Here is a 72,089-nt window from a genome sequence, read left to right as displayed (position 1 = left end):
AGTATGGTTTTGTTCATTTCCATCATCTGTTTGGATGTGTTTTCCTGTTTTTCTGTAAGGACTTCTACCTGTTTGATTATGTTATCCTGTTTTTCTTTAAGGATTTGTAACTCTTTAGCAGTGTTCTCCTGCAATTCTTTAAGGGATTTTTGTCCTTCCTCTTTAATGTCTTCTACCTGTTTAGCAGTGTTCTCCTGTATTTCTTTAAGTGTGTTATTAAAGTCCTTCTTGAAGTCCTCTACCATCATCAGGAGATATGCTTTTAGATCCGTGTCTAGCTTTTCCGGTGTGTTGGGGTGCCCTGGACTGGGCGAAGTGGGGGTGCTGGGTTCTGATGATGGTGAGTGGTCTTGGTTTCTGTTAGTAAGATTATTACGTTTACCTTTCGCCATCTGGTAATCTCTGGGGTTAGTTGTTATTGTTGTCACTGTTTAAAGATTGGAGCAGAAGCTGTGTTCCACTCACCAGCAGTCTCAAAATCCTGCGGTGGGGGTCGTGGGTAGCTGACGGTACCCCGGTGCTGGTCCAGCCGGAAGAGGCCTGTGGTCCTACTCAGGCCGGTTTTCTGCTTCTCTAACTAATGCAGTCTCTGGTCCTGCGCGCAATTGGATTGGAGCAGAAGCTGTGCTCCACTCACCAGAAGTCTTAAGATCCTGTGGCGGGTGTTGTGGGTAGCTGGCGAGTGTCAGCCTACCCTGCGCCCCAGCTGCCCTGGTGCTTTTCTGACCGGAAGAGGCTTGTGGCCCTATGTAGGCCGGATTTCTCTCTCCCCAACCAGAGCAGTCTCAGGTCCCGCGTGATTGGACTGGAGCAGAAGCTGTGTTCCACTCACCAGCAGTCCCAAAATCCTTAGGTGGGGGTCGTGGGTAGCTGGCGGGTGTCAGGCAACCCTGTGCTCCAGCTACCCCTGCACTGATCCGGCCGGATGAGGCCTGTGGCCCTACTCAGGCCGGTTTCTGCTTCCCTAACTAATGCAGTCTCAGGTCCCGCGCGCAACTGGATTGGAGCAGAAGCTGTGCTCCACTCACCAGAAGTCTTAAGATACTTTCGCAAAATAATATCTTACGACGAAGCACATTTTATCTGTTTATCTGTTCGCGATATTTTAGTCAGTTCTGCCTTTTGCCTATTGTTTACTGCTATTGTACTTAAGGCCAACTATTTTCTTTGTTTTTTTTTTTTTTTTTTTTTGATTTTGTATGTTGATTTTATTTTATTTTTTTTTATTACATATTTTCCTCAATTACATTTCCAATGCTATCCCAAAAGTCCCCCATACCGCCCCCCACTTCCCTACCCTCCCATTCCCATTCTTTTGGCCCTGGCATTCCCCTATATTGGGGCATATAAAGTTTGCAAGTCCAATGGCCCTCTCTTTCCAGTGATGGCCGACTAGGCCATCTTTCCATACATATGCAGCTAGAGACAAGAGCTCCGGGGTACTGGTTAGTTCATCATGTTGTTCCAACTATAGGGTTGCAGATCCCTTTAGCTCCTTGGGTACTTTCTCTAGCTTCTCCATTGGGAGCCCTGTGATATATCCAATAGCTGACTGTGAGCATCCACTCCTGTGTTTGCTAGGCCCCTGCATAGTCTCACAAGAGACAGCTATCTTTGGGTCCTTTCAGCAAAATCTTGCTAGTGTATGCAATGGTGTCAGCGTTTAGAAGCTGATTATGGGATGGATCCCTGGATACTGCAGTCTCTAGATGATCCATCCTTTCATCACAGCTCCAAACTTTGTCTCTGTAACTCCTTCCATGGGTGTTTTCTTCTAATTAACAAAATCAAAAATGAAAAGGGAGACATAACAACAGATCCTGAAGAAATCCAAAACACCATCAGATCCTTCTACAAAAGGCTATACTCAAACAAACTGGAAAACCTCGACTAAATGGACAAATTTCTAGACAGATACCAGGTACCAAATTTAAATCAGGATCAAGTTAACGATCTAAACAGTCCCATAGACCCTAAAGAAATAGAAGCATTCATTAATAGTCTCCCAGCCAAAAAATGCCAAGGACCAGATCGGTTTAGTGCAGAGTTCTAAGAGACCTTCAAAGACGATCAAATTCCAGTTCTGCACAAACTATTCCACAAAATAGAAGCAGAAGCTACTCTACACAACTCATTCTATGAAGCCACAATTACTCTGAAATCTAAACCACAGAAAGATCCGACAAAGATAGAGAACTTCAGACCAATTTCCCTCATGAATATCGATGCAAAAATCCTCAATAAAAATCTCGCTAAACAAATTCAAGAACACATTAAACAATCATCCATCCTGGCCAAGTAGGTTTTATTCCAGGGATGCAGTGATGGTTTAATATATGGAAATCCATCAACATAATCCATTATATAAATGAACTCAAAGACAAATACCACATGATCATCTCATTAGATGCAGAAAAAGCTTTCCACAAGATCCAATACCCATTCATGATAAAAGTCTTGGAAAGATCAGGAATTCAAGGCCCATAACTAAATATGATAAAAGCAATCTACAGCAAACCAGTAGCCAACATCAAGGAAATGGTAAGAAGCTGGAAGCAATCCCACTAAAATCAGGGATTAGACAAGGCTGCCCACTTTCTCCCTACCTATTCAATGTAGTACTTGAAGTCCTAGCCAGAGCAATTAGACAACAAAAGGAAATCAAGGGGATACAAATTGGAAAAGATGAAGTCAAAATATCATGTTTTGCAGATGATATGATAGCAAATATAATTGACCCTAAAAATTCCTCCAGAGAACTCCTAAACCTGATAAGCAGGTTCGTTGAAATAGCTGGATATAAAATTAAATCAAACAAGTCAATGGCCTTTCTCTACACAAAGAATAAACAGGCTGAGAAAGAAATTAGGGAAACAACACCCTTCTCAATAGTCACAAATAATATAAAATATCTTGGCATGACTCTAACTAAGGAAGTGAAAGATCTATATGATAAAAACTTCAAGTCTCTGAAGAAAGATATTAAAGAAGATCTCAAAAAATGGAAAGATCTCCCATGCTCATGGATTAGCGGGATCAACATTGTAAAAATGGCTAACCTGCCAAAAGCAATCTACAGATTCAATGCAATCCCCATCAAATTCCAACTAAATTCTTCAACGAATTAGAAAGAGCAATCTGCAAATTGATCTGGAATAACAAAAAACCTAGGATAGCAAAACTCTTCTCAAGGATAAAAGAACCTCTGGTGGAATCACCATGCCTGACCTAAAGCTTTACTACAGAGCAATTGTGGTAAAAACTGCATGGTACTGCTATAGTGACAGACAAGTAGACCAATGGAATTGAATTGAAGACCCAGAAATGAACCCACAAACCTATGGTCATTTGATCTTCGACAAGGGAGCTAAAACCATCTAGTGGAAGAAAGACAGCATTTTCAAGAAATGGTGATGGCACAACTGGTGGTTATCATGTAGAAGAATGCAAATTGATCCATTCCTATCTCCTTGTACTAAGGTCAAATCTAAGTGCATCAAGGAACTCCACATAAAACCAGAGACACTGAAACTTATAGAGGGGAAAGTGGGGAAAAGTCTCAAAGATATAGGCACAGGGGAAAAATTCCTGAATAGAACAGCAAAGGCTTGTGCTGTAAGATCGAAAATTGACAAATGGGACCTCATGAAACTGCAAAGCTTCTGCAAGGCAAAAGACACCTTCAATAAGACAAAAAGGCCATCAGAAGATTGGGAAAGCATCTTTACCTATCCTAAATCAGATAGGGGACTAATATCCAATATATATAAAGAACTCAAGAAGGGGGAGTCCAGAAAATCAAGTAACCCCATTAAAAATAGGGCTCAGAGCTAAACAAAGAATTCTCACCTGAGGAATAGCGAATGGTGAGAAGCACCTGAAAAAATGCCCAGCATCCTTAATCATCAGGGAAATGCAAATCAAAATAACCCTGAGATTCCATCTCACACCATTCAGAATGGCTAAGATCATAATTTTAGGTGACAGTAGATGCTGGCGAGGATGTGGAGAAAGAGGAACACTCCTTCATTGTTGTTGGGATTGCAAGCTTGTACAACCACTCTGGAAATCATTCTAGCAGTTCCTCAGAAAATTGGACATAGTAATACTGGAGGATCCCGCAATACCTCTCCTGGGCATATATCTAGATGTCCCAACCTGTAAGAAGGACACATGCTCCACTATGTTCCTAGCAGCCTTATTTATAATAGCTAGAAGATGGAAAGAACCCAGATGCCCCTCAACAGAGGAATGGATAAAAAAACTGTGGTACATTTACACAATGGAGTACTACTCAGCTATTAAAAAGAATGAATTTATGAAATTCCTAGGCAAATGTTTGGACCTGGAGGGCATCATCCTGAGTGAGGTAACCCAATCACAAAAGAACTTACATGATATGTACTCACTGATATGTGGATATTAGCCCAGAAACTTAGTATACCTGAGATATAAGAGACAATTTGTAAAACACATGAAACTGAAGAGGAACGAAGACCAAAGGGTGGCCACTTTGCCCCTTCTTAGAATTTTAAATAATCACCCATGGAAGGACTTACAGAGACAAAGTTTGGAGCTGAGACAAAAGGATGGACCATCTAGAGACTGCCATATCCAGTGTCCATCCCATAATTAGCCTCCAAAGAATGACACCATTGCATACACTAGCAAGCGTTTGCTGAAAGGACCCAAATATAGCTGTCTCTTGTGAGACTAGGCCGGGGCCTAGCAAACACACTAGTGGATGCTCACAGTCATCTGTTGGATGGATCAAATGGCCCCCAATGGAGGAGCTAGAGAACATATCCAAGGAGCTAAAGAGATCTGCAACCCTGTAGGTGCAACAACATTATGAACTAACCACTAACCCGGAACTCTTGACTTTAGCTGCATATATATCAGAAGATGGCCTAGTTGTCCATCACTTGAAAAGAGAGGCCCATTGGACATGCAAACTTTATATGCCCCAGTACAGGGGAACACCAGGGCCAAAAAATGTGAATGGGTTGGTAGGGAAGTGGGATGGAGGGTATGGGGGACTTTTGGGATAGCATTGCAAATGTAATTGAGGAAAATACATCATAAAATAATAATAATAATAAAAGAATAAATGCTCCACTATGTTAATAGTAGCCTTATTTATAATAGTCAGAAGTTGATAGGAACCCAGTAGTCCTTCACCAGAGGAATGGATAGAAAAAATGTAATGCATCTACAAATTGGAGTCCTATTCTGCTACTAAAAGCAATTCATGAAATTCTTAGGCAAGTGGATGGAATTGAGGAGGAAGAGAGGAGGGCGAGTGGAAAAAGTACTACAGGATTAGGTATAGGAGGAGACAGGGGAATTTGAACAGAGGTGTGTAGCAGTAGGGAATGGGGAACTGGGAGTAGCCATGAGCAAGACACAGATGCCAGAAAAGCAAGAGGCTCCCAGCACCCAACAAGGATAAGAATGGATGAACTGACCAAAAAGGGAAGAGAGAACCTCTAGAGACCATATCTAGAGGTTAGGCAAAGCCTCCCAGTTTGCGGAGGAGGACACCCACTCATCTCTAAATTTTTAACCCAGAATAGCTTCTGTCTAAAGGAAACATGGGGACAAATTGTGGAGTAGAGACTGAAGGTAGATGCTCACAGCCAACCATTTGGTCTAATCAGGGGACCCAAATGGGTGAGTTTGAGAAAGAACTGAAGGAGACAAAGGGGTTTTCAATCCCATAGGAAGAGCAACAACGTTAACCAACAAGAACCCTCAGAGTTCCCAGGGAGTAAACCACCAATCAAAGTATAAACATGGAGGGACTCATGGCTCTAGCCACCTGTGTAGCAAAGGATGGCTTTTTGTGGCATCAGTGTAAGGAGAGGCCCTTGGTCCTGTGAAGGCTTGATTCCCCCAGTGTAGGGGAATACCTGGGTAGTGATGTGGGACTGGGTGGGTGGGAAGGGGAGCACCCTCATAGAAGCAGGGGGAAGGAGAATGGAATAAGGGGATTCTGGAGGGGAAACCAGGAAAGGGGATAAAATTTGAAATAGAAATACATAAAATATGTAATATAATATTATTTACATGAAGTTTTATATAACTGTTGAGTTTTATACTACATTCTAAGAGATTTTCACTATATTTTATTTTAAGAACAAAGCATAACAAAATATAAGATAAAGCAAAACCCATCACATTAAAGTTGGACAAGACAATTCAACAGAAGGAAAAAGGCCCTAAAAGTCATTACAAGAATCAGAGACCCAGTTATTTACTCAGGAGTTCCATAAAAGTACTAAGCTTAAACCTATAATATATACACAAAGGACCATTTGCAAACTCCTCTTCACAGTAATTTTCTAAAAACAAATTTTCTAATGAGGTCCAGCCTGAGTCACTTGTATCATTCTTTTGTCAATTGTATACATTCTTTTTTAAAAAATTATTTTATTTATATTCTGTTCACGATTCCCCCTCCCAGAGTTCTTCAACCCATCTCCCTTCCCCTTTGCCTTTGAATGGACACTCTCTCACCCAATCCAACATCACCCCCGCTAGTATCCTCCCATGTGTACTCTTTGGGTGGTGGTTTAATCCCTGGGAGCTTTAGGGGCTCTGGTTGGTTTATATTGTTGTTCTTCCTATGGGATTGCAAATCCCTTTAGCTCCTAAAGTCCTTGCCCTAATTCTCCATTGGTGTCCCCATGCTCAGTCTGATGTTTGGCTGTGTACATCTGCATCTGTATTCTTCAGGCTCTGGCCTAGCCTCTCAGGTATACCAGGCTATACTAGGCTCATGAACAAGGCACAACAAATCCTGTAACATTTATCTAATTCTGCTGTACTGCAATTATAACCAACATCTTAAATGTTCCTATACCTTGTCTCAGGCACAGAATATTCCTTTTCATGGTTTAACAATATCTCATCTTTTTACTCATAATATAATTAGTATTTTTCATTCACAAGTAGTTAAGTTGTTCCTGTATTTTTATTATTGTATGTCCATATGGGTATAGGAGTGTAACTTCTTTATGTACTCATTTCATATTTTCAGATTCTTTGTATATGTCTCTAGAAATTACATCAATGTTACTTCTATTACCATTTTATAGAGTAATTGGATTGTTTTAGGATATTTGATCACACTGTGCACCTTGAGATTATGTTATTTACTGAAAATAAAAAACCTGTTTCTAGTTGTGGTGTGGCTCATCCTTAGCACACATTTAATCCCTTCAATTGGAATACTGACATGACTTTAGTATACACCTTTAATCCAAAACTATGAATATGGAATTAGTTTGTAGAAGGAAACACCCATGTTTGTAAGTGACATTTAATTGACTGACAGATAAAGTGATAAATATAATAAAGATTTGACAGAATATGATATGCCCAACTCTCACAAGAAGTGAGAGGAAAGAGAATTCACTTAAGGGGCAATGCAGAGAGAAGTGGGCGGAGCTAGATAGAATCAGTCATCTTGCAGAGGAGTTTGAGCCAGAACAGTTGAGTTGATCCAGCCAGCAAGAGTTCATAAAGAACTAGAAAGAATAAGTTATTCAACAGTAAGTTTCAAAGACTGAAAGTATCCTAGGCCTAGAGAAAATTATTCTGAGGCTAGAAGCTTCCAGGCCTAGGCATATGTTAGCAGACTGAGGTAGTAAGCCTTGGAGATGACAATTGCTACAGGAGAATAGAAGTCATATTTACATTTGAAGAATATTGGCCTTAGTTTTTTGAAAGTTTGATAGAATTCTTGTCTGAATGCTGAATACATTTATCCCAAGGATTTTGTTTGTTTGTGGTTGGAAAATTTCTAATTACTGCTTCTATTTCACTACTTTGGTAGGTCAGATACATCAAGAACCCCATCTATTTCATTTATATTTTTTATTTGAGTGAAATACAGATATCAAATATGCCCTTTTAATTCTGTGAATTTCTTTGGTGCCTGTTATAATGCTTTCTTTTCTTCTCTCTTTTTGTTGTCTTCTCTCTGTGTTTTCTTGGATAAGTCGGCTAAAGTTTTGAAAATATTATTGATTTTAACAAAGAACAAAATCTTTGTTTCATTGATTCTTTGTACTATATTGTTTGTTTTTCTGTCCTGCATTTATATTGTCCTGTCTACTATTTTTTCATGTTATTTACTCTTGTTTCTCTGGACCCTTCACATGTATCATTAAGTTACTAGTGTGATTTCTCTTTAATTTTTCAATGTAATCACTTAGTGCTATAGCCTTGTCTCTTAGATATACCTTCATTGTGTTTTGGTATGTTGTGCTTGGTTTGGGTATGCTGTTTGGTTTGGTAATGTTACATTTTCAATTTCATTCAATGCTAAAAAGGTTTTAATTTTTTTTTGTCATTACTCTCATGCCCCATCTTTTATTCAGTAGTGAGTTATTCAGCTTCCATGAGTTTGTATATTTCTCCCATTTCTATTGATGTTGATTAATAGCTTTAATCCATGGTATTCAGGGAAGATGCAAAGTGTTGTTTTAACTTTTCTATATATATTAAAACTTGTACTGGTTGTGGTTGTGAACCTTTTTAATATGAGCACTCAAAAGGCAGGGGCAGGAAAATTTTGTGAGTTCAAACTCAGCCTGCTCTGCATAGTGAGTTCCAGACCAACCGAGCTTACATACTGTGGCCCTGAGTCTAAAAAAAGAATGGAAAAAAAAAAAGGCTGGTTCTTTGTCCCAAATTTTGGTCAATTCAGGAGAACGTTCTAAGACAGTGGTTCTCAACCTTCTAGTCTTGTGACCCATTAATACATTTCCTCACGCTGTAGTGACTCCCAACGTTAAATTAAGTTTGTTGCTACTCCATAACTATAATTTTGCTACTATTGTGATTCATAATGTAAAAATATGATACACAGGATATCTGATATGTAACCCCCAAATGGGTTTCAACCCACAGGTTGAGAACCACTAATCTAAGAGATGTTGGTGAGATATTCTTTAGTGTTTAGGTGGAGTGTTCTGTAGCTATCTGTATATTCCCTTTGATTTATGACCGTAATTTAATTTGTACTCCTGTTTAGTGTTTGTTTGTTTGTTTGTTTGTTTTTCATAGAGTAGTATACCCATTATCAAGAATGGTGTAGTGAACTCACCCAGTAATACCGTGTTAGGGTCAGTATGTGATTTTAGATATAGGAGTATTTCTTCATATAGGAGTAGATGAATGTCTTTTATGAACTTAAGTGCTTTTTTGGTGCATAAATGTTAGAATTGTAATACCTATTTCATAAAGTTTTCTTTAGTTAGTATGTACTGGCCTTCCCTAACTCTTTTGAGTTTTGACAAATAAACCTCAACCATAAAATAGAAAAAGAAGGCATCTTCAACAAATGGTGCTGGTCTAACCAAATATCTGCATACAGAAGAATGAAAATAGAGCTATATTTACCACCTTGCACAAACCTCAAGTCCCAGTGGATCAAAGACCTGAACATGAAACCGGATGCATTAAATCTAATACAAGAGAAAGTGGGAAATATCCTTGAACATATTGATATAGGAGACAATTCCTGAACTGAAGACTAATGTCTCAGGCTCTAAGATTGACAATTGTTAAATGGGACCTCATGAAACTGAAAAGTTTCTATAAGGGAAAGAACACTGTCAATGGGACAAAACAGCAACCTAGAGATTAAATCGTCACTAAAGGATTTACATTCAACACATGGCTAATATCCAAAATATATAAAGGACTCAAGAAGTTAGACACTAACAACCCAACAACCCAAATAATCCAATTACAAACAGGGCACAGAGCTAAACAGAGAATTCTCAACGGAGGAATTACAAATGGCTGAGAAGCACTTAAAGAAATGTGCAATGTCCGTAGTCGTCAGGGAAATGCAAATCAAAACAACTCTAAGATTCTACCTTACATCTATCAGAATGGCTAAGATCTAAACCTCAAGTAATAACACATTCTGGCGAGAATGTGGAACAAGGGAATAACTCTTACATTCCTGGTGGGAGTACAGACTTGTACAAGCACTTGATTTTATTTGTTTAGAGGATCTCAGGCAAACCAGATTGATTTAAATATCACTGTGAAACCAAGACTGGCCTTCATTCTGATTATAGATGTGTACCACGATTCCATGAGGAGTTTTATTATTTATTTATCTATTAAATTTTGTGTTTATTTGTTTATTTTTTATTTTGTATTCTAAATAATATAGACTTGAACTTCAAGTACTATGTTCAATAGGAGTTACAAGAGAGCATCTTTGCCTTTTTCCTTATCGTAAAGGAAAAACTTTTTTTTGCTGTTAATTATAATGCTAGCTGTAGACTCCTTGAACAAAACATTTATTATAGTGAAATAATTTTATTCTATTTCTAGTCTTTTGGTTATTTTCCTTCCTCCAACTCTTCCCATGTGACTGTTGAATTCATCCCATGTGTATCACACCATTCTCACTCAGGTTGCTTTATTAGTGAGATGATTTTTAAATGTATGTTTATATGATTATTTTAGGGCTTACAAGGTTATCCTGGATAACCAGTTAGGTGGTTCATTTCTGGGAGAAGTTAATTCTTCTCTCAGTGCTCATTAATTGTCAATAGTTATTTGTCTAATAGTTGGGCCCTTTGAGTTTTTTCTCCCCTCCATGTAGGTATGTCTTTGATATTGTCATTGTTCATGTCTTATTCAGGCAACTGTTTCTAGGACAGACTTTCTCAGATGTCTCATGGCTCTTACAATCTTTCCATGCCCTCTCCTGTGATATTTCCTGAGCTCTAAGTGTAGGAGCTGTGCTCTAAATGCATGCACAGTCATTTGACTCCCCATGATCTATTGATCAATGCATTGTGTCTATTTTTTGGTTTTCTGTGTGTAAGCCCCCTTTTCTGAAAAGAGAAGCTTCTTTGATGTGAAGGAAGAAATATGTTTATTTGTGAGGATTAGAGTAGTGTTTAGAATGTAATTAGGAATTATACTGATCTAGTAAATTAGTAGGAGTATATTACTTTCAAAGACCCATGATCTTATTAATCCCTATTTTTTATTTTTATTCTGAGTATGTCCTAAATTTTATCAAATGCCTTTTCTCCTACTATTTTTTAATTAGGTATTTTCCTCATTTACATTTCCAGTGCTATCCCAAAAGTCCCCCATACCCTCCCCCCCAACCCCCTACCCACCCACTCCCACTTTTTGGCCCTGGTATAGTTTTTTTAAACTATGTTAATATAGCATATCTCATTTTGAGTGACATAGTTGAAAAGTTTGGTCCCAAGTATGTATTCAACTTTTCTCATGTTCTATGATAGTTTATATTGGCCTTGAACTTCAGTAAAATTATATTTTTACCTGTTCATCTAAGATATTTGTCTGATGTCTTTTGCAACACCCTTCTCTTATTTGGGATTAGAATGATGCTGACACCATAAAATGAGTTTAGAAGAATTCTTGCAACTGAGATGTTAAAGATTGTTAATGATGATTAAGCATTTGGCAGATATCAACAGGAAATAATTTGACCCTAAGCATTTATTATTTTCTCAGCTATTATATACTAATGGCAAAATTTTCTCTTACAGTTTTGTTAATAGTTATTAGTGTATTAAATATCATCTAAGTTCTATAATTTATTGCCATATGAAGAATAAGATGATAAAATTTTCTTGCATATCTTTGAATTATTGTGATAGCTGTTGTTACATTCCCCCTTTCATTTGGTACTCTTTGAAACATCTTTTTGTTACCATTGTAAGGAAAGCTGTAATTTTATCAAATTTGCCTCTCTGTTTTTGCTGGATATCTCCTTTTAGGAATATGGACTATTTTGCAGATAAATTTTAATTCTTTCCTCATGAAGAGTAATTTTTATTCATCTATTAATTAGTTTTTATTTTTAGGTAAATTGAGTGTTACATTAGAAAGTCTAAACTTTTCTAATGATATACCTTTGACAACTTAGATCATATACAAGTTTTTATTTCATTTCCTAGGGTTAAAACCTGTTAATGTTTAACAGGGATTTCTGAAAATCAGTTTTTATCAATTATAATCCCCTACTCTGATGTCTTGTTCCTGGTGCTAGATGAAGACTTATTCCCAGGTCAACTCTCTGCAGTTGACAGCTTAATGGACATAAATATATGACAGTGCTGTGAAAAAAGTATTGATAGACTTTCTGCTTGATTTGCCCAAAATTATAAGTAAAAATCCATTTTCAATTTTTTATTATATACAATGTGTTTCATAATGTGAATAAAATACCAAACCAAGTACCAAGTATTTGAGTTAATTCAGATAACATATCAATATGTTCAAAAGTATTACTTAAGATATATTGACAGATACAGGTTAAAAATAAAAAAAACAGATGAAAAGACATTTGCATAACATTAAACATAACCAGCGACAGGTACAAGACATTTGAAAGTATTTATTTTTTAATAATATGTCAATGTATTTAAGGAATCTTAGGGGTTTGTCTCAGTGTTGAATGACTTAAAGGCAACCTAGAATAATGAAATGAAGTTTAGAGTAAAGTTTGCTACTTACTCTATTTCCTTTCAAAAGTAGTTCCATATGAAATCAATTTACTCGTACTGAAATTACTTTAAGTTTAAGCTCCAAAGAAGCCAATGCACATCACTATAGGAATACTGAGCTTTGAAAATAGTTTATTTTGTTTACATTAGAGGTATGAAGATAATAGCCTTTTGGATCATCTGTCTCATAGAAGTGTTCTATGGGAGCTATGGGTACGTATCATTGGTGGATGTTGAGGAAGCACATAAAAAGTCCTGAATTATATCTGGTTATGGTTTGAATAGAAAATGTCTCCTCAAAATGTCCATGTATTGAAGGCTTGGTCCCCAGTTGGTGGTAATTTGAGAAGTGGTTGAATCATGAGGACACAGACTTCACTGGCTAATCTTTTGACCAATGAGTAGCTGAGTTTGCTTATAAGAGTTGGTGCATAATTGCAATATTCTGGGGAGTGTTTTTAGATACATTTTTCAGCGTCTCCCTTCTGAAAGCTAATGGTGAACAATGTTGTACTAATTTATGCTATTTGACATGAGGTTTTGCCCCATCATAGGCTTAGGAAAAGAAAGGGAGCCAAGTAGCCATGCAATAAAAACCTATTCTAAAAATAGATGCCAGCAGATCTTCATATTTAAACCCAGCCTGGGACAGAGCAAGTTTCCTGTAAAGAAAAGCTAAGGGCCAGGCATGGTTTTACAAACCTTAAAAAAAGTAACCCCAGCATTCAAAAGACAGAGCATACAGATCTGAGTTCATTCAGTTGAGTTCAAATAAGCCAGTTTGGTTCAGTTCAGTGTTATGAAGTTGGTATTCAGCACAGTTGAGTGCAGGTAATGAAATTGCATCCAGTCAGTTCTCTTCAGTTAAATTCAGTTCAGTTAGTTTGGAGTCAGGGTAATGAGTACAGTGAAGTGGAGTTGAATTTGTTTGTGAGTAGATGTAGTTCAGTGCAGGTCAGCAGAAGCAGTTGAACCCAGATAATAAGGAGGCAGAATAGTAGAACAAATTGCCAGGTTAGAGCAAATTGCCAGAGTTAGTTTGATGCCAAGCAGAGCAATTCACTGGGAAGCTGAGAGAAGCCAGATTGAATCAATCAGGGTGGAGTGGTGTTTCATTCAGATGACTTGAGTTAGACCAGCCAGCCAAAGTTCAGAAAGAACTAGGGAGGATGAGCTTGTTCATCAGTAAGCCTTTAAGATAACAATTGCATCAGGTGAATAAAAGTTACTTTTAAAGATTAACATTAAGAAGGAGAATATGCTAACATAGTTTGTATGAATTAGAATCTACTTCTCTGTCTTTCTATCCTATTAATCCTTTAATATTCTCAATCTTTTCATCTTCTTCCATTACTTTTCTCCCGTCCTATCTACCTTTTCCACTCTGTTTTAATTTCCCTCCTTTGAACCCTTCCTTTGGTTCCTTTGATTTTCAGGCCATATCTACTTCTGTCATGGACATTTTGTATCAGTCTCTTCACTTTCCAACTTAACAGCTACTCATTAGACATTTAGAAATATGTGATATGCATATGATGCTCTTAGTTAATTAGTAATATTATAATTTCAGAAAGACATTTTTGTTAGACTACACCAGAGTACACGGAGAGTTTTTCTTTTCATGGGTCATTTGATTAGTCCTGCCTATGTTTTGACAATCTTTGTATAATGAAGAACTGTAGATAAATATAGCCTAGCATTTTATAGTGAATTTAGATAGGGAGATTTTGTTCTGGTATGTTCAAACTTTTGACATTGTGGCACAAATACAATCAATTTACGAAAAAAAGAAAAAAATCCCATAGTGTGTTAAATAATTTTTTATTAGTTTTGGATGGAATTGATAGTTCTCCTTGTTTCCTTTGCTCTTCAGAGGATAATGTAAGGTAAGTTAAATGCTCTATCATAATCTGGACATTTTTGCTCCCCAGACTGTGGGGAGCTGTACTGCTTTATGTCTACTAGCTTGTTACTCCACTTTCAGGACTCCAAATGACTTGTAGTCAATGATATTATATCCTCATACCCAAACATTCTAGGACACCAAAATGTATAATGTAGATAGTGTGAATAACAAAGAAGAAAACATTGAAGATTTTCATATACTGCATATACAGGAACCTAAGAAACTATCTGATATTAATCATTATTTTGAGGCTTAATTTTTTATTTACTACTTTAAAAAATTATGCTCTTCTGGTCGGCACCAGGTGTGGGCCACCTTGGATGTGATCTCCAATGGTCCCAAAGTCCCCAGAGGACTCTACACTCTGCAGGCATCCTAGCACACCAAGGATCTTAGGATCACTGGTGAGTGAAACACAACATCTGTTCCAAACCAATTGCAACGGGCCTGTGCCAGTAGCAGGGGCATAGGAAACACACATGAACAGGGGCACAGGTCCTTTCCTGTCAGCACCAGCTCTGGGCCACCTTGGGTGCAAACTCAGCAGACAGTCCCAAGGTCCCCAGAGGACTCTTCACGCAGCAGGTGCATTTGCACTCCCAGGATCTTAGGATCACTGGTGAGTGGAACACAACATCTTTTCGAAACAAATAATGATGGGTCTGTAACAACAGGAGCAAGTACACAGGAGCCCTGCCTGACCAGTGGCTTGAGTTACTTTTGATCAGTGCTGGTATACCTTGATTTTGAACACACTGAGAGTCCCATGGTCCCCAGAGGAGACACCAATTCCAAGAACTGTAACACATGCAGGATCTTAGGATTTGAAGATCCCAGGATATCAGAAGCTTGGTCACACCAGTATCTCTGGGTCTCAGAGGAAGCTTGAGTGCCAAGAACTCTGACACATCCAGAATCTCAGGTTCAAAGGATACAGAAATCACAGGATCGCAGAGAAAGCTGGACTCTGAGGAGTCTTGAATCAACCAGGATTATAGGAAGGACAGAATCCAATCAGATATACTGAGAAAAGCAAGTACATGAGATAATCAGATGGCAGGAGGAAAGCATAAGAACAGGAGAAACAAAAACCAAGTTTATGTGGCATCATCATAACCAAACTCTCCCACCATAGTAACCCCTGGATACACCAGAAAAGAAAGATATGTATCTAAAGTCACTTCTCATGATGATGTTGGAGGACTTTAAGAGGAAAATTAATAGCTCCCTTAAAGAAATACAGGAGAACACAGGTAAACAGCTAGAAGCCCTTAAAGAAGAAACACAAAAGTCCCTTAAAGAGTTACAGGAAAATACTATCAAACAGGTGAAATAATTAAACAAAACCATCCAGGACCTAAAAATGGAAGTAGAAAGAATAAAGAAATCACAAAGGGAGACAACTCTGGAGATAGAAATCCTAGGAAAGGAATCAGGGGACATAGATGCAAGCATCAGCAACAGAATACAAGAGATGGAAGAGAGAATCTCAGGTGCAGAAGATTCCATAGAAAACATGGACACAACAATCAAAGAAAATGCAAAATGCAAAAGGATCCTAACTCAAAACATCCAGGAAATCCAGGACACAATGTAAAGACCAAACCTAAGGGTAATACGTATAGATGAGAATGAAGATTTTCAACTTAAAGGGCCAGTAAATATCTTCAACAAAATATTAGAAGAAAACTTCCCTAACCTAAAGAGGCTATGAACATACAAGAAGCCTAGAGAACTCCAAATAGACTGGACCAGAAAAGAAATTCCTCCCAACACATAAATATCAGAACAACAAATACAATAAATAGAGATAGAATATTAAAAGCAGTAAAAGAAAAAGTCAAGTAACATATAAAGGCAGACCTATTAGAATTACACCAGACTTCTCACCAGAGTCTACAAAAGCCAGAAGATCCTAGACTGATGTTATGCAGACCCTAAGAGGACACAAATGTCAGCCCAGGCAACTAAACCCAGCAAAACTTTCAATTACCATAGATGAAGAAAACAAAGTATTCCACAACAAACCAAATTCACACAATATCTTTCCATTAATCCAGCCCTACAAAGGATAAAAAGGGGAAAACTCTAACACAAGGAGGGAAATAATGCCCTAGAAAGAGCAAGAAAGTAATTCTTCAACAAACCTAAAAGAAGATAGCCACAAGAACAGCATCCCAACTCTAGCAACAAAAGTAACAAGAAGTAATAATTGCTTTTCCTTAATATCTCTTAATATCAATGGACTCAATTTCCCAATAAAAATATGTAGACTAACAGACTGCCTACATAAATGGGACCCAACATTTTGCTGCATACAGGAAACCCACCTCAGGGACAAAGGCAGATATGACTTCAGAGTAAAAGGATGGAAACCAATTTTCAAAGTAAAAGGTCCAAAGAAACAAGCAACAGTAGCCATTCTACTATGAAATAAAACTGGTTTCAATCCCAAAGTCATCAAAAAAGACAAGAAGGGGCAATTCATACTCATCAATGGTAAAATCTTAAAGAATGAACTCACAATCCTGAATAGTTATGTTCCAAATGCAAGGGCATCCACATTCGTTAAAGAAACTTTGTAAGATCAAAGCATGCATTGCAACACACACAATAATAGTGGGAGACTTTATCACCCAACTTTCATCAATGGAGAAATCCTGGAAAAAGAAACTAAACAGAGACACAGTGAAACTAACAGAAGTTATGAAGCAAATGGATTTAACCGATATCTACAGAACATTTTATCCTAAAACAAAAGGATATACCTTCTTCTCAGCACCTCATGGCACCTTCTCCAAAACTGACCATATAATTGGTCCCAAAACAGGACTCAACATATACAAAAATATTGAAATTATCCCATGCATCCTCTCCGATCACAATGGAGTAAGTCTGACCTTCAATAACAACATAAATAATAGAAAGCCAATGTTTAAATGGAAGCTGAACAACATTTTTATCAATGATAACTTGGTCAAGGAAAAAATAAAGAAAGAAATTAAAGACTTTTAAAGTTTAATGAAAATGAATCCACAACATACCCAAACTTATGGGACACAATGAAAGCAGTACTAAGAGGAAAACTCATAGCTCTGAGTGCCACACACACACACACACACACACACACACACACACACACACAAGAAAGTAGAGAGAGCACACACGAGCATCTTGACAGTAAACCTAAAAGCTCTAGAACAAAAGGAAGGAAATACACCTGAGAACAGTAGACAGCAGAAAATAATCAAACTCAGGGCTGAAATCAACCAAGTGGAAACAAAACGAAATATTCAAAGAATCAACCAAACCAGGAGCTAGTTCTTTGAGAAAATCATCAGAATAGAAATACCATTAGCCAGACTAACTAGAGGGCACAGGGTCAGTATCCTAATTAACATAAACAGAAATGAAAAGGGAGACATAGCAACAGAACTCGAAGAAATCCAAAACAGCATCAGATCCTACTACAAAGGGCTAAACTCAACAAAACTGGAAAACCTGGATGAAATGAACAAATTCCTAGACAGATACCGGGTACCAAAGTTAAAACAGGATCATATTAATGATCTAAACAGTCCCATATCCCCTAAGGAAATAGAAGTAGTCATTAATAGTCTCCCAACCAAAAACCAACCAAATAAAACAAAGCAAAACAAATAAACAAACAAAAACCAAACAAAAAACCAGGACCAAATGGGTTTAGTGCAGAGTTCTATCATATCTTCAAAAAAGACCTAATTCCAACTCTCCTCAAACTACTCCACAATAAAGTAACAGAAGGTACTCTATCCAATTCATTCCATGAAGCCACAATAACCTAATCCACATAAAGACCCAACACAGAAAGAAAACTTCAGAACAATTTCCCTTATGAATATCGATGCAAAAATACTCAATAAAATTATAGCTAACTAAATTCAAGAACACATCAAATTGATAATCCATCATGTTCAAGTAGGCTTCATCCCAGGGATACAGGGATGGTTTAACATATGGAAATCCATCAATTTGATTCACTATATAAACATACTCAAAGACAAAAACCCCATGATCTTCTGGTTAGATGCTGAGAAAGCATTTAAAAAAAAAACACATATTCATGACAAAAATCTTGGAAATAACAGAAATTGAAGGCCCATATGTAAACATAATAAAAGTAATATACAGCAAACCAGTAGCCAATATCAAAGTAAATGGAAAGAAACTTGAAGCAATCCCACTAAAATCAGGGACTAGGCAAAGCTGCCTACTTTCTCCCTACCTATTCAATATAGTACTTGAAGCCCTAGTCAGAGCAATTAGACAACAAAAGAAGGTCAAGGGGATACAAATTGGAAAGGAAGAAGTCAAAATATCATTATTTGCAGATGATATGATAGTATATATAAGTGACCTTAAAAATTCCATCAGGGAATCCCTAAACCTGATTAACAGCTTCAATGAAGTAGCTGAATATAAAATTAACTCAAACAAATCAGTGGCCTTTCTCTACACAAAGGATAAACATTCTGAGAAAGGAATTAGGGAAACAACACCCTTCCAATAGTCACAAATAATATAAAATACCTTGGCGTGACTCTAACTAAGGAAGTGAAAGATCTGTATGATAAGAACTTCAAGTCTCTGAAGAAATTAATCAAAGACTATCTCAGAAGATGGAAAGATCTCCCATCCTCATGGATTGGCAGGATCAATATAGTAAAAATGGCTATCTTGCCAGAAGCAATCTACAGATTCAGTGCAATCCCCATCAAAAATCCAACTCAATTCTTCACCAAGTTATAAAGGGCAATTAACAAATTCATCTGGAATAACAAAAAATATAGGATGGTAAAACGTATTCTCAATAATAAAAGAACTTTTGGTGGAATCACCATGCCTGACTTCAAGGTGTACTACTGAGCAATTGTGATAAAAACTGCATGGTACTGGTATAACGACCAACAAGTAGACCAATGGAATAGAATTGAAGACCCAGAAATGAACCCACACACCTATCATTACTTGATCTTTGACAAGGGAGCTAAAACAATCCAGTAGAAAAAAAAAAACATTTTCAACCAATTGTGTTGGTACAACCGAAGGTTATCATGCAGAAGAATGTGAAATGATCCATTCTTATTTTTTTTGTACAAAGCTCAAGTCTAAGTGGATCAAAGAACTCCACATAAAACCAGAGACACTAAAAGTTATGGAGGAGAAAGTGGGGACAAGCCTCAAAGATATGGGCACAGGGGGAAAATTCCTGAACAGAACAGCAATGGCTTGTGCCTTAAGGTTGAGAATCAACAAATGGTACCTCATAAAATCTCAAAGCTTCTGTAAGGTAAAAGACATGGATAATAAGACAAAAAGGCCACCAACAGATTGGGAAAGGATCTTTAACCATCCTAAGTCAGATAGGGGACTAATATCCAATATATATAAACAAATCAAGAAGCTGGATTCCAGAAAATCAAATAAACCTATTAAAAATGAGGTACAGACCTAAACAAAGAATTCTCAACTGAGGAATACCTGAATGTTCAACATCTTTAATCATCAGAGAAATGCAAATCAAAACAACCCTGAGATTTCATCTCATCCCTGTCAGAATGGCTAAGATTAAAAATTCAGTTGACAGCCGATGTTGGGGAGGATGTGGAGAAAGAGGAACACCCCTCCATTGTTGGTGGGAGTGCAAGATGGTACAACCACTCTGAAAATTAGTTTGGCAGTTCCTCACAAAATTGGACATTGTACTACCCGAGGATCCAGCAATACCTCTCCTGGGTATATACCCAGAAGATGTCCCAACTTGTAATTAGAACACATGCTCCACTATGTTCACTGCAGCCTTAAGCTTATTCTTATCTCCTTGTATAAAGCTGAAGTGTAAGTGGATCAAAGAATTTCACATGAAACCATAGACACTGAAAGTTATACAGGAGAAAGTGGGCAAAAGCCTGGAGGTATAGGCACAGGGGAAAAAAAATCCTGAACAAAACAGCAATGGATTGTGCTATAAGATCGAGAATCCTTCTTAGAATGGGAAACAAAATACCCATGGAAGGAGTTACAGAGACAAAGTTTGGAGCTGAGAAGAAAGAAGGACCATCCAGAGACTGCCCCACCTGGGAATCCAGCCCATATACAACCACCAAACCCAAACACTATTGCATATGCCAGCAAGATTTTGCTGACAGGACCCTGATATAGCTGTCTCTTATGAGGCTATGCCAATGCCTGGCAAATTCAGAAGTGGATACTCACATTCATCTATTAGATGGAACACAGGGTTCCCAATGAAGGAGCTAGAGAAAGTACCCAAGGAACTGAAGTGATCTGCAACCCTTTAGGATGGACAACATTACCGCCCCCCCCCCCCCCGCAGCCACCCAAGCTTGTGTCTCTAGTTGAATATGCAGCAGAGTTTGGTCTAGTAGGGCATCAGTGGGAGGAGAAGCCCTTTGTCTTGAGAAGATTATACACCGGAGTACAGGGGAATGCCAGGGCCAGGAAGTGGGAGTGGGTGGGTTGGAGAGCAAAGTGGGGGAAGAGTATAGGGCACTTTCAGGCTAGCATTTATCTAATAAAAATGATAAAAAAAATATTACACTAAAGGGATATGGGGAATGCTCAAGTTTGTAACATCAGTGTAGTTCTATGTACTTCAGAACAATATGGAAGTCATTTGTCACATTAGCTGAGAGTTGGTTTTCTGTTAATTTTTGTAAAGCTTCATGGTTGTCCTCCTTATGGTCATTGACATGTGTCCAAACTCATGCTGTGAGATGAACAAGAACACACTTTGTCTTAAATGCTTATATAGCTTCATAATTTTATCTAATTTTTAGCTCAAGATTTTCTGATTATCTTAGATTATCATACAGGCTATATTATACTAATTAATAATAGATGTTTATCCTCAAAAAATATTTCAGATACCCTAAGAGCCAGGCATTTGAAAAACAAAGGACAGTAAATATAATCTCATACATTTGCATGTTAAAATTCATTTTAATTTTAATATCTTGTCTTGGCAATGTATATTAAAAAACCAGTACGTGATTTTCTCTTCAACCAATGATCAATGGATGTATATATTAGTTACCTAAAAGGAGAGTCATTTGAAGGTCTAGTTTCATGCATGCCATCATTTTGGAAAGTATCATTAAATAAATGTAAAATATATTGAGGATGAAATATATTTTCATCAATTCATGTATATTACCTGTACATGGTTGAGGAAAAATATGGCAATAGAATTCTAGTAGAGAGGTTCAAAGTCATGCTGGTTCAGGGGTTTTCTTTGGAAGGCTATTCATGGAATTGCTGAACTAATGAAATGCCCAGAGCCTCAAAGTCAAATTAATACTGGAATTAGAAAGAAAATGTAAGAGTTATTGAAAGGAAGAATTAAAATGATGGTCTGAACCAGAGACTTATAGGAAGAATTGAGAAATAACAGCTGTTGTTAAGTATTTCTTTAACAAATGTTCATTTTAAATTGCTGTCTTTTAGTTCATAAGGGAATAGACTCTAGGGAAAGGTATGCCCTATATATGATATGTAATTTAGTACTTAAAATATAGGTTTAAACAATTAAGAAGCTTTTATGATTCTCTTTCCTCATCTGAAAATAGAGACAGTAATAAGCAATTCATAGGCACAGAAAGATTCAGTGATTTAACTTTTCTGTAAGCGCTTTTAGTTCATTTTTTGTAAAAACCCAAACATGATAGATGCAATAAAACATCACTGCAGCTATTTTTCTAATATTAAGATTCTTCATTATGTGGTATCTATGAAAATATGCACACTATATGTATATATACATATATATGACATACATAGACATAATTTCATATATAATAAATGTATATTATGTAATTAACACTCTAGATAGAGCAAAGTGTGAAGAAAGATTTAGGCCTATGGACTTGTTAGAGATTTGATAGAGTATTTTTTTTTCATCCCTAGTCAAACTTTATTAGAAAGAAAAATGTTCTGTAAACAAACCTAAAAGGAATCCCTAGAAAAGATTTGGAGCTAATAACATCATTTGGCTATTTATGAGATCCTCATATAATTCACATCCATACTGTGTTTACACACACACACACACACACACACACACACACACACACACAGGTGTTGTACTCTATACATGTATACACAAATGCACATAAACACACGAACATGTATTTAACCTCTCCATGCATACCACATATATTTAGCTCGAAAATAAAAGAACAATTTTTATTGTTTAATGTGACAGACTCATCATCAAAATACGATTTCTCAGAAAACTATCTCTAAATAAGGGACAAGCACCAGCCTTTTAAGCAACCTTTTTGCCACATTTTCTTAGTGACTCGTGAAAGCTAATGTGCAGAGCTGGTGATAAGGAGCTGCTCTGTAGCGGGCAGTAACTGCTACCTAAAAGCAAACTGAACTGGCATAAATAATTGTGCTGTAGAAAGCCTTTCTGTTGCACCTTGCCGATCACTGACAATTTACATATCTTAGGAAAACCTTTGTTGGCTTCTGTCATTTCCTCACTATTATGTGCCTTTCTGGATAATTACCAGTTAATGTGAAAAAGCAGATGGAAAAAACCTTGAAATTTCTGATAGAGAATCCTCAAACCTCTCCTCTTATCTGTGCATAGCAGCTTCCTGATTTCAAAAGAAGTTTCAAAACCTTTGTTAAAAATGTCCCTGATTCCCAGTTTGAATGAACCAAATGACATTCAGCTAAAATTATTCTCTTTTTCCACAATTAAATTCCATTATCATGAACTGTCAAAGTAAAATGGAAGGCCTCTTAACTAATGTGTCAGTTGTTTGCTTGGTATATTTTGTGGCACTGACTGTATAAAGCTGTGTAAAGTGTTTGTGGGGTGGAGGGAAACAACTATGATTTTGTAAAAATGTATGTGGGAATAATATACTCTCTTTATGTATATTACCTTCTCCCTTCCAAAAAAGTGTTCCTTTAGGGAGAAACTAATTGACCATTTCACAAAATTTAGAAGTGGCATGCACATTTTATCTCTTCATCCTCAAAATAACTTGTCTGTCTTGACCGCATGATCATTTGTGTTAAACATTAAGAAAATTCAAGTATAATTCCTCTTATTAATTAAGATGTGATTGCGGCTTAATTAATGGATGTTATTATGAGATTGTATTCAAATTTATATCATAAAGTGCAGCATGTCAGACTTGTTTACATCTAATGGTAAGAGATAAATAGGTTACCATAGTAACAGTCTTGAAATGCCCTTCTGGCATTACCGTCTGTGAGCCTGTCTCATTCAAAATCCTGCAAACTTTCCTATTACCACATCTTCAGCATGTAGAGTGTTTACCAGTTCTAAAGGGCCCAACCCCTCCATTCTTGAATTCCTAAAAAGAAATGTATTGCTAATTCTGAAATGAGCTTGTGTATTCTCCATCAATGAATTATGGACTTCATGAAGCACTTAGAGGAAATTTCAGTCTCATTCCAGCTTTTGTCCTAGCTACTTTTGAACTTGGCCTGGGTACTCTGATTAAGCAAGGAATATCGTAGATATAGTCATTCAAGTACTGAACAAAAAAGATTTTGTCTGTTTTGTATAAATGTTTTTCACAAATGGGGGATACCATTGCTAGACTGGGTAACTGACACTTAATATAATTTTTTTTTCAGTTCTGAAGATGGGGGAGTCCCATATTATGGCACTAGCAGATTTTAATGCTGGTGGGGGGTACAGTAAAATTCATATGTGGTACTTCTTGCTGTATCGTCACATGGAAGAAGGAGCAATTAGGGAAAAGAAGTATATGTTTTCATTATACAGACTGAGCAAGTGTTATTTGTATATTTAGGAATATCTATTCACTATTATGTAAAAACAATTTATGAAAAAAGAAGCTATGACTTTGAAAAAGAGCAATTAAGGGTGTATGGTTGGGCTTGAAGGATAAAAGTGGAATTGGGAAATGATGTAATTATAATCTCAAAAATTAATTAAAGAACCACTTAGATTTAAGTACCATATTATTTTCTTGGTGAACTCATTCCTCTTGGTCTTAGAAGCTGAATGGTAGATACCTCAAGTCCTCCTTTTATGTTTTTACCTCTTTATTAATTTTTACCATCACGCTTCATGGATTGTTGCATAAAATAACAACCTTCTAAGCTCATGTACTAGGCCTTAAAACACAAGAGTACAGTAAAGTACAATTCAAGGTTCTACAACATCAAACATAAACTAAGGTTGTAGATCTATTTTCTGAGAATTGAGCATAGAGAGGGTAGTCAAACTTTTTTTTTCCACAAGAAAAGTAACTGGAATTCAACCAAATTCAATGCACTTTATGTATTATACCGGTATACTGTCCATTGTGTGTGAATATATATTAATATATGTGTATATGCAATTCTATTATATCCAAAAGTGTCTTGATTTTATTTTTCAGCTGTGAAACAGTCAGATTCCTGACTTACAAAACAAACAATCAAACAAGCAAAATATTAATTATATCCCTGAGTTAAACTTGCTCTAGTATTGATTTTAATTTTCAAAATCTTAGAAATACTATTTTGGGTAGAGAAATTCTGAAGACTGAACTCAAAGATAAAAATCTGAAAGACCCCCTTAGATTCTGCTACTGTTTCTGGTTAGATTTGTACTGGCTCAAGCTCCTGGCCCAATATTTAAAATATGTCTAAGAAATCAAAAACAAAAACAAACCCTAAACATTAAGAAAACAAGCCATTTAAAAGTGCACCATGAAACTAAGCAGATAATTCTCAGAAGATGATATACAATTGGCTAGAAATGTTTTTTTTTTAAATGTTCAACATCCTTATCCTTAAGGGAAATGCAAATTAAAACTACTTTCAGATTTCTTTTCACCCTACTCAACATGCTTGAGCAAATAATGACAGATGCTGACATGGATATGAGGATAGGAGAAAACTTATTCACTGCTTATAGGAGTGTAAACTGTGGGAATCAATGTGGCAGTTCCCCACAAGGTTGCATGTAGCTCTATGACATGATCTAGATGTATAACTTTTTGATAAATGCCAAAGGACTCTATATTCAACTATAGAAATACATCCTCACCCATATTTACTGCTGCTGAATTCACGCACACAAAGTTGTAGGACCCTAGATGTCCTACAACTGATAAATGGATAATGAAAATGTGGCACTTTTGCACATTAGAATATTATTCAGCTATTAAGAAAAATGAAAATCTCAGGTTAGTCAATGAGACTAATAGCAGTCATTCTGAGTAGATAACATAGATCAGAAACACAAATATCACATACTTTCCTTCATTTATGGATGTTAGCTTTGAATCTTCAGACGTGTATGTGCCATTTGGAATAACCATAGAGTTCAAAGATCCTTAGAAGAGGGTTAAGGGAAGAGAGAAAGGATTCAGTGGCACATAGGACTAAAGGGGAGAGACAGCTGAAATGGAGGGAACTTGAGAGATGGTGTGGAAATCTAATACAGAAACCTGGTACAATGGAAACTTCCTAGCTACTATGAAGGTGACCCTAGTGAGGACTTTTTTTTTTCAATATATATATATATTTTCATTTTATTTTTTATTATGTATTTTCCTTATTTACATTTCCAATGCTATCCCAAAAGTCCCCATACCCTCACTGCCTACCCACCCACTCCCACTTTTGGCCCTGGTGTTCCCCTGTATTGGGGCATATAAAGTTTGCAAGTCCAATGGGCCTCTCTTTCCAGTGATGGCCGACTAGGCCATCTTTTGATACATATGGAGCTAGAGCCAAGAGCTCCGGGCTTTTATTTTTATTTTAACTATGTTTATTGTATTATATTGTACTGTACTCTACTGTACTGTACTGGATTGGATTGGATGTTTTATTTATTTACATTTCAAATGTTGTCTTCTTTCCCAGTTTCTAATGAGGGATGATTTAGAGTCTGTACTGGTGATCTTTTGTATCCAGGCATGGCTTCCAGTCATGGGAATGAGTTGCAATCAGGTGAGTTGTAAACGGAGGCTGATGCTAGGGCAGAGGTTTGCTCTTCGAAAAATGACACTATGAACCCCATTGGAAAGGGCAACATCCACACACCATATTGAACAGAAAAGTTGAGCTAGTGGCTGCATGGAGCATTAACCCCTACATCCTACCCTTTTGGCATGAGGAGGCACATTGTAGGCTACACAGAGAGAAACACGGACATCAATGCAGTCATAATACCCTCAACCTTCAATCTGTCCTTCCTGCAAGGTATGCTGGGGCAATGGTGATACAGAACTTGTGGGAATATCCAATCATTATCTGGTCTAGCTCAAGACCTGCAACATAAAAGGAAGCACTGTCCTAAAATTCCTGGGTGGCCAGGAACCACAGACAGGATAGCCCAGACACCTAGGGCATAACTAAACAATACTAGCAAAAAAATTAAAATAATCAGTTAAATGATATTCTCTTATTACTCACAGTTTGGTAACTTGTTAAATTATCATCAGAGAGGCTTCCTCTGGCAGCAGATAGGAGTAGATGCAGAGATCCACAGCCAAATATTATGCAGGAAGAGGTCTCCTTAGGTTCTTCACCTTAGAACATGGGGGACCTGTTAAAGAGAGGGAAGAAAGACTGTAGGGGTCAGAAAGGAAGGAGAACATGGCTCACTAAATCAAATAAGCAGTGCTCATATAAGCTTCTGCCTTTTTTTGCCTACTATTGGGACTCTTTTCCTCCTATGGAGCTGCCTTGTCCATTTCTAATATGAGGGTATTTGCCTCGCCTTAATGTTGTCCTTTGTAGACCTTTTCTTTTCTTGAGGGAAATGAAGAGGGAGTGGATCTGGGGGAGAGGTGAAGTAGGGGGAACTGGGAAGAGAGGAGAAAGGGGAAACTGTGGTCAGATGTACTGTATGAGAAAAAAATCTCTTTTGAATAAAAAATAAAAATAGTGAATGATGAACCAGGAAAAAAAATAAAATGATGGATGGAGGGTAGGGTAGAAAAGTAAATGTTAGCTAGGATAACTAACACTAAATATAGTTTTTAATGGCATACAGAAACTCACTATTTTAGAAACTTCTTAAAATATTTACATATACACATATAAAGGAAATTTAAGTAGAATTACCCTATAGTTAGGAGATAATGCCACTACTAGACAATACAGGCCAACAAATAAAAAGCCCTATGTCTAGAACAGATTATTCTTTTGGAATTGTTGGCCAATGAGGTCCCATATATACCCAGATATTACAGGCTATAGTTGAGTACTCCTCTTGATTGCCCACCAAAAGAAGACCCTTCCTCCCCATACACCGCATACCTCAGTCATAGAATAGAGAAATCAAGCTGGTACTGACTTGGAAGCTTCCTGTCTACTGTTAGGTCTCAATCTCAGGACAAGTGGCTGAGATGCCTATTTAACATATCAAACCAGACCTGACCACCAGATTCTTCCAGCATTGCTAAGTCTCTGCTTATTACAGGGAATGGGTAGTATTCTCTGCTGGCTATCCTAAACTTCTCTAGCCTAGGAGCTGGATTGCTCTTTTCCAGCAGCCCTCTCCTGTATAATCGAGCATTTTTGGTTCCGTGGCTCTTGGTCTACCCTTCACCCTCCTAAACTACTGGTCTCCTGGCTTTCCCCTGCCACCTCTCTTCACATGGATCAGCCAAGGTGTATGTTCACTCTGGATCTCCCAGATTTCTCTGCCTGTAAATATGTTATCCCTTTTATCTACAACGAATTTTCTCCTCCAGTGTACCTAGGAACAGTTATGTCCTCCTTTTAATGTCTCTTTCTATTTATCTGGTGCTGAACCCTCTGGATAGGCACATATAAATATCCTTCCAAAGAACTCAGTTTCTCCAATCCATGCTGCTAATATTACTATTCCTTTTTTTAAAGGCATTTCTTATTAGATATTTTCTTCATTTAAAATTAAAATGCTATCCCAAAAGCCCTCTATACCCTCCCCCTGCCCTACTCCACAGCTCACTCACTCCTGCTTCCTGGTCCTGGCATTCCCCTGTACCAGGGCATATAATCTTCTCAAGACCAAGGGACTCTCCTACCATTGATGGCTGACTAGGCTATCCTCTGCTACATATTCAATTAGAGACATAGCTCGGGGCTGGGGGTACTGGTTAGTTCATATTGTTGTTCCTCCTATAGGGTTGCTCCTAGTTTCTTCTCCACAGGAAAATCTCTCAGAACTGAGTCTGCCAGCCAAATCCTAATGCTGTTCTGTGTCAGCTGAAGATTAAATGTTCCTTGTGACATCAGGAGATTGACCCAGCCTCCCAATGAAGTCATTGAGACCACAGAAGTTTAGGACAACCATCTAAGTGGTAAGTATCTTTTATCTTATTCTATACATATACTATTTGGATTATACCTCCTGCTATAATTTATCCTTCTCAGATCTCTGATGAAATTTACTGAGAGTTGTATGTAGCTTCAACAGCAGCAAACATACCAACATTTCCATCAAAGCCTCAGCTGCCTTCTCTTCATATATAAAAATCAGGCCCCTGGGCCTAATTTTCCTAGAGCATAGGTCCCTATCTGAAAAAAAAAAGCAACAACAACAACAACAACAACAACAAAACAATAGCTTACCTTACACAGACTCTGGAAAGGAGATAAATTCAGATGCATCTAACATCTTTATGGTGTTCCCAGGCTTTTAGTATGATTCAAAATTGTTAGCCTACTGCTTCTTCTACAATGTGGAAGTCAGCACAGATCACAAACTGTTGCAATACCAATATAACTAAGATTATATATATATATATATATATATATATATATATATATATATCTCCCCATTAAAACCCAAATAACCCCATTAAATATATATATATATATGTATATATATATATTAAATTTTGTAAGTTTAAGTTTAAGGGAGTTAATTTAGATCCAGTTCTCACTGGTTAAGTGTACGCCAGATAACTACGTCAATCAGCAGCCTGTTTCCCTACTTGCCTATTCTGCCTATTCCTGGGAGTGGGATTTCTGTTTTTTTCCCCTGGTTTTGGGATCTCTTCTCTTGTTAGTACTGTGAGGCTGATAGTTTCAAGTACACACTCAAGATTAAAAGAATTGAGAAAATGGGAAAGAACCTCAAACACATTGGCAGAGGGGAAATTTTCCTGAACAGAACAACAATGGCCTAGGCTCTAAGATCAACTATAGACAAATGGAATCTTATAAAATTGAAAAGCTTAAGTAAAGCAAAGGAGACTGTCATTAAGACAAAATCCTTACAGATTAGGAAAGGATCTTTACCATTCCTACATCAGATAGAAGGCTAATATCCAATATATACAAAGAAGTTAGACTCCAGAGAACCAAATAACCCCATTAAAAATGGGGTACAGAACTAAACAAAGAATTCTCAACTGCAGAATCTTACATGGTCCAAAAGTACCTAAAGAAATGTTCAGGAGGTAATTGCCAGAGGATCTTCAGGAGACATTTTGGTTCCCAGACAACACCGAGACTAGTCTGCACAGGTGAGAGTGTGAACTACAGAAGCTAACAGCTTCTGGGACAGGTAGGAGCCACAGAGCTTCTGAGCAGAGCCCTTTTCAGGGTCCAGACATCCGGGCACCTTCCCTGCCAGAGGATAGGTGTCGGGTCAGCCCAGAAGGGCTTTACCTGAGCATCTGCAGGAGACATCTTGATTCCCGGACTCCACTGAGATCAGTCTGCACAGACATCCGAGCACCTTCCCTGCCAGAGGAGAGGTGTCCGCCTAGCCTGGGAGGGAATTGCCAGAGCATCTGCAGGAGACATCTTGGTTCCCGGACTCCACTGAGACTAATCTGCACAAGTGAGAGTGTGGACTACAGAAGCTAACAGCTTCTGGGACAGGTCCGGTTTCTGGCCTTCATCTTCTGCAAGGAGGCAAGTCTGAACACCAGATATCTGTGCACCTTCCTTGAAAGAGGAAAGCCTGCCTGCAGAGAGTGCTCTGACCACTGAAACTCAGGAGAGAGCTAGTGTCCCAGGTTTGCTGGTAGAGAATAACAGAATCATGAGAGGAACAAGTTCTAACCAGAGACAACTCTAACAACTGACTCCAGAGTTTACCAGATGGCGAAAGGCAGGCATAAGAATCTTATTAATAGAAACCAAGACCACTCACCATCATCAGAACTGAGCACTCCCACCTCAGTCAGTCCAGGGCACCCCAACACACCCAAAAACTTAGACCCGGATTAAAAGGCATATTCATGATGATGGTAGAAGACATCAAGAAGGTCTTTCATGACTCACTTAAAGAAATACAGGAGAACACTGCTAAAGAGTTGCAATTCCTTATAGAAAAATAGGAAAACACATACAAACAGGTGATGGAAATGAAGAAAATCATACTAGACCTAAAAAGGGAAGTAGACACAATAAAGAAAACCCAAAGTGAGGCAACACTGGAGAGAGAAACCCTAGGAAAGAAATCTGGAACCATTGATGCGAGCATCAGCAAAAGAATACAAGATATGGAAGAGAGACTCTCAGGTGCTGAAGATTCCATAGAGAATATCGGCACAACAATCAAAGAAAATGCAAAAATGCAAAAAGATCCTAACACTAAACATCCCGGAAATCCAGGACACAATGAGAAGATCAAACCTACAGATAATAGGAGTAGATGAGAATGAAAGCTTTCAACTCAAAGCACCAACAAATATCTTCAACAAAATTATAGAAGAAAACCTCCCAAACCTAAAGAAAGGGATGCCCATGAACATACAAGAAGCCTACAGAACTCCAAATAGACTGGACCAGAAAAGAAATTCCTCTTGACACATAATAATCAGAACAACAAATGCACTAAATAAAGATAGAATATTAAAAGCAGTAAGGGAAAAATTCAAGTAACATATAAAGGCAAGCCTATCAGAATTACACCGGATATTTCACCAGAGACTATGAAAGCCAGAAGATCCTGGACAGATGTCATACAGACCTAAGAGAACAGAAATGCCAGCCCAGGTTACTATACCCAGTCAAATTTTCAATTACTGTAGATGGAGAAATCAAAGTATTCCACAACAGAACCAAATTTACTCATTAACTTTTCATGAATCCAGCCTTTCAAAGGATAATAACAGAAAAAACAAAACAAAACAAATCAAAACAAACAAACAAAAAAAAAAACAATACAAGGACACAAACCATGTCCTAGAAAAATGAAAGAAAGTAATCTTCTACAAACCTAAAAGAAGACAGCCACAAGAACAGAATGCCAACTTTAACAAAAAAATAAGAGGAAGCAACAATTATTTTTCCTTGATATCTCTTAATATCAATGGATTCAACTCCCCAATAAAAAGATATAGACTAACAGATGGCTACATAAACAGGACCCAACATTTTGCTGCTTGCAGCAAACCCATCTCAGGGAAAAAGACAGACACTACCTCTGAGTGAAAGGCTAGAAAACAGTTTTCCAAGCAAATGGTCTGAAGAAACAAGCTGGAGTAGCCATTCTAATAACTAATAAAATCGACTTCCAAACCAATGTGATCAAAAAGGACCAGGAGGGGCACTTCATACTCATCAAAAATAAAATCTTCCAAGAGGAACTCTCAATTCTGAATATTTATGCTCCAAATAAAAGGGCAGCCACATTCATTAAAGAAACTTTAATAAAGCTCAAAGCACACATTGCAACGCCCACAATAATAGTGGGAGACTTCAACACATCACATTCACCAATGGACAGATCATGGAAACAGAAACTAAACAGGGACACACTGAAACTAACAGAACTTATGAAACAAATGGATCTAACAGATATCTACAGAACATTTTATCCTAAAAACCTTCTTCTCAGAACCTCTTGGTACCTTCTTCAAAACTGAACATATAATTGGTCACAAAACAAGCCTCAACAGATAGAAAAATATTGATATTGTCCCATACATCATATCAGATCACCATGGACTAAGACTGATCTTCAATAACAAAATAAATAATAGAAAGCCAGCAATCACATGGAAACTGAACAACACTCACCCCAATGGTACCTTGATCAAGGAAGGAATAAAGAAAGAAATTAAGCACTTTTTAGAGTTTAATGAAAATGAGGTCACAATGTATCCAAACTTATGGGACACCATGAAACCATTTCTAAGCGGAAAACTCATAACTCTGAGTGCCTCCAAAAAAAAAAAAAAAACTAGAGAGAGCACACATTAGCAGCTTGACAACACACCTAAAAGCTCTAGAAAAAAGGAAGCAAATTCACCCAAGAGGAGTAGAGAGCAGGAAATAATCAAACTTAGGGGTGAAATCAACCAACTGGAAACAAGAAGACCTATTCAAAGAATCAACCAAACGACGAGATGGTTCTTTGAGAAAATCAACAAGATAGACAAACCCTTAGCCAGACTCACTAGAGGGCACAGGGAAAGCATCCTCATTAACAAAATCAGAAATGAAAGGGAGACATAACAACAGATCCTGAAGAAATCCAAAAACAGATCCTTCTACAAAAGGCTATACTCAACAAAACTGGAGAACCTGGATGAAATGTACAAGTTTCTAGACAGATACAAGGAACAAAAGTTAAGTCAAGATCAGGTTAATGATCTGAACAGTCCTATATCCCCTAAATAAATAGAAGCATTCATTAATAGTCTCCCAACTCAAAAAATGCCCAGGACCAGATGGGTTTAGTGCAGAGTTCTATCAGACCTTCAAAGAAGATCTAATTCCAGTTCTTCACAAACTATTCCACAAAATAGAAGCAGGAGGTACTCTACCCAACTCAATCTATGGAGCCAAATTACTCTGATACCTAAACCACAAAAAGACTCAACAAAGATAGAGAACTTCAGACCAAATTCCCTTATGAATATCGATGCAAAAATACTCAATAAAGTTCTAGCTACCTGAATCAAAGAACACATCAAAACAATCATCCATCCTGAACAAGTAGGTTTCATCCCAGGGATGCAGGGATGGTTCAATACATGGAAATCCATCAACTTAATCTACTATATAAACAAACCCAAAGACAGAAAACACATGATCATCTCGTTAGATGTGGAGAAAGCATGTGATAAAATCCAACACCCATTCATGATAAAAGTCTTGGAAAGATCAGGAATTCAAGGCCCATACCTAAACATGATAAAAGAAATCTACAGCAAACCAGTAGCAAACATAAAAGTAAATGGTGAGAAGCTGGAAGTAACCCCACTAAAATCAGGTACTAGACAAGGTTGCACACTTTCTCCCTACCTATTCAATATTGTACTTGAAGGCCTAGACAGAGCAGTTGGACAACAAAAAGACATCAAGGGTATACAAATTGGAAAGAAAGAAGTCAAAATGTCACTTTTTGCAGATGATATGATAGTATATATAAGTGACCCTAATAATTCCACCAGAGAACTCCTAAACTTGATAGACAGCTTCAATGAAGTAGCTGGATATAAAATTAACTCAAACAAGTCAATGGCCTTTCTGTACACAAAGGATAAACAGGCAAAAAGAAATTAGGGAAACAACACTCTTCTCAATATTCACAAATAATATAAATTGCATTGGCAAGACTCTAACTAAGGAAGTGAAAGATCTTTACGATAAGAACTTCAAGTCTCTGAAGAAAGATATTAAAGAAGATCTCAGAAGATGGTAAGATCTCCTATGCTCATGGATTGGCAGGATCAATATAGTAAAAATGGTTATCTTGCCAAAAGCAATCTACAGATTCAATGCAATCCCCATCAAAATTCCAGCTCAATTCTCCAACAAATTAGAAAGGGAAATCTCCAAATTCAAATGGAATAACAAAAAATCTAGGGCAGCAAAACCTCTGCTCAAGGATAAAAAAAAAAAAAAAAAAAAAAAAAAAAAAACCTCCAGTGGAATCACCATGCCTGACCTAAAGCTGTACTACAAAGTGATTGTGATTAAAAACTGCATGGTACTGGTATAGCGACAAACAAGTAGACTAATGGAATAGAATTGATGACCCAGAAATGAACCCACACACCTATGGTCACTTGATCTTTGACAAGAGAAAAAAACATCCAGTGGAAAAAGACAGGATTTTCAACAAATGGTGCTGGCACAACTGGCAGTTATCATGTAGAAGAATGCGAATTGATCCATTCCTATCTCCTTTTACTAAGGTCAAATCTAAATGGATTAAGGAACTCTACATAAAACCAGAGACACTGAAACTTATAGAGGAGAAAGTAGGGAAAAGCCTCGAAGATATGGGTACAGGGGAAAAATTCCTGAATAGAACAACAATGGCTTGTGTTGTAAAATCAAGAATCGACAAATGGGACCTCATAAATTTGCAAAGCTTCTGCAAGGCAAAAGACACCTTATAAGACAAAAAGGCCACCAAGAGATTGGGAAAGGATCTTTACCTATCGTAAATCAGATAGGGGACTAATATCCAATATATATAAAGAACTCAAGAAGGTAGACTCTAGAAAATCAAATAACCCCATTAAAAAATAAGGCTCAGAGCTAAACAAAGAATTCTCACTTATGGAATACGGAATGCCTGAGAAGCACCTGAAAAAATGTTCAACATCTTTAATCGTCAGGGAAATGCAAATCAAAACAACCCTGAGATTCCACCTCACACCAGTCAGAATGTCTCAGATCAAAAATTCAGGTGAGAGCAGATGCTGGTGAGCATGTTGAGAAATAGGAACATGCCTCCATTGTTGGTGGGATTGCAAGCTTGTACAACCACTCTTGAAATCAGTCTGGTGGTTCCTCAGAAAATTGGATATAGTACTATTGGAGGATACCACAATACCTCTCCTGGGCATATATCCAGAAGATGTTCCAACTGGTAAGAAGGACACATGCTCCACTGTGTTCATAGCAGCCTTATTTATACTAGCCAGAAGCTGGAAAGAACCCAGATGCCCCTCAACAGAGGAATGGATACAGAAAATGTGGTACATTTACACAATAGAGTAGTACTCAGCTATTTAAAAGAATGAATTTATGAAATTCCTAGGCAAATGGATGGACCTGGAGGGCATCATCCTGAGTGAGGTAACCCAATCACAAAGGAACTCACACAACATGTACTCACTGATAAGTGGACATTAGCCCAGAAACTTAGAATACCCAAGATATAAGATAAAATTTGCTAAACACATGAAACTCAAGAAGAACGAGGACCAAAGTGTGGACACTTTGCCCATTCTTAGAATTGGGAACAAAACACCAATGGAAGGAGTTACAGAGACAAAGTTTGGAGCTGAGATGAAAGACTGGACCATCTAGAGACTGCCATAACTGGGGATCCATCCCATAATCAGCTTCTAAACGCTGACACCATTGCATACACTAGCAAGATTTTGCTGAAAGGACCCAGGTATAGTTTTCTCTTGTGAGACTATGCCAGGGCCTAACAAACACAGAAGTGGATGCTCACAGTCAGCTATTGGATGGATCACAGTCCTCCCAATGGAAAAGCTAGAGAAAGTACCCAAGGATCTAAAGGGATCTGCAGCCCTACAGGTGGAACCACACTATGAACTTATCAGTACCTCCCGAGCTTGTGTCTCTAGCTGCATATGTATCAGAGGATGGCCTATTGTCCATCAGTGGAAAGAGAGGCCCATTGGTCGTGTAAACTTTATATGCCTCAGTACAGGGGAATGCCAGGGCCAAGAAGTTGGAGTGGGTGGTTAGGGGAGTGTGTGGCGGAGTGTGTGTGGGACTTCTTTGATAGCATTGGAAATGTAAATGACATAAATACCTAATTTAAAAAACTGTTCAACATCCTTAGTCATCAGGGATATGCAAATCAAAACAACCCTGAGATTCTGCGTCACACATGACTGCATAGCTAAGGTTAAAAATTCAGGTGACAGCAGATAGTGGTAAGGATGTGGAGAAAGAGGAACACTCTTCTATTGCTGTTGGGATTGCAAGCTGGTACCAACACTCTGGAAATCACTCTGGTGGCTCCTCAAAAAATTGGACATAGTACTATCTAAGATCCCAGCTCTACCACTCCTGGACATATAACCAAAAGATGCTTCAGCATATAACATGTACACATGCTCCACTATGTTCATAGCAGCCTTACTTATAATAGTCAGAAGCTAGAAACAACCCAGATGTCCCTCAACAGAGGAATGGATAGAGAAAATTTGGTACATTTACACGATGGAGTACTACTCAGCTATTAAAAACAATGACTTCATGACAATTGCAGGCAAATTGGTGGAACTAGAAAATATCACTCTGAATGAGGTAACCCAGTCACAAAAGAACACACATAATATGTGCACACTGATAAGGGCTATCAGGCAAAAAAAAAAAAAAAAAAAAAAAAAAAAAAAAAAAAAAAACCAAACCAAACCAAACAAAACAAAAAAACAAAAAACAAAACAAAAAAACACAAAAAACACACCAAACAAACAAACAAACAAACAATACTCAGAATACCCACAATACAACTCACAGACCATATGAAGCTCAAGAAGAAGGAAGACCAAAGTGTGGATGCTTTAGTTCTACATAGAAGGAGGAAAAAATAATCATGGAAGGTAGAGGCCAGGAGAGATTTGGGGGAAAGAGAGGAGGAAGAAGGTAAAAGGGGGCAGGATCACGTGTTGGAGGAGACAGGGGAGATGTACAGAGGGTCAGTAAATTGAACAGAGTTGTGTAGCAATGGAAGATGGAGAACTGGGGGTAGCAACCATAAAGTCCCAGATGCCAGGAAATTAAGAACCTCCCATGGCACAACAGGGATGACATTTACTGAAATACCCAACAAAAAGGAGAGAGAACCTGTAGAGACCATGTTCAGGGTTTAGGCACTGCTTCAAGTTGAGGAAAGGGGCCACTCACTCATCTCAAAAATTTTAATCCAGAATTTCTGCTGTCTAAAGGAAATACAGGGACAAAGATTAGAGCAGAGACTGAAGGAAAGGCTATCCAGAGAGTGCCTCACCTAGGGATACATCCCATCTGCAGACACCAAACCCAGACTCTATTGTTGATAACATGAAGTGCTTGCTGACAGGAGCCTGATTGACTGTCTCCTGAGAGGCTCTGCCAGAGCCTAACCAATACAGATGCAGATGCTTGCAGCCAATCATCAGACCATGGAGTGGAGGGGTGTTTTGGAGTGGTTGGGGACCCCAGTGGAGGAGTTAGTAGACGGACTGAAGGAGATGAAGAGGTTTGCAACCCCTTAGTAAGAACAACATTAATCAACCAGACCCCCTTGCCCCAGAGCTCCCAGGGACTATACCACCAACCAAAGAATAGATTTGGAGGAACCCAAGGCTCCAGCTGTATATGTAGCAGAGTATGGCCTTATCTGGTATCAATGGGAGGAGAGGCCCTTTGTCCTGTAAAATCTTAATTCTCTAGCCTAGGGAAATGCTAGGGCAGTGAGGAGGGAGTAGTTGGATGGGTTGAGATCACCCTTATCAAAGCAGGGGGAGGTGTATATATGTGATAGTGAGTTTGCAGAGGGGAAACCAGGAAGGGGTATAACATTTGAAATGTAAATAAATAAAGTTACTAATAAAAAAATTTCCCCTAAACTCCTTAACATTGCCTTCTATTCCAAATCTATATTTGTCACAGTAGATTTCCAATCAACTAAAGACTAAACTGTTCCAAATTTAACAGCCCTAGGTACTTCTCATAGAATTTCAAACCAGCCTGAGCCTCTATGTTTTTGAAAATTTCAAAATTACTAGTGGTAGGTTGTCTAGATTCACAGACAGCTCTAATATGGCTTGCTCTTATCTAGCATCCAATGGCCACACAGAATCTGGACAGTGAGGGAAACAGCCTGCTCTCCCGGGCCTTTCACATATTTCTAGCTTTCCAGGAACAGTGATGCCTCAACGTCATCATGACATAATCATAAAGATGATGTATGATTAAGGATGTTGAACATTTTTTTCAAGAGCTTCTCAGAAATTCAGTATTTCTCAGTTGAGAATTCTTTGTTTAACGCTGTACACCATTTTTAATGGGGTTATTTATTTTTCTGGAATCTAGCTTCCTGAGTTCTCTGTATATATTGGATCCCCTATTGGATTTAGAATTGGTAAAAATCCTTTCCCAATCTGTTGGTATCCTTTTTGTTTGATTTTTTTTCTGTTTCACTGATTCTCTTTAAAAAAAAATTAATTAGGTATTTTCTTCATTTACATGTCCAGTGCTAACCCAAAAGTCCCCCATACGCTCCCCCCATTCCCCTACCCACCCACTCCCACTTCTTGGCCATGGTGTTCCCCTATACTGAGGCATATAAAGTTTGCATGACCAATGGGCCTCTCTTTCCACTGATGGCCAACTAGGCCATCTTCTGATATATATGCAGCTAGAGACATGAGCTCTGGAGGGTAATGGTTAGTTCATATTTTTATTCCACCTATAGGGTTGCAGATCCATTTAGCTCCTTGGGTACTTTCTCTAGCTCCTCCATTGGGGGCCCTGTGATCCATCCAATAGCTGACTGTGAGCATCCACTTCTGTGCTTGTTAGGCCCCGGCATAGTCTCACAAGATATATCAGGGTCCTTTCAGCAAAATCTTGCTAGTGTGTGCAATGGTGTCAGCATTTGGAGGCTGATTATGGGAAGGGTCCCTTGATATGGCAGTCTCTAGATGGTCCATCCTTTTGTCTAATCTCCAAACTTTGTCTCTGCAACTCCTTCCATGGGTGTTTTGTTCTCAATTCTAAGAAGGGGCAAAGTGTCCACACTTTGGTCTTCATACTTCTTGAGTTTCATGTGTTTAGCAAATTTTATCTTATATCTTGGGTATTCTAAGTTTCTGGGCTAATATCCACTTATCAGTGAGAACATATCATTTAAGTTCTTTTGTGATTTGGTTACCTCACTCAGGATGATGCCCTCCAGGTCCATCCATTTGCCTAGGAATTTCATAAATTCATTCTTTTTAATAGCTGAGTAGTACTCCATTTTGTAAATGCATCACATTTTTTTTTGTATCCATTCCTCTGTTGAGGGGCATCTGGGTTCTTTCCAGCTTCTGGCTATTATAAATAAGTCTGTTATGAACATAGTGGAGCATGTGTGTTTCTTACCAGTTGGAACATCTTCTGGATATATGCCCAGGAGAGGTATTGCGGGATCCTCCGGTAGTACTTTGTCCCAATTTTCTGAGAAACAGCCAGACTGATTTCAAGAGTGGTTGTAAAAGCATGCAATCCCACCAACAATGGAGGCATGTTCCTCTTTCTCCACATCCTTACCAGCATCTGCTGTCACCTGAATTTTTGTTCTTAGCCATTCTGACTGGTGTGAGGTGGAATCTCAGGGTTGTTTTGATTTGCATTTCCCTGATGATTAAGGATGTTGAACAGTTTTTCATGTGCTTCTCTGCCATTCGGTATTCCTCAGGTCAGAATTCTTTGTTTAGCCCTGAGCCCGATTTTTTAATGGGGTTATTTGATTTTCTGGAGTCCACCTTCTTGAGTTCTTTATATATATATTGGATATTTTTCCCCTATCTGATTTAGTACAGGTAAACATCCTTTCCCAATCTGTTGGTGGCTTTTTTGTCTTATTGACAGTTTCTTTTGCCTTACATAAGCTTTGCAATTTTATGAGGTCCTTTTTGTAGATTTTCAATCTTATAGCATAAGCCATTGCTGTTTAGTGCTGGAATTTTTCACCTTTGCCCATATCTTTGAGGTTTTTCCCCAATGTCCTCAATAAGTTTTAGAGTCTCTGATTTTATGTGGAGTTCCTTGATCCACTTAGTGTTGAGTTTTGTACAGGAGATAAGAATGGATCAATTCACATTCTTCTACATGATAACAGCCAGTTGTGCCAGCACCATTGGTTGATAATGTTCTTTTTTTCCCCTGGATGGTTTTTGCTCCTTTGTCAGAGATCAAGTGTGTTGGTTCAATTCTATTTCTTTGATTCATCATCAGAGCTTCCTTTATTGTTGAGAATAGTTTTTGATATCCTTTGTTTTTTGTTATTCCAGATGAATTTGCAAATTGCCCTTTCTAACTTGGTAAAGAATTGAGTAGGAATTTCGATGGGTATAGTATTGAATCTGTAAATTGCATTTGGCAAGATAATCATTTTTACTATATTAGTCCTTCCAATCCATGAGCATGGGAGGTCTTTCCATCTTCTGAGCTCTTCTTTGATTTCTTTCTTCATAGACTTGAAGTTCTTATCATAGAGATCTTTCACTACCTTCATAAGAGTTACATCAAGGTATTTTATATTATTTGTGACTATTGTGAAGGGTGTTGGTTCCCTAATTCCTTTCTTCGCCTGTTTATCCTTTGTGTAAAGAAAGGATACTGATTTCTTTGAGTTAATTTTATATCCAGCTACTGAACTGAAGTAATTTATCAGGTTTAGGAGTTCTCTGTTGGACTTTTTAGGGTCACATGTGTATACTATCATATCATCTGCAAATAGTGATATTTTGAATTCTTCCTTTTTAATTTGTATCTCCTTGATCTCCTTTTTTTGTTGAATTGCTCTTGCTAGGACTTCAAGTACAATATTGAATAGGTAGGGAGAAAGTGGACACCCTTGTCTATTCCCTGATTTTAGTTGGATTGCTTCAAGTTTCTCTCCATTTAGTTTGATGTTGGCTACTGGTTTGCTGTATATTGCTTTTATTATGTTTAGGTATGGGCCTTGAATTACTGATCTTTACAAGACTTTTATCATGAATGGATGTTGGATTTTGTCATATGCTTTCTCAGCATCTATTGAGATGATCAAGTGTTTTTCTTCACTTGAGTGTGTTTATATAGTGGATTATGTTGATGGATTTCCATATAGTAAACAATCACTGTATCACTCGATGAAGCCTACTTGATCATGATGGATGATTGTTTTGATGTGTTCTTGAATTTGGTTTGTGGAAATTTTATTGTGTATTTTTACATCAATATTCTTAAGGAAAATTGGCCTGATGTTCTCTTTTGGGTCTTTGTGTGTGTCAGAGACCATCCAGTGAGAAACCAAGCCCTTCACAATCTCCCTAACAGGCCAAATTGCCTTGTGCTAGGAGCTGGTTATCACTCCCTACTCCCTATTCCCTTCCTGGCACCTGAAGCTATAAAATCTGAATTATAGTCACCTCTTCCCTATCTCTTCCTGAACTCCCATGCCATCCAAGGACAGGAGTTACGCCTGAGCCCAGCCTGACACCCAAGGCTGTCAAGGAGGATCTATGTTCTGGAGACAAGTTGCAGAGTGCCCGCTTCCTGGCGCCTGATTTCGGCCCTCATGTCAGCAGATGCCCACTTCTTTGTTCTTTGTAAAATTCCCTCTCGACCCCTCCCCTATTCCCCACAATGTATGCTTTAAAAACAAGGCACCTCAGCCTAATAAGCGAGACCTTGACAACTTTGCTTGGTCTCCTGCCTCTCCTTCCCTTCCTCCCATTTTCTTCCAGGTTGTGGTCCTCCTCGTAACCACGAATAACTGAATCCCACGGGATGGGATATGTGTGGTTTAGGTATAAGAGTAATTGTGGCTTCATAGAATGATTGGTTACAGTACCTTCTCTTTTATCAGAGAAATTCAAATCAAAACAACCCTGAGATTCTATGTAACACCAGTCTGAATGGCTAAGATCAAAAATACAGGTGACAGAAGATGCTGGTGAGGATGTGGACAAAGAGGATAGCTCCTCCACTTCTGGTGGGATTGCAAGCTTGTAAAACCACTCTGGAAATCAGTCTGGTAGTTCTTTAGAAAACTTGACATAGAACTACTGGAGGATCCCGCAATACCTCTCCTGGGCATATACCCAGAAGATGTTCCAACTGGTAATAAGAATACATGCTCCACTATGTTCATAGTAGCCTCATGTGTAATAGCCAGAAGCTGGAAAGTACACAGATGTCTGTGAACAGAGGACTGGATACAGAAAATGTGGTACATTTACACAACGGATTACTACTCAGCTATTTAAAACAATGAAGTTACGAAATGCTTAGGCAAATGGATGGATCTGGAGGGTGTCATCCTGATTGAGCTAACCAATCACAAAAGAAATCATATGATATGCATTCACTGATATGTGAATATTAGCCCCATAAGTTAGAATACCCAAGATACCAATTGCAAAACACATGAAACTCAAGAAGAAAGACCAAAGTATGGATATTTTGTTCCTCCTAAGAATGGGGAACAAAGTAACCATGGAAGGAGTTACAGAGACAAACTTTGGATCTGAGATGGAATGAAGGACCATCCAGAGACTGGGCCATCTGGGGACCCATCCCATAATCAGCCACCAATGGGACACACTATTGTATATGCCAGCAAGATATTGCTGTAAGGACCCTGATATAGCTGTCTCTTGTGAGCCTATGCCAGTGTCTGTAAAATACAGAAGTGGATGCTCACAGTCATCTCTTGGATGGAACACAGGTCCCCCAATGGAAGAGGTAGAGAAAGTACCCAAGGAGCTGAAGGGGTCTGCAACCTATAGGAGGAACAAGAATATAAACTAACCAGTACCCGCCCAGAGCTTGTGTTTCTGGTTGCGTATGTAGAGGAGGATGGCCTAGTTGGCCATTAATGGGAGTAGAGGCCCTTGGTCTTGGGAAAATTATATGTCCTAGTACAGGGGAATGCCAGGGCCTGGAATTGGGAGTGGATAGGTTGTGGAACAGGGTGGGGGAGGGTATAGGGTCTTTGGGGATAGCATTTGAAATGTAAATGAAGAAAATATGTTAAAAACTGTTTAAAATAAACATAATTAAGAATACAAAAAGATCTATGATGTTACTTACTATATATTATCAAGAAATTGGCTCAAAGTGAACCCTTCTCTCTGCAATAAACTTTCTCCTCCACCTTACCTAGGGGGAGTCCTGTTCTCCTTTATAATTTCTCTTTCCATTCACCTACAAGATAAGTTTTATAGTGCTAGAAGATATACATGCTACTTGAGGAAAAAAGTATTCAGTAGTCTTCTACTATAGACTTTGTAAGCTATAATGTCCTATCTGGCAATACATTTCCACTTGAGCAATTGTTACAAGAATGTAATTGGAGCAATCAACTGATTTGTGAAGTTGAACCCATGCTTAACACTGCTATGTGGACTGAAATTAAGGAAGAACCTAGTATTTTTATTTTAGTAAATGAGAATAGTGTCAAACTAACTTTTAATACCTCATTCTTATAGAACAATACATCTCCTTTTCCTTCTCAGAGAAGTTTCTGCATACATGATGACTAACACCAAGACCCACAATATTCAAGTTGAAGAGAATGGGTGACTGAAAATTGTTTAGCACTAAAATGGACATCTGTTTCAGACCAGATTACTCCTCCAGGATCAGGGATCCTGAATCAGTGGGTGACTACAAGAAAACTGTTTTTTGGGTATATTAGGGAAGTTGCACAGATGAACTCATGGCATTTGCAGCAATATATGCACAAGACCTGTGCAAGCTCAAACTAAACAAAATCCCAACATGGAGAGGGGTGGTGGGAACAAATTTCCATTAGTATTTAAGGTGCTATTGGCAATTGATAGATACTGTAGAAGGTGAGTTACTTATCTTAAATGAGTGACCCCTGTAAGGCAGACTATGCTTAGAATATATGGGCAGCACAAACTATACTTGATGGACTATGTATAAGTGCATTTATTCATATTTGTATATATAGTATGTATGTACAAACATACCATTCATGAATTATAAAAAATATGGAAGGGAAGGGTATATGGAGGCATTTGTATGAAGAAAAGAGGAAGGGAAATGGTCCAGTTATATTATAACCTCAAAAAATAAAAGGATAACAAAAAGGGATACATAGGTGAGGAGGAAAGAGGTCAGGTGGATCTGGGAGAAATTGAAGAGAGACTGAATTAAATATAATTAAAATCATTGTTATGGAATTCTCAAAGGAAAAATAAAATGAGAAAAATATGAAATAAAGAGAATCTTTACCCTTAAAATTGAGCTTATGACTTTGTGTTATAACTATTAAGAACTGATGGGCAACATGAAGTATGAAATTTGTTTCTGAAATGCAAACTGATGTTGCTTTAATTAGGCCTATAAAATCTGTGATTAACATTAGATTTGTGATGAATCCAGTGGATTTGTAAGAAATAAATTGAGTTTTATAAAATGAGAAATTGAATTTAGATATAGGTGCTGCTACCAGCAATGTGTTTAATAATGAGGAAGTTTCTGATGTTTTTTAAACCATGGTTGTTCTGCTATAGAATGGATAAACAAAAACCTAATTTAAAAAAACAAATTGTTCTGCTATAGAATGGATAAACAAAAACCTAATTTAAAAAAAAAAAAGAGCATCTTGAATTCTGTTGACATGCTATACTAACATTGCTACTCGGTGTCGTTAAAAGATTTTAATGTCCTAGCTTTGAAATTCCCCCAAAGGCTAGGTCCTATCACCTTCTCAATATAAGGAAGTGTGGAGTAATTTTGAAAAGAAAAAATGAAAATAAATATGCAATGAGATCACATTGGAAACAATCAAATAAATGGGTCCAGTGATGCCAAGTTTCACATTTTGGGTGTGCCTATAAAGTTTATGTTTAAATGAAAAGCAAGAGTATGTATGTTAATATAGATTTTCTTTATATCAGATTTTATTTTGTCTTACTTTCTTAGTTCATTATTATAAATAAATGAGAAAGCCGGGCGTGGTGGCGCACGCCTTTAATCCTAGCACTCGGGAGGCAGAGGCAGGCGGATTTCTGAGTTCGAGGCCAGCCTGGTCTACAAAGTGAGTTCCAGGACAGCCAGAGCTATACAGAGAAACCCTGTCTCGAAAAACCAAAATAAATAAATAAATAAATAAATAGATAAATAAATAATATAGCAGTCTGGTCATGACATGGTCTCATACATCACAGACTCATCTTTGTCTCAGATCCACTTTTGCAAGGTAGTATGATGAATTGTTAATCTGTTAATGTCTACCATAATCCAAGGGACCAATCTGGTTCTTAAAAAATGATCATCTCTTTTCATGGAACCAGCTCACCTTCATGGATGTGTGTACTCATCTGGATACAGTCTATATTATTACAGTTTGTTCTTCCTAGAAATCAAAATGACTAAAGAGTAAAGGTTAAGCATAATGACTTGTTTCTGTGTCTTTGACTAAAGTAGAAGTGTCAAAGTCAATGAAGACTCAGATGCCAAGTTTTTATACAGCTTTCAGTAACTTTTAGTTCCAATGTTTAAAAGTCAATGTTTTCTAGTTAGGTAGTGCATTTTTTTTCAATATTATGTGTTTTATCAAAGGTTATGAGTTAAAAAATGAGGGCCAGTGGGGAGGTAAAATGAATATTCCTATAAGTGTAGAGCCAAGTTATAAATATTAAAGACATGTCACATAGCAAGAACAGACAACTATCTATAATATATTCCTTGGATTTTGTATAGGGTATTGCATGAAATATTTAATACATTTAATGAAAAAATTTGTAGATCATGAGCCTTCCCTTTAGATATTTATCACCCTAAGAGGCCATATCTAGATTAACAGCCTGAAGAAGTAAAGCCATATCCTGCTATAGATCCCCCTCCATTTCTCTGGGACAAAGTTACGAAACTAATCTATACTGTGGTTTTAATATCTCCTATTTTGTGGTCCTACCTGGAGTTGGCTTCCTCAGAATCTTTCTCACTAGACAATGTTGAACTAAAGCATTTGGCATAGAAATTCCCAACATCCTCAAGAACAAATATAAAAATCAGACCCAACCACAAAAGAACACATATGGTCTGCATTCACTCATAAGTGGATATTAGCCCAGAAGTTTGGAATACCCTAAGATACAACTCACATGAAGGAAGAACAAAGTGTGAATACTTTGATCCTTCTTAGAAGGGGGATCAAAATACCCATGGGAGGAGATACAGAGACAAAGTTTGGAGCAGAAACTGAAGGAAAGGTCATCAAGTGACTGTCCCACCTGAGGATCCATCCCATATACAACTCCCAAGCCCAGACACTATTGTGGATGCCAACAAGTGCTTGCTGACAGGAGCCTCATATAGCTGTCCCCTGAGAGGCTCTTTCAGTGCCTGACAAATACAGAAGTGGATACTCACAGCCATCCATTGAACTGACCACAGGGTCCCCAAGGGAAGAGCTAGAGAATGTACCCAAGGAGCTGAAGTGGTTTGCAGCCCCATAGGAGGAACAAAAATATGAACCAAGCAGTACCCCCAGAGCTCCCAGGGACTGAACCACCAACCAAAGAGTACACATAGAGGAAATCAAGGCTCCAGCTACATGTGTAGCAGAAGATGGCCTTGTGGTACACCAATGAGAGGAGAGGCTCTTGGAATTATGAGGACAGCCTCTATGTTCATAGGATTTCCCTAAAGGTTTGTTCATTCTGGTTTACCTCAATTCCCCATCATTCTGTCTATTCTAGCTCTCTTACTTTAAGTTACTCTTTGTTGGGTCTCAAACTCAGGACTAAAGTGGTAACTGAGGTGTCTATTAGCATATCAGTACAGACTCTTGCCAACTGTCTCCCCTAGCCCTGACCAGTTACAGAATCACACTAGCTGACCTACTCTACCTCCTACCCCAAACTCTCCAGCCCAGAGACTGGGATGCATTTCTCCAAGCTTCTTTTCCCTATATGATTTCAGCCATTTTGGCTATGCTGGCCTGTTGATCTCCAGGTCTCCTGGATAGCTCCTTACCTATTGGTTCCAGATCTTCTCTCATCCTCTCCTGCTCTACTCCTCACTTCTCCTCTCATGTCCTGGTCAGTCTGGACTATTCCAGATACCTCTTCATGTGCTCTCTCATGTCTATAATACAACCCTTAATCCTTTAGGAGGAATCATGTCTTCCTTTTATTTCTTTTATCACTCATTTCATGCCAAAATCTGTGTCATAAATGATTTCACTTCCAAGAACCTTTGCATTTGGAGCCTAGCTTCTGCTCTGACTCTCATAAAGTATCTATGGATCATTTCTTTCTGCTGGCTTTTGTCACCCACCATATATGGCTCCAAATTCTAGAACCAAATCTTCAGCTTCTTGCCTGTGCCCATCTTCTCTAACCATCTAACTTTCCTTGAATACTTGGTAAATGTTTCTCTGGCTCCTGGAGCCTATACTTTCCCATTATTAAAAGCCTCCCCTTTCCTAAAAATATCTTCTAGTCTACCTCTCTAGCTGTTTTCTCCTCTGCCTGCTTTAACCACTTATCACTCCTTGTCTACTAGGTGACAGACCAGAGCTGCCTGCTTTGTCTGTTATTATTACAAAAGGCACATCACTGTGCCAGGAAGCTACTACTTTTATTCTACTGGAGCCCCAGTCATTTGGGAAGGGAAGTCTCTCTGTCATTTGTAAAAATCTCTCAAGACAGTCTTTCATTCTGCTTGGGGATGCCCCATATTGAAATTCTAGTCACCAAGACATTTTATACATCTTAGCTCCTTTTTGGAGCTTTTTCTTGACTCCCCAGGGGAATCTTATCTCCTTTCCTTTGCTTTCTCCAACTTGGAACTATGTGCTCTATGTATCATTTTGTTTTCCTGGGTCTATATGTTAGGAGTTCCCTCTCCTCTCCCTTGGACCATCTTGAATTGTTTCTTCCTTACTCACTCCTGAGCCTTCCATATTCTTTGACCCTTTCCTCTCTCTCTCTCTCTCTCTCTCTCTCTCTCTCTCTCTCTCTCTCTCTCTCTCTCTCTCTCTCTCTCTCCCTCCTCCCTTCAAAAATTCCCACAGCTTCTCTAAGTCCATCTCAGCCTAAAGCTTCTTCCAATGTTTAAAAGGAAAGTTATCTTATAAGGCTCCATTCATGCTGTTTCTGACATAATGTATTATTTCATTTGAATACTTCTCCATGCCGGGGCCTAGCAAACACAGAAGTGGATGCTCACAATCAGCTATTGGATGGATTACAGGGCCCCCCAATGGAGGAGCTAGAGAAAGTATCCAAGGAGCTAAAGGGGTCTGCAGCCCTATAGGTGGAACAACAATATGACCCCCCCACCCAGAGCTCGTGTCTCTACCTGCATATGTATCAGAAGTTGGCCTAGTCGGCCATCATTGGAAAGAGAGCCCATTGGTCTTGCAAACTTTATATGCCTCAGTACAGGGAAACGCCAGGGCCAAGAAGTGGGAGTGGGTGGGTAGGGGAGTGGGGAGGGTAGGGTATGAGGGATTTTTGGGATAGCACTGGAAATGTAAATGAAGAAAATACCTAATTAAAATAAATAAATAAACAAACAACAACAACAAAGCTAATCACAGCTCCAGTGACCTTGAGATCATTTCTCCTAATACAAATCATTGTTGAAGGATATATTTATGTTAACTCAATTGCTAAACCAATCCACCCATTGTTTTTCTTCTTTAACAAATTCCTACACTGCTCTGGATACTGGACTAATTATATTTATTAAAGGGTTTTACTTACTACATTATGCACACATTACTAGTTTTAGATATAACAAAATGAATGTGAAGAAACTTGCTGGGTATCATTAAAACTGTTTTAGGGTTGGCCTTCAAGACATATCTGTCTCCTTCCAATCCTCATAGAACAAAAGTGATTTTGAGCTAAGCAATTAAAGTAATCATCTAGGTTGAAATGACCAATTCAGCAAACATTGACTGACTGCTAAGAACAAGATACTCTGATGGCAAAATGAAATACCTTGATATTTAAATTAAAAGATAAATTGTCATGGAAAGTTTTGAAACTCTTTGATTCAGCTGTATGTAGGTTAAAGAGGCTTTTGCAGACTGGGATAGGAATCTATTAAATATAAGACAATATGTATGTTAACATGCATCATGAATCACAACACAAGAAATCCTTAAATTTATTTAGAATTAAATTTATTACAATAAAGCATTTTAAACTTTGTTCATTGAAGCATTGAAGTAAGCATAGTTGCAATACCAATGTAAAGAAACTAGGTGGGTCCCAAAGAGGCAGATAGTTTTATGTCAACTTGACATAATAGAGGAAGGATACTCAGTTAATAAAATGGCTCCATAAGAATGGGCTGTGGGCAAGTCTGTAGGGTATTTTCCTAATTAATAATTATATGGAAGAGGACCCAGTCCACTTTGGGTGATACCATTCCAGGGATGGTTGTCTTAGGTTCTATAAAAAAGAAGGTTGAGCAAGCCATGAGGAACAAGCCTATAGTCAGCACCCATACATAACCTTTCCAGGTTTCTGCCCTGCTTAATTCCTATTCTGACTTCCTTCACTAATGGACTATGATGTGCAAGTGTAGGCCAAAGAAATCCAGTCATCCTCAATGTGCTTTTGGTCATGGTGTTTCATCATAGCAATAGAAACCTTAAGACAATTGCTCACACTTTTTTGTTAGACAATATTTCACATTATTCAAACTTTGAAATTGACTGGGACCTTTTTTTTGTTGTTAAGATGCTTAATATTAATGGAGTTAGAGTTGGTAATCTTTCTAATTCTAAGATAATTTTATTTGCAACTCTTATTGATATGGATCTTCTGATGTTAGCAGCTTTGCTTTTGTTGTGGCTACAGTAGCTCAAAAATGAAGCCCTTAATAAGCACTACTCATTGAGAGACTATCCATTTCCTCATTTTCTGAATGAAGTCACAGAAATGTAGATGTAAACAAAAATTCCTCAAATATAAATCCCAGATTGCTTTGCAGCTGGATTTCTAAATATAGCATTTAGACTGTGTGAGAAGTTGATGTCTGCACCGGGAGGACCAAGAATATTGCACTAGGCAGTTTGGCACTACAAAGATTACACTGAGATATCATGTCCCATATCTGTTCATCCCTTTAAGGGATAAAAAATGATCAAAGTACTCTATCAAAAAATGAAAACCAACAACCTGATATGGTGGTATACATTATTAATCCCAGTTCTTGGCAGGCAAAGACAGCCATGTCTCTGTGAAAGGAATCATTTACATTGCCTCTGGCAGAAGGGATATATGGCTCTCCATTGATATATACCTATGGTTGCGTATCAAAGCCCATACTGGCTTTCAGGATCCCCCTGTCACTACTCACAAGTACTTGCTTTACATTTCAAAGTACTCATAAAGTTCCAGACAAGCCGGGTTTGCATTGTGAGAGTCTGTCTCAACAAAAGTGAAAATCAATCAGAATTATAACTCACAAGAGTATGTATTATCAGCTAACAGTTGTCTAAAATACAAAAATCATATACACAGGAAACATCACAAAAGTTTTCTCAGGTTGAGGGCACTGGAGAAAGTTTGGAGCAATATATATATATATATATATATATATATATATATATATATATATATGGATCAAACTTATTTTACCTGAGAGATGACTGTATTTATTTTTAACATTCTCCCTTCACGCTTCATATGCCTACAAACACTTCATCTTCTTGGGAGTTTTCGGTCACACCATGACTTCAGAGATAAGAAGAGAAATCATATTCTGTGAGAAAATGTATGGTCACATAGACACCCTACTGGGAATGTCTTGATGTATAATTGCAGTAACAATTGTTATTGTAGTACTCTCACAAACTATACCCCTTTGGAGTGTTAACTTTTCTTAGAACTCAAAGCTGCATTTACTTTCTATGAGCTATAAAACTTTATTTCATTTGATTAAGGGTTAAAATCACATTTGTTCTTGAAATGTACCTAATATCTTTACTTTGTACCAGTTTGGCTTACAATCTCATCATTGTCGTAGAACTACTTCTATGTGTTCATCACAATAAATGAAGTGTAAATGGTTGTGGTATCTACCTCCTCATTTATGCTATTAAAACTATGTACTATCCTTACACATAGGAGACAAGAGGTTGTAGATTTGTTAGGATAATTCTTCATTTCTCCATTTAAATGTCTAACTTTCACCTCTTCTTTAAATGGTGCAACCTCATACAATATGTGTAGTTGGCTTCATTTGTCATCAGGGAATTCTGTTATTGGAATTAATTCAAATGTGAACTTTGTTAATGATAAACCACTATAGCATATATAAAGCACAGGTTTTCCACTAAAAAATCTATGTCCAAAGCTGAATCATAATTTGAAAAATTGTGATTTTTTTACAATGTAAGATAAAATATTATAATGAGAATACATTACGTAGAAAATATTCAATTTTCAAAAAAAAATCTTTCAGAAAAACATGATGTGACTCAGAAACAGGAAATGACTTGCTCCTGGTAGCTAGTATAGAAGATCATTCCAAATTTTGTAAAGGCTTTTATTTATATAAAATAATAAAAATTGGGCCAACAATGATAGTGCCTATGGCACTAGGGCATTGTAACAGCATATAAGCTAATAAAATTAAAGGGCTCAATATGTCTCTGAACACAAAATGTACCCCATCATTACTATTGTATGTTGATAACAAGGGTAGTACCAATGTAAATAAAATCATGATTCTACACCCAAGAGTTTCTGTGCTGGTTTATATATTTTATGCTCATTTCATATACTGATATATTTTGGGGGCTATGACCAAATACTAAAAAACCTCTTAGATACATTCAAAAATAGCTAATGTAAGCTTTAACAAACACAAACAAATTGAAATGATTATTTCTATTGTATTAGATCCTGCTAGAAATCAACAACAAGTTGATTAGTAAGAGTAACAATAGATATTGCATACATATTTGGAGATTGTGATTGTAATTTTTAATGTGAATTTGAATTTGCCACAAATTAGAATCATTAAAATATGAAGTTGCACCTGAGGAACTGTCTTGATTGCTTTAACCAATGTGTGAAGACTCACTCTATATGTGTGTTACAACTTCTGATAGAAGCCCAGCTGAAAGAGGGCATGGGAAAAGGAAGATTTTTTTTTGTACTTTTTGTTTTCTTGGCTTCCCTTAGTGCTATATAGTAAATTTACTACTGCTAATACAGAATCAGTATTTCCAGGCTTCAGTTATTGATGGAATATCACTGGCTTTCCAGGAAACTTCCAGGAAAGACAACTAAGGCACCTAGATCAGTCAATTGGTGCCTCTACTATGAGATAGCTGTTGTGAGACTGCCAAGAATGCTGAGATTCCCAGCCTCAAGGATGGAGAAACTGCTGTGTCCTTCTCTGCTGTTACTTGGGTCTTGTTATCCTACACACACACACACACACACACACACACACACACACACACACACACACACAAGCAGTGCAATTTACTATGTCTGAAAATGACACCTAGGCTCAGTTCAGGCAGAATTCTAAAAAGGTACACAGAACGATTGTTGATGAAGAGAAAAAAAATAACGTATATTCAACATTCCTCCATTTCCATTTCTGTCTACCTGGAAGAACCTTTACTTCTTATCTCCCCTTACCTCAAACAAACTGGGCATCTGTATCCCTATTAATACATAGTTATATTCTGTGAGAAATAGTTAATGCATATCAAAACCATCAAGCTCTTCTGATCCATCTGCTATGTCCTCCCAACTATTAGCTCCCAGGCTATTCCAGTTTACAGCCCAAGTTCTCACCTGCTTCCTTTATAACCAGAAAAGCCCCTCTCCTCCACTTTTTCTTTCACTTTTCCTGGGAGATAATCTTGATTGGCACCAGTTTGCTATCCTTTTTGCCACTATGAGGTAGCCATGGCACTTTTGGACTTCCCCAAAGGCACTCTTTATTTTCTATCACTGAACAAATAGCCACATGGTACTTTCATTTATAAAAACCATTATTAGTACCAGTGTAAAGGTCTAGTAAAGTGGTTTCCCTGTACTCTTACTTAAATTTCAATGCAAGCTGATTTAACTTTTTTTTTTTTCATTTTTACACACACACACACACACACACACACACACACACACACACACACACACTACAATTGTGATAGGCCAAGAAAATACAGGGGTTCTTCCATCTTGTATTTTTGCTTATGCTGTTTCAGGTTTAAGTAGAAGTTGATCTATTTAATGGAGAATTCCATGGAACATTACCCAATTCTATTCTAGGACCCAAATATCAGGATGCCATAGCTAACTTACCTTAACTTCTATTAAACTATCTGTTTATATGGAAGCCCCTCCAGCTAACTACTTATTTTAGCTTCTGTTAAAACTGCTTGTTTCAAACTATTTATTTCTTTGAAGTCTCCTGCAGCTGCTGAGTGAGATAGCCAGCTCATAAATTCTGATTGCTCAGGACCACACTTATATTTAGGAATACTGGAGTTTTTGCTGGAACAAAGATTTTCAATTGACTATTAATGTGTGTGAGTGGTCATGTCTTCAAGTCTGGTGGGCTACCCATAACAATATCAACAACATCATCAACAACAACAACAACAGCAACACACTCATACACACACAGATATATTCATTCATTCAATCATTTCTGTTCTGCCAACACACTCTTATTCATACAGACATTAAATAACTAACTATTGAATGAATAGTAAGTACATCATTGAAGAAATCAAAGAAATGTAAATACTCATAGTCTCAACAGAAAAATAAAACACAACTCCCAGAACCTTTGGGGTAGAGCAACAGTTCTTTTTGAAAATGAAAGTTTATAGCAATGAGTGCTTACACTATAAATGTAGATAAGAACAATATAGAAAAGGAAACATATAAGCTATTTTTCTGATGAGCACAAAAGTTCTCAATAAAATATGTAAATTGAATATTTTCAAATGAAATTAAATATTTACAAATTGAATTTAAGATTTCATTATGCAGTCTATATACACTGAGTGAGGAACACATGATTGTGTAAATATATACAGAGAGATATATTAAAGTATACAAATAGGATTATGGGAAGAAAATCATATTATATTCTTAATAAATGTAAAGAGGGCCTCAGATTAAATTCAACATCCCTTCGTAATGAAAGTCCTGAAGAGGTTAGGAGCAGATGGAACTCATGTTGACATAATGGAGGCAAAAAGCAAGCAAGCAAACAATCAAACAAACAAAAAACAAACCTGGATGAGAAAAATAAAGACCAAATAATTTCTTATGAAATGTCGAATATACATTTACATATGTATATTTATGCACACATGTGTATATATGTATGTATATATGTGCATAGACCATGAAAGCAGAAAATATACTGTGAGGCAGAGACCTAAATGAAGAAGGAAGAGAGAAAAAGAGAAGATAAAGAGGGGACAAAGAAGACAGTAGGAGAGGGAGACAAAGCATATATATCATATATTTTCACATATATGAAAATATTATTGACTTAGTTTTGGAATATGATTTTAACATGCCAATGTTTGGTAATTGTGTTTGTTATGTCATGCTGCTAATAAACATAAATGTTCAGTCTGATACTCATACAAATATAGTGAATTTTCAAAGAGATTTAAATTTCAGATTAGTAAAAATCTGACAACATAGGAAAATAGATTGTATAATCATGCTATATATTTTGTGATATCATAATGTTATTAGTGAATGTACATTAGTAAAACTATAAATGTTGGCACTACTTTATCATTTTTGTAGACTCTCACTTTACACTTCACAACTTGAAGCAAAGCTATGTTTACTTAAGCAATGAAAACCATCAATCACATTTAAACTTTAAAATGTCCATTTGTCAAGCTAGAATTGCACAGTGCTTTGATAATTGAAAAAGAGGGACAGTCATTCAGAGGTTTGCCTAGGGGACAGTGGAATTGATTTTTGCATCCTGGAGGTCACCTTATACTCTGTCTTAGAGTCCAGGATATGACCACCATGAATTGAGCTGATGGGATAAAAGAGTATTTAGCTGTAATTCACTGTAGGAGAGAACCTTATGATGAAAGTAACTATTAGCAAATGACATGTGACAGCTGTGAAGGTTTGATCAAGGAAAAGCTGAAGGGGGCAGTACAAAGGCAAAATGGACTAGGATGCAATCTGCACCACTTCTAGTGTGTCTGGTTTCTGCTAGTTACTGTTCATGTTCAGTTGGATCCTTACAAACTCTTCATCCTAGGACATTTTAATTGAAAGTGGTGTTTCTTGAAATAAATTATCTCATAATCATTTTCATCTCTGTAAATGGAACATATTTCAAAAATATTCTATCAATTTTTCATATGCAATATCAATAACAATACTGTTAGACACACACTATATAATTTCCTGAAATTATCAGAGATGAACTTGGGGAGGAGAAATAAATGTTCTTGACTGATTCTTCAAAGGCTGAGAAGAATTGGTAAAAGAGCAAATGGATGGCGAATCGTTTTCCATTGTGTAACAGTTCATCAAGTTTTATTTAGCAGGTGTTCTTGAACTTCCAAAAATAAGGAAAATAGTAAACAATACATGTTTTCTTTTTTATATATTGTAACAGTAATAAAATTATATCACTTTTCCCTCTTCTGTTTTCTTCGTGAACTCTACTATGTCTGTTACCTAAGAATTTGACAGCTTCTTTTTCTATGTGCATGCACGCCAGTGTGTGTGTGTGTGTGTGTGTGTGTGTGTGTGTGTGTGTGTGTGTGTGTGTGTGTGTAGGGGGTGTGTGTATGTGCATGTATAACATTCTGAGTCCATATTTTGTGTTGCACATAATTTCAAGGCTGACCATCCTGCATTGGATAACCAATGAGGGAGCACATGCCTGGGAGAGATAAATTGTCCTTATCCCAGCAGTCATTACATGGCTGTAATTCTTTGTCTAGGGCTGGGACTCTGTAAATTTCTCCCATTAATGCTAAAATGTCCATTGGTATTGCCATTGTTTCTGTTTTGTTTGTGAAGCTATTTTTAGGAAAGACTGTTTCACAATATATTTCCTTGTATTCAGGCAGAAATCCTGAGTAAATCTCTTCCATATCCTCTTCTGTTATGTTGCCTGAGCCATATGTATGGGAGTTGTGTTATAGACTTATCCACAGTGAATATATTCCAGCCACTGTGGATCACCAACAAAGAATACTCTCTCTCTCTCTCTCTCTCTCTCTCTCTCTCTCTCTCTCTCTCTCACACACACACACACACACACACACACACACACACACTTGGATTGACAATGCATCCCAAAGAAATCCCAGTACTAATATGTTAGGATCAGGCATGGGGAAGAACAGGAGGGGGGTTAGATGGCCATGAAAATTAGTGGAAATCTGTAACTGATAGGAGTGAGGAGGTGAGACATATATTTACTGTGAGACAGAGACCTGGGATAAGGTAAGCATGGGGGAAAATTCCTGAACAGACAGCAATGACTTGTGCTGGAAAATTGAGAATCAACAAATGGGGCCTCATAAAACTGCAAAGCTTCTGTAAGACAAAAGACAGTGTCAATAAGACAAAAAGACCACAAACAGATTGGGAAAGGATCTTTACTACCAGACTGATTTCCAGAGTGGTTGTACGAGCTTGCAATCCCACCAAAAATGAAGTAGTGTCCCTCTTTCTCCATATTCTCACCAGCATGTGCTGTCACCTGAAGTTTTTATCGTAGCCATCCTGACTTGTGTGAGGTGGAATCTCAGGGTTGTTTTGATTTGCGTTTCCTTGATGATTACGGATGTTTAACATTTTTTCAGGTGCTTCTCAGCCATTTGGCATTCCTCAGTTGAGAATTCTTTCTTTAGCTCTGTACGACATTTTTTAAAAATATTTTTATTACATATTTTCCTCAGTTACATTTCCAATGCTATCCCAAAAGTCCCCCATAGCGCCCCCCACTTCCCTACCCACCCATTCCCATTCTTTTGGCCCTGGCATTCCCCTATATTGGGGCATATAAAGTTTGCAAGTCCAATGGGCCTCTCTTTCCAGTGATGGCTGACATTTTTTAAATAGGGTTATTTGGTTTTTGGAGTCCAAGTTCATGATAACTATAACTATAACTATAACTATAACTATAACTATATATATATATATGATATTAGCCCCTATCAGATTAGGATTCATAAAGATTTTTCCCAATCTTTTGATTGCCTTTTTGTCTTATTAGCAGTGTCCTTTGCTTCACAGAAGGTTTGCAATTTTATGCAGTCACATTTGTTGATTCTTGCTCTTAAAGCAGAAGGCATTGGTGTCTGTTCAGGAAATTTTTCCTTGTAGCCATGTCTTCAAGATTCTACCCCACTTTCTCCTCTATATGTTTCAGTGGCTCTGATTTTATGTGGAGTTCCTTCATCTACTTAGAGTGGAGCTTTGTACAAGGAGATAAGAATGGATCGATTTGCATTCTTCTACATGCTAACCACCAGTTGATCCAGCATCATTTGTTGAAATTGCTGTCTTCTGTCTGCTATATGGTTTTATATACTTTGTCAAAGATCAAATGACCATAGGTGTGTGGATTCATTTCTGGATCTTCAATTCTATTCCATTGATTTACTTGTCTGTCATTGTACCAGTACCATGCAGTTTTTATCACAATTGCTCTGTAGTACAGCTTGAGGTCAGGGACAATGATTCCACGAGTTCTTTTATTGTTGAGAACAGTTTTTGCTATCCTAGATTTTTTGTTATTCCAGATGAATTTGCAAATTGCCCTTTCTAATTCTGTGAAGAATTGAGTTGGAATTTTGATGGAGATTTCATTGAATGTGTAGATTGCTTTTGGAAAGATAGCCATTTTTACTATATTAATCCTGCCAATTCATGAGCATGGGAGATCTTTCCATCTTCTGAAATCGTCTTCAATTTCTTTCTTCAGAGATTTGAAGTTCTTGTCATACAGATAATTCAGCTCCTTACTTAGAGTCACACTAAGGCATTTTATAATATTTGTGACTATTATGAAGGGTGTTGTTTCCCTAATTTCTTTCTCAGCTTGTTTATCTTGTGTAGAGAAAGGCCACTGATTTGTTTGAGTTAATTTTATTTTTAGCTACTGCACTGAAGCTGTTTATCAGTTTTAGGAGTTCTCTGGTGGAATTTTTGGGTCACTTATATATATTCTCATATCATTGGCAAAGAGTGACATTTTAACATCTTCCTTTCAAATTTGTTTTCCCTTATACTCTTTTTGTTGTCTAATTGTTTTGGCTAGGACTTCAAGTACTATATTGAATAGGTAGGGAGAAAGTGGGCAGTTTTATCTAGTCCCTGATTTTAGTGGGATTGCTTTAAGTTTCTCTCCACTTTGTTTGATGCTGGCTACTGGTTTGCTGTATATTGGTTTTATTATGGTTAGACATGGGCCTTGAATTACTGATCTTTACAAGTGGGTGTTGGATTTTGTCAAATGCTTTCTGAGCATCTGATGAGATGGTCATATGTTTTTGTTTTTTTGTTTTTTGTCTTTGAAATTGTTTATATAGTGGATTACGTTGATGGATTGCCTTATATTGAACTATCCCTACATCCCTTGGATGAAGCCTACTTGATCATGATGGATGATCATTTTGATATGTTCTTGGATTCAGTTTGTGAGAATTTTATTGAGTATTTTTGCATTGATATTCATAAGGAATTTGTTTTGAAGTTCTCTTTATTTGTTGGGTCTTTGGGTGGTTTAGGTATCGGAGTAACTGTGGCATCATAGAATGAATTGGGTAGAGTACCTTCTATTTCTATTTTGTGGAATAGTTTGAGGAGTATTGTAATTAAGTCTATTTTGAAGGTCTGATAGAACTCTGCACTAAATCTATCAGGTCGAGGGCTCTTTTTTTTTTTTTTTTTTTTTGGTTGGAAGACTCTTAATGAGTTTTTACATTTCTTTAGGAAATATGGGACTGCTTAGATCATTAATCTCATCTTGACTTAACTCTGTACCTGGATCTGTCTAGAAAGTTGTCCATTTCATCAAGGTTGTCCAGTTTTGTTTAATATAGCCTTTTGCAGTAGGATCTGATGATGTTTAGGATTCCCACAGATTCTGTTGTTATGTCCCCCCTTTCATTTCTGATTTTGTTAATTAGGATACTGTTCCTATGCCCTCTAGATAGTCTGGCTATGGGTTTTTCTATCTTGTTGATTGTCTCAAAGAACTAGCTCCTGGGTTGGTTGATTCATTGTATAATTCTTTTTGTTTCTATTTATTTTAATTCAGCCCTGAGTTTGATTATTTCCTGCCATCTACTCCTTTTGGGTGAATTTGCTTACTTTTGTTGTAGAACTTTTAGGTGTGCTGTCAAGCTGTGCATGTATAGTCTCTCTAGATTCTTTTGGGGGGCACTCAGAGCTATGAATTTTCCTCTTAAGACTGCTTCCATTGTGTCCCATAAGTTTAGATATGTTGTGGCCTCATTTTCATTAAACTCAAAAAAAGTCTTTAATTTTTTTCTTTGTTTCTTCCTTGACCAATTTTTCTTTGAGTAGAGTGTTGGTCAGCTTCCATATGTATGTGGGCTTTCTATTATTTACATTGTTATTGAAGATCACCCTTAGTCTGTGATGATCTGCTAGGATGCATGGGATTATTTCAATATTTTTGTATCTGTTGAGTCCTGTTTTGTGACCAATTATATGGTCAATTTTGGAGAAAGTACTATGAGGTACTCAGAAGGATCTATATCCTTTTATTTTAGGATAAAATGTTCTATAGATACTAGTTAAAACCATTTATTTCATAACTTCAGTTAGTTTCACTGTGTCTCTGTTTAGTTTCTATTTCCAGGATCTGTCCATTGATGAGATTGGGGTGTTGAAGTCTCCCACTATTATTGTGTGTGGTGCTATGTGTGCTTTGAGCTTTAGTAAAGTTTCTTTAATGAATGTGGATGCCCTTGCATTTGGGGTATAGATGTTCAGAATTGAGAGCTCATCTTGGTAAATTTTAACTTTGATGAGTATGAAGTGTCCTTCCTTATCTTTTTTGATATCTTTAGGTTGAAAGTCTATGTTATTCAATATTAGAATGGCTACTCCAGCTTGTTTCTTGGGACCATTTGCTTGGAAATTTGTTTTCCAGCCTTTTACTCTTAGGTAGTGTCTGTCTTTGTCACTGAGGTGGGTTTCCTGTATGCAGCAAAATGTTGGTTCATCTTTATTTAATCAGTCTGTTAGTCTATGTGTTTTTATTGGGAAATTAAGTTCATTGATTTTAAGAGATATTAAGGAAAATTTATTTTTGCTTCCTGTTATTTTTGTTGTAAGATTTGGAATTATATTCATGTGGTTATCTTTTTTTTAGGTTTGTTGAAAGGTTACTTTCTTGCTATTTCTAGAGAGGAATTTCCTTCCTTGTGTTGGAGTTTTCCCTTCATTATCCTTTGAAGTGATGGATTTGTGGAAAGATGTTGTGTAAATTTGGCTTTGTCGTGGAATATCTTGGTTTCTCCATCTATAGTAATTGAGAGTTTTTCTGGATATAGTAGCCTGGGCTGGTATTTTTGCTTTCTTATGGTCTGTATGACATCTGCCCAGGATCTTATGGCTTTCATAGTCTCTGGGGAGAAGTCAGGTGTAATTCTGCTAGGTCTACCTTTATATGTTACTTGACATTTTTCCCCTTACTGCTTTTAATATTCTTTCTTTATTTTGTGCATTTGGTGTTTTGATAATTATGTGATGGGAGGAGTGTCTTTTCTTGTCCAAACTATTTGGAGTTATCTAGGCTTCTTGTATGTTCGTGGGCATCTCTTTCTTTAGGTTGAGTAATTTTCTTCTATACTTTTGTTTGAAGATATTTGCTGGCCCTTTAAGTTGGAAATCTTCCTTCTTGTCTATACCTATTATCCTTAAGTTTGGTCTTCTCTTTGTCTCCTGGTTTTCCTGGATATTTTGGGTTAGGATCTTTTTGAATTTTGCATTTTCTTTGATTGTTGTGTCAATGTTTTCTATGGTATGTTCTCCATCTGAGATTATCTCTTCTATCACCTGTATTGTGTTTGCTATGCTTGCATCTATGGCTCCTGATATCTTTCCTAGTTTTTCTATTTCCAGAGTTGTCTACATTTGTGATTTCTTTATTTTTTTCTACTTCCAATTTTAGATCCTGGATGGCTTTGTTCGATTATTTCACCTATTTCGATTTGTTCTCCTGTATTTCTTTAAGGGAGTTATTCATGTCCTTCTTATAGTCCTCTGTCATCATCATGAGAAGTGACTTAAAATCCATATCTTGCTTTTCTGGTGTGATGATGTATCCAGTACTTGCTATGGTCAGAGAGTTGGGTTTTGATGAAGCCAAGTATCCTTGGTTTCTGTTGCCTATGTTCTTATGCTTGCTTCCCACCACCTGACTATCTCAAATGCTCCCTGTCTTCAGTATATCTGGTTGGAACCTGTCTTTCCTGTTATCCCAGTGGACTCAGAACTACCCAGAGTCTAGCTTTCTTTGTGATTCTGTGATTCTGGGATCCTGTGATATTGAGATTCTGGGTGTGTCAGAGGTCTTGTCAGTTAAGCTTCCTCTGAGACTCTGAGGTCCTGGTGTTACCAAGCTCCTGGGATCCTGGGATCCTGGGATTCTAAGATACTGGGTGTGTTAGAGCACCTCGAAGTGGTACCTCCTCTGTGTTTGTTGGGATGTCTGCTGAGTTAGAAACCAAGGTAGACCAGTGCTTACTGGAAGGAACCCAAGCCATTGGTCAGGCAAGGTTCCTGTGTCTGTGATCAAGCTGTCCCCAGGCACCCCAGCTGCTTGGTTTTTTTTTTTTTTTAAGTAATTTCAGATATAATCCAGTTGATACTCAAGAATAGCCATTATACATGTCAACTTCATTGCCTTAATGCCTTTGAAGAGTTTCCCGAAGGGCAGTGCAAGGAGTTGTAGGCCAGTGATATTGGCGATTCCAATTTTGTATAGGCCTCAAAACTTATGCTTATTTGTACATTAGGAATTCTATAAATGAAAAAGTATATTATATTATATATAATGTATATATATTGTATATATTATATATATTATATATTAAAAAACAACAGCTTCTAGAATAAGGGCATAAAATAATTTTATACAGCTCTAAAAGTTGTTTGTGCCTTTAAAAGACATAAAAGAATTAAATATTATATATATATATATATATATATATATATATTTCTTCAAAAAGAAAATTACCTTCACAATTTTCATGGCCATTGCTCATTTGTTATAAAGACACAAATGACCAAGGCAATTCTTATAAAAGTAAACATTGAATTGGGACTTGCTTACCATTTTAGAAGTTTAGACCATGATCATGATCATCATAGCAAGAACAAGACAGGCATAGTACTGGAGTAGTAGCTGAGAGCTTTACATTTTGATCCACAGATAGCAGGTAGATAAGGTAACACTGGGTATGGTACAGGCTTTTGACCCTGAAAACTCATTCCAAGTGTCAAACCTTGTCCTAGAAGGCCTCAACTACTGCAATAAGGCCAATGTGCTAATCCTATTTTAACGGTTCCATTATCTGGCAACTAAGCATTCAGATACATGAGCTTATGTGATAGTGTTCTCATTTAAACCTCCATAATGTTCTTAGTGTAACTGTGTATGAGTATTTGTAAAACCAAAAGTAACATATGAGTCTACTGGTCAGGGAATCTTTCAGGTTTATAAGATACAGCCATAGTACTACATAGACATACTCTTAGGTCTCAGGAAGTCCACATAGACAGAAAAGAGCTCAAGTTGGACTGTAGAAAAATTTCTGACAGGAAATGAATAGTTGTCATCTCCCAGAAACTTGTGAAATGAGTTTTCTGTTCAACAAAAGAAATCATTTCCCTCCGTTTTGGCAGAAGGGACATATGGCTCTCTATTGACATATGCCTATGATTGTATATCAAAGCTCACACTGGCTTCCAGGATCCAGCAGTCACTACTCACAAGTTCTTGCTTTACATTTTAATGACCGCACACTAGCATCCTGGTCCCACACACACACACACACACACACACACACACACACACACACACCTCTACCCCTATTTCCAAAGTGTACTCCAGCTCACATGCTTCCTTTTTCTAAGTCAATTATTCTTGTCCTCCTCACAAATCACATGGTTAGTCTTATAAGCCATATGGTCATTTATCTCTTATGAAGACAGCTCTAGCTGTGTACTTTCTGTTTCTACTTCTCTCTGCTGCAGACTTGGCCAAATGTTTCTAGATATTTTCACTCTCTTATTCATAATAAAAATCTTTTCCATAATTAGGTATACACTTCAGAAGATTCTTTGCTGTACCTTTCCCACGCACATACTATTTAAAAATTGCTTTATAATATATTATAATGGCAATTGTAGGACAGAATTTTCCTGGGGATACAAAGCTCACATGTCTACTCACTCCAGAAGAGGAACCTACAATGTAATGATTGCACCAATGTCCACCTTGATGAACCAATGAGTTGTATTGGATTTACTGGAAAGAAAATAGATGAGAGGTTACTTACAGGAGTAGAGATGACTAATATGCATCTGTTGTGAGAAATATTATAAAGAACTGCAGTATCCCCTGCTACACTGAGCAACAGTGGGCCACATGGCACCATCAAGGTGTTCTTTTTTTTTTTTATTAGATACTTTCCTTATTTACATTTCAAATGTTATCCCTGTTCCTGGTTTCCCCTCTGAAAACATATTATCCCCTCCCCCTTCCCCTGCTCAACAGCATACCCACTCCCACTTTCTGGCCCTGGCATTCCCTATACTGGGGCATAGAGCGTTCAAGGACCAAGGGTCTCTCCTCCCATTGATGACCAACTAGGCCATCCTCTGATACATATGCAGCTAGAGCCATGAGTCCCACCATGTGTTTTCTTGGGTTGGTGGTTTAATCCCAGGGAGCTCTGCAGTGACATTGTTGTTCCTTCTATGAGTCTGAAAACCCCTTGGGTTGGTTTCCTTGGTGTCTTAGTCAGGGTCTCTATTCCTGCACAAACATCATGACCAAGAAGAAAGGTGGGGAGGAAAGGGTTTATTCGCCTTACACTTCCATACTGCTGTTCATCACCAAAGGAAGTCAGGACTGGAACTCAAGCAGGTCAGAAAGCAGGAGCTGATGCAGAAGCCATGGAGGGATGTTCTTCACTGGCTTGCCTCCCCTGGCTTGCTCAGTCTACTCTCTTATAGAACCCAAGACTACCAGCCCAGGAATGGTCCCACCCACAAGGGGCCTTTCCCCCTTGATCACTAATTGAGAAAATGCCTTACAGTTGGATCTCATGGAGGCATTTCCTCAACTGAAGCTCCTTTCTCTGTGATAACTCCAGCTGTGTCAAGTTGACACAAAAATAGCCAGTACAGTTGACCCCTTGTCAACTTGACACACAAACACATCACTAGTAAGCCTCAACCCTTACATTCTTATTCATCCCCAAGATCTAAATAACTTTAAAAGTCCCACAGTCTTTACATATTCTTAAAATTTCAATCTCTTTAAAATATCCATCTCTTTTAAAATCCAAAGTCTTTTTACAATTAAAAGTCTCTTAACTCTGGGCTCCACTAAAACAGTTTCTTCCTTCAAGAGGAAAAATATCAGGGCACAGTCACAATCAAAGCAAAAATCAATCTCCAACCGTCCAACGTCTGGGATCCAACTCACGATCTTCTGAGCTCCTCCAAGGGCTTGGATCACTTCTACAGCCATGACCTTTGTAGCACACACGTCGTCCTCTGGGCTCCAGATGCCTGTACTCCACTGCTGCTGCTGCTCTTGGTGGTCATCTCATGGTACTGGCATCTCCAAAACACTGCATGACCCCTTCAGTCCTGGGCCTTCAATTACAACTGAGGCTGCACCTTCACCAATGGCCTTCCATTGCCTCTCACAGTACTGAGCCTCAGCTGCTCTGCATGACCCCTTAATGCTTTCAAAACCAGTACCACCTGGGTTGACCCTTACACATTACCAAGTCCCACTGCAGAAGGAATACAACCTTGCCTATTTCTGGAACACAGCCTCTTTGTGCTTTCAGAAAACACTTCCCAGAAGATGTCACCTCAACAATGCTGGTCTCTTCTTAATCACCGCTAATTTTTTAGCTCCAGCTAACCAGCATCAATAGTCCCAGTAATGCAAAGTTTTTGCTTTAGTAGTTCTGGTATCTTGTTAATCACTGCTGATTCTCCAGCCCCAGCTAACCAGAACTACAAAATCTTCACAATCAAAACAGTAATGGCCCTGAAAAGAGTCTTTAATTTTCCCTCTGAAATTTCACAAACCAGGCCTCCATCTTCTGCACTGTTCTCAGCATTATCTTCCAAGCTCCTACACAACATCTGACAGAGCGCTTAACAACGAATGGATCTTCAAGCCCAAAGTTCCAAAGTCCTTCCACAGTCCTCCCCAAAACATGGTCAGGTTGTCACAGGAAAACCCCACTCCCAGCACCAATTTTTCTTAGTCAGGGTCTCTATTCCTGCACAAACATCATGACCAAGAAGCAAGGTGGGGAGGAAAGGGTTTATTCGCCTTACACTTCCATACTGCTGTTCATCACCAAAGGAAGTCAGGACTGGAACTCAAGCAGGTCAGAAAGCAGGAGCTGATGCAGAAGCCATGGAGGGATGTTCTTCACTGGCTTGCCTCCCCTGGCTTGCTCAGTCTACTCTCTTATAGAACCCAAGACTACCAGCCCAGGAATGGTCCCACCCACAAGGGGCCTTTCCCCCTTGATCACTAATTGAGAAAATGCCTTACAGTTGGATCTCATGGAGGCATTTCCTCAACTGAAGCTCCTTTCTCTGTGATAACTCCAGCTGTGTCAAGTTGACACTAAAATAGCCAGTACACTTGGGTACTTTCTTCAGCTCTTTAATTGGGAACCATGCAGGGTGTTCTTATCTCAGTAGACTTTCTGGCCCAGAGTTCCCAAAGTCTCTCCACCCAACTCGCTATGTTTGCATTGGTGGGTCGTTAACACACCAGCCCCAAACTACAAAACCCCCAAGGCTTTTGTGGTGCACATCTGGCAAACACACACTTTGCTGCAGTACCTTTCTCTCTGGAATCCAGTCAAACTGTCATGTGAAGAAAAACACCACAAAAACTTAGTTCAGAAAAAGTGGTAATTCAATCTCTGAGCACAACAACTATAATTTTAATCTCATAAGCCATATTAAATCTAAATCCTCTGGTGGTGAATCCTAGCAGATTTGTCATCTATTCTGGAAGATGCTAGTAGCTACATCTTGTTCTGTTGCTATCCCCATCTAAAAAAACCCTAACTCTCTCCTGCTTCCTCTCTTCCTCTGTCCAACCCAGAAGTCCCACCTACTTGCCCAGTGATTGGTCCCTTTATTCATTAAGGTAAGTTTAATAAGAAGTCAACTGTGTATGTGTCTCATTCCTCTTTCCAGACAACGCCCCCTGGGAAAGCTGAATTAACATCAAAGTACAGGTAGCACCACTGCCACCCACAACATACAACTGCATGGCTAAAGTTCCCATTTCAATATGGGCGAGGATTTACAAAAGCTTCAAACTTGGAGCTCTCTATACAGCTTTTAAGAATTGTGATAACCTTAGAAATCTCTTCAATACAGCTCCTCTGGTCAGAATCTATTCCACCAAATTTTTTTGTTTACATTTTTGCTTTTTGTTTTTATTCTTAAAAAGTAGTCATTAAGAAGTACCAAAGGAGCAAAACCTTATAACCTTATAGAAGGAACAATGATATGAACTAACCAATACCCCAATGAGCTGTGTCTCTAGTTGCATATGTAGCAGAGGATGGCCTAGTTGGCCATCAATGGAAGGAGAGGCCGCTGGTATTGTGAAGATTATATGTCCCAATACAGGGGAATGCCAGGGCCAGGAAGCAGGAGTGGGTGGGTTGGGAAGCAGGGCGGAGGGAGTATATAGGGGGCTTTGGAGATAGCATTTGAAATGTAAATAAAGAAAATATCTAATTAAAAAAAAAGAATCTTCCAAGTTTCTGTTCTCCCAGACTTGTGACCTTTTGCATATCTCCTGGTGTTCAGGAGGCCCCTCTTTCTACCCCATATCTGGGAATAATGTTTCAAATCAGATAAAACTAACACCAAACAATGGAATATAATTATTTTATAGAATGTTCATAGCATAGTATTATTTTTTAAGATTTATTTATTAATTATATGTAAGTACACTGTTGCTGTCTTCAGACACCCCAGAAGAGGGCACCATATCTCACTACGGATGGTTTGTGAGACACCATGTGGTTGCTGGGATTTGAACTCGGGATCTTCAGAAGAGCAGTAAATGCTCTTAACCACTGAGCCATTTCTCCAGCCCATAACATAGTATTTTAATGTGCCTTTTCTATGTTTAGAAAAGATTACATAATAAAGGAACATCTGCCCTTCTAATCAATGGGAAAGAATCACAGTGCTTAAGGACTTTACTTGAGTTCTGGAGACAACACAGTCCTCAAATGGGTGTGTTACACTGGTCTATATTTCAAGTGACTTGGAAAGCTGCTAGCTTTTATTAGAGCCTGGAATCAAAGAAGGTTCTTCAAGTTTAGGCTTCTATGCAGGCTGATTTATCACTTGGTCCATGTGATCCAGCAGACCTCTTGGTATTGAGGTGCCAGATGAAAATAGGTATACAATTTGGAGTCTTTGGCAGCCACCTAAAGTTGAATCACAGAGGAGACCTTTGTATTGTGGGGCCAAGGCTGTACCATCTTCTTCAACTATTGTATCTTTGAGAAACACTCTTGGCCTATTATAAGGCTTTAATTAAACAGAACATTTGATAATAATCCAACAATTACCATATGACCTGAGCTACCCATCAGGAGCTGAGTGAGCATTATCTGACCCAGAAGGCCATAAATTAGGATGTGAACAGCAGTAACCCATTATCAAATGGAAGTGGTATATACATTATTGGACCTGAGCAGATCCTAAAAGTAGTACAAACAAATTACATGAAGTTGTCCAAGTGTCTATAGTTTCAACTTCTGTTACAATGTTTTCTGCTTTCAAACATTTACCTATAGCCTTATGGGGTATGCCCTATTATAGGATGACTGGGGAAAAGAAGAGTGAGACCAGGGTACTGATAGTTTTTCACATTATGCAGATATTACCCAGAAGTAGTATAACCTTTTACAGTCAACTCTGAAAGAAACTCTGGTGAAGGCAAATTATAACAGGGAGTAGAACTGTGTGTGGCCAATAAATTTTTATGTATTTTGTTTAGAATAGAAATGACCAGATGTACAATAATTATTTATTGAATCATAGGTTGTAGCTAATGGTTTGGCAGGATAGTCAAAGACTTGGAAAGTGCATGAATGCAAAATTGGGGGTCTCAGAGCTGAACAAAGAATTCTCACCTGAGGAATACCAAATAGCAGAGAAACACCTGAAAAAATGTTCAACATCCTTAATCATCAGGGAAATGAAAATCAAAACAACCCTGAGATTCCACTTCACACAAGTGAGAATGGCTAAGATAAAAAATTCAGGTGACAGCAGATGCTGGCAAGGATGTGGAGAAAGAGGAACATTCCTCCATCAAGCTTGTACAACCACTCTGGAAATCACTCTGGTGGTTCCTCAGAAAATTGGACATAGTACTACTGGAGGATCCTGCAATACCTCTTCTGGGCATATATCCAGAAGATGTTCCAACCAGTAAGAAGGACACATGCTCCACTATGTTCATAGCAGCCTTATTTATAATAGCCAGAAGCTGGAAAGAACCCAGATGCCCCTCAACAGAGGAATGGATACAGAAAATGTGGTACATTTACACAATGGAGTAGTACTCAGCTATTAAAAAGAATGAATTTATGAAATTCCTAGGCAAATGGATGGACCTGGAGGGCATCATCCTGAGTGAGGTAACCCAATCACAAAGGAACTCACACAATATGTACTCACTGATAAGTAGATATTAGCCCAGAAACTTAGGATACACACGATATAAGATACAATTTGCTAAACGCATGAAACTCAAGAAGAACGAAGATCAAAGTGTGGACACTTTGCCCCTTCTTAGAATTGGGAACAAAACACCCATGGAGGAGTTACAGAGACAAAGTTTGGAGCTGTGAAGAAAGGATGGGCCATCTAGAGACTGCCATATCCAGGGATCCATCCCATAATCAGCTTCCAAATGCTGACACCATTGCATACACTAGCAAGATTTTGCTGAAAGGACCCAGATAGAGCTGTCTCTTGTGAGACTATGCTGGGGCCTATCAATCACAGAACTGGATGATCACAGTCAGCTATTGGATGGATCATAGTCCCCCCAATGGAGGAGCTAGAGAAAGTACCCAAGGAGCTAAAGTGATCTGCAACCTTATAGGTGGAACAACATTATGAACTAACCAGTACCCCAGAGTTCTTGAGTCTAGCTGCATATGTTTCAAAAGATGGCCTAGTCGGCCATCACTGGAAAGAGAGGCCCATTGGACATGCAAACTTTATATGCCCCAGTACAGGGGAATGCCAGGGTGAAAAAGTGGGAGTGTGAGGTTAGGGGAATGGGGGAAGGGTATGGGGGACTTTTAGGATAGCATTGGAAATGTAAATGAGGAATATATCTAATTAAAAATATTAAAAATTAAAGATATTTGAGGAAGATGTATGTAGATAAATCTTTCCAAATGTATGAAGTGAATATACTTGTGACCATGTAAATGCTCATCAAAGGTAATTTCAACATAGGGTGAATTCAGTAATCAATTAAATGTGGTGACTCTTTTTGTGTAGTTAGCCTCTTTCCTTGCTCATCTTGATCATTTCCCAATGGTCCCTTGACCAAAGTAACCATTGTGGCAGATGTGAAGGCTATGCATATGTTCGAGAATATTGACTTCTACTCATCAAGGCTGACCTGGTTATAGCTGTTTTTTACAGTCAAATATGACAGCCACAGAGGCCAATGATGAGCCCCTAATATCATAACATTCGGCAGGGTATGTTCCCATGTGTGGAATCTGACATGCCCTCTTTTCAGTAATACTATTTTTCCCCCTAGCATCTGGTGATTTTATTGAGGCAAAAGTCATATTTAAAATGTATATAATGTACACATTTTGTAAGTTTGAGACATGGGTACATATACATGGCATTATAGGATAATTGAATTGATAAACAGCCCACTGTCTCCAGAAGTTTCCCCTTTTAGTGTGTGAAGTGGTACTTTCTTGACACTGAGATTGCTCCATTTTTTTTTTAGCAAGGCCATACAGGAAGACCTGGACACTATTTGGTTTGTGTATGTTTGTTTTATTATTATTTTACTTATACAATTTCCATCCCACATATTGCTCCACTCCAAGTCACTCCTTCCCACAGTTCTCTCATGCCTCCCTTCCTTTCTCCTCTGAGCAAGTGGGGCCTCCATATGTCTCCCCATTTTGCACATCAAGTCTCTGTAGGGCTAAGTGTTTCTTCTCCTACTGAGGCCAGACTAGGCAGTCCAGATAGAAAAACATGTCTCATGTACAAGCAACATGAATTTTAGGAATCTACAAAAAAAAAACAAGCTGAACATCTGCTACATATATACTTGGAAGCCTATGTCTAGCCCAAGTATGTTTTTTGGTTGGTGTTTCAGTCTCTGATGCACTAAGGGTCCAATTTAGTTGGCTCTGTTGTTCTTCCTGTGGAGTTACTATCCCATTCAGGGCTCATAATCCTTCCTCTTATTCCTCCATAATAGTCCCCAAGCTCCATCTATTGTTTGGCTGTGGGAGTCTGTATCTGTCTTAGCTTCTAGGTGGAGCCTCTCAAAAGACACCACACTCCTGTCTGCAAACATAACAGAGTATCATTAAAAGAGTTAGGGACTGTTGCTTGCCCATGAGATAGATTTCAAGTTGGACCAGTTGTTGGTTGGCTGTTTCCTCAGTCTCTATTCCTTCAGCTATGTCTTCATTTCTTGTACACAGTATAAATTTTAGGTTGAGTGTTTGTTGGTTGGTTGGTGTCTCTATTGCTCCACAGGGGTTCTTAACTGCTTACAGAAGGTAGTCTCTTCAGATTCCATATCCCAAATATAGAGTGTCTGAGCTAAGGTCACCTCTATTGATTCTTGTGCATTTCCCTTTTCCCAGGTCTCTGTCTCATTCTGGAGATGCCCTCCACCTCTTCATCCCTGTTAGTTACAAATTTCCACTAATTTTCATGACCGTCTAGGTCTCCAGTCCTTTCCCACACCTGATCCTAAAACCCCCATTCCCCTTCTCATTCCTATCCCCATCTCCCTCTCTCCCAGTTCCTTCCTCTTATGCCTCTTAGGAGTATTTTATTCCCTCTTCTAAGTAAGATTCATAATTCCTTGCTTGGGCTTTCTTTCTTGTTCAGCTTTTTGGGTCTGTGGAGTGGAACCTAATGCCTGTACTTTATGCAAATATGCACTAATACGTGAATATGCACCATGTCTATCCTTTTGAGAATGGGTTCCTCACTCAGAAAGATATTCTCAAATTCCATCCATTTGCTAAAAGAATCCATGATGTCTTGGTGTTTAATAGCTTAATAGTACTCCATGGTGTAGATATACCACATTGTCTTTACCTATTTTTCAGTTCAGGGACATCTAGGTTGTTTTCTGTTTCTGTCTATTACAAATACAGTTTCTATGAACATAGTTGAGCAAGTGTTTTTGTGAGATGTTGGAACATTTTTTGAGTATATGCCCCAGGGTGGTATAGTTGAGGTAAAACTATTCCCAGTTTTCTGAGAAAACTCCAACATAATTTTCAAAGTGATGTACAAGTTTGCAATCCCAGCAGCAATGGAGGGATGTTTCTTTTGTTCCACATTCTTGCCAGTGTATGCTATCTCTTGTGTTTTTGATAGCTGTTCTGATGGGTGAAAGAT

Source organism: Mus caroli, unplaced genomic scaffold (genome assembly GCF_978045245.1).
Source record: "Mus caroli unplaced genomic scaffold, Mus_caroli_1 scaffold_5, whole genome shotgun sequence".
Classification (NCBI taxonomy): domain Eukaryota; kingdom Metazoa; phylum Chordata; class Mammalia; order Rodentia; family Muridae; genus Mus; species Mus caroli.
The sequence above is the reverse complement of the archived record's forward strand: the minus strand, read 5'-3'. Positions refer to the sequence as shown.